General features: G+C 44.5%; 1 protein-coding gene across 1 annotated transcript; it reads right to left on the bottom strand.

Moving 5' to 3' along the window:
* Positions 1–26,386: 26,386 nt before the first annotated feature.
* LOC124719882 lies at positions 26,387–57,345 on the bottom strand. Its single transcript, XM_047245063.1, has 7 exons — positions 57,252–57,345; positions 50,860–51,014; positions 50,147–50,749; positions 49,769–50,110; positions 49,640–49,708; positions 32,939–33,515; positions 26,387–32,159 (listed from the first exon to the last, which is right to left on the bottom strand). The coding sequence occupies exons 1-7, from the start codon at positions 57,343–57,345 to the stop codon at positions 30,301–30,303; spliced, it is 3,699 nt and encodes a 1,232-aa protein (XP_047101019.1). The 3' UTR covers positions 26,387–30,300.
* Between the last annotated feature and the right edge of the window lie 14,744 nt (positions 57,346–72,089).

Here is a 72,089-nt window from a genome sequence, read left to right as displayed (position 1 = left end):
GGTTCCAGACTGAAGCGCCTAGAACCGCTCGGCCACCCCGGCCGGTGAAACCAGTAATGTTATTCATTCAAATACAGGGACTGCAAAAATATAACAGGACGTAGAGAATGTCTCAGTAAACATTTCTAAGATAGGGAACCAGGAGTCGGTGAAGCCACCTTAAGGAGATATGTAAGCAAACTTGTCTACCGCTTTGTGTAGCATTATTGTTTTCCAGCATACTTACAACTAACGTGCATACAAATTTACACATACTGTGCTGTTTATTTACATGTCTATCAATCGCTTGAGCATTGTCCCCCCCCCCCCCCCGGAACGGAAACACAGCTGTCTGTGTCGAGACAGTCTATGTAGTAGTGCGGAAGTGTTCACATGTCTCGGAGCCGTGTAACTTGTAACGCCAGCAATGCATATCCTCCTATTTCCATCTATTGTACTATGATTTTTTTTCCTTATTTCGTTACCTGAAGATATGACATTTCTGTGTCTTTATATATTGTAATTGTTTTACTATTTGTATATATATATTTATGCATTTATGTCAATGTATAATTGGTTTGTTTTGTAAATACTATTTGTATTTTTACGCTGGGTCTTGCCTAGGGAAAACTATACTGTCGAACGAATACATCGATAGGTCGTGTGCAGAACCAATCTGTTTAGGATCTTTGGTAGGGTGAACTCGGCAAAGTGGAGTAGGGCGGTGGAGCAGGTGTGTTGTGTGATGCTCCCGCAAGTTGCCGCGCTTTCGGGATTTGGCAGCATGTAATTACGCTCGACTTGCTGTGATAGTTTCTGACACGGTGTCGCGGACGGGAAGTATTAGCTGTCGCACATCAAGAGCCCATTTCGCCTGGTGACCGTGTCGAGAAGAAGGTGTACCAACAACCAGCTTCTGCAATAGCTACAGCCGACAATAAGTGACTGTCGCCACCTCCTCGATCGACGACTTCAAACCGTCAATCAGCCAACAAGGAAGACTGAAAGTACGTAAAGTTTTAGAACTGTATGGCAGAGCTCAGCTTTTCAAACTGTTCCATTTGCATCTCTAAAATACAGCAACTTAGCATGAACCTTTGTTGCTCATTGTCCCAATTGCATTACCAAGCAGGGTCCCTTCCTTTTACGAAATGAACCCGAGTGTTGTTGAAACTCAAACGCCAGTATTAAAGTAATATCATTCCATTTCACTGCTTTAATTTCAAAGTTGAGTTAAGGTATTCATAGCTGGCTACAATATTTAGATTACACAAGCACAAATTAAGAATGCGAGTTTTGTTAGCATATTTTAGCTTACCTGTGACTGCAACTCAGCTTGGTACGTACTAAATTTTACTATTGTTAATTGTTCAGAATCATTTAATTCAGGTTCAAAGTTAAATCTCTTACTTCTAAATTGTGTAGATTCAAGTAGCTGTTGAAATGATTGTTGAGGTAGCCCAAGACTAACCTTATTATGCTGAATTTCGTTGTGCTCCAGAATCAAAGCTCACTATTAATTTCAGTCACTAAATTAACTTTCAATTTTCCGGTTTTATTAATTATTTTGCTAAAGTAAGTCAGAGTGTAGCGAAATTTATTACTTCTGACAAACATTCAGTTTTCACAGAACATGTGTCAACCTTCAGTTGCCACGCTTTTGGTGCTAATTATATGTGCAATAACCTTTCTTTTTCAGTTATTATAGTAGTTGTCCATAGGACTGGCGACCGTAATTTTCCCCAAATCTCAAATATCTAATTAACGCCAGTTAACTGTTAACGTAACGACCGCACATTTACTTTCTTTATTAACTGTACCCCTTTTCAAAATTAATTTCCAACAGTTTCGTATGCATTTTTCCTTTCATTTAGATGTAACCCTTTCCTCCCTCTTTACCGACAGATTGACTTCGGTGACGATTGCTTTTCCCAAATTTCCATTAGGTACACGCGGTTTAATTTTTACTGTCATTAAGGTCGATAAGTGAGGGGGAGGTTACAAACTGAGGCGGAACATGGCGACCAGCCCGGTATTCATCTAGCGGGATGTGGATAACAGTCGAAAAACCACATCCAGGCTGGCCGGCACATCGACCCTCGTCGTTAATCCGCCGGGTGGATTGGATCAGGGGCCGGCGGACTACCCAAGTCCAGGAAACAGCGCGTTAGTGCTCTCGGCTACCCTGGCGGGTCGTTTATTGACATGTACATGCTTTATTTTCAGCAAGGAAACAAGAAGACGAGGGTGATTATTAGGAAGTCACATGCAGGCTTATTTAGTTGTGCATAAAGTGGCTCTGTTGTTCGGTGTTTACATTGTCTCATGACAGAACGTGCCACGAATCAACGACAGATCCATTGATTACTCAGTGCTGTTCACAGACGTACAGTACAGTACGATGCAGCAGTGCTGGTATAGTTTCACATAACTCACTGACATGCACCTCGTGTATGGAGAAGTGCGTTGCAATGCTCTCACTGCTAAATATTTGTACAGGGAACGACTTCCTAACAGGCATCACGCGTCACGACGAGTGTCTGTTTCTCTCGACCGACGAATGAGGGAGGCTGGTTCGCTGGGAAGAAGACACGAGGGACCTGGCAACATCAGGAGCACTCGCACACCCGATTCTGAAGAGGAGGTTGTAATGCTATTGTAAATATAATACTGTCATTAATCTGTATATTTTAAATTTTTTTTTTTGTTCCATAATAATTTTGAAAAATTAAGAAAATACTATATCGAGAGTAATCTTTTGTTAAGTGTAGTTTATCTGTTTAAAATAACCTCTTTGACGTAGGTGGAATAAATGTATTAAAACATATTTTGTAAATAATTAGGTAACATGTCAAGTACAACTGTAATTAATTATGTCAATTTTGTATGTATATGCTGTCATGCAATTTTAGATGGTTCATACTTACGGGTTTTGTAAGCAAAAGTGTAAATTCAAGAGGTGTAGGGATCATAGGTAGAACGGAACTCCGTTCTGTGGTGGAGCGGAAGAGGTGGCGGGGCGCGCGAGTGAGATTCGGCGCGCAAGTGGCTCAGACAGTCAGTCGGTAGCTGGCCTGCAAGTGGTGAACACGCATTGCCTTGGTCAAGCACTAGAGGCCCCGAATCTACCTGCAAGACTGGGTTTTTGGCCTCGGACGTGTTCTACACGATTGGCACAGTACGGCAATAAATTAATAGCTCAGTAATTTGTACTTGTATCGTCGCCACCAAGAGGAAGACAGAGGTATGTAGATCAAGAGCCGTACCTGCGCAATGTTATTACGCACCACCGCCACACGCCACCGTCGACATCAGTAACAGGCAAAGTACTTTACTTAGAAGTGTATCACAGGATGAACCATCCATCTTCAATCAGTGGAATATAAGTGTTAAATGTACCTTTGTGTTTAACCGTGATTTTCCTGTGTCATTTATCTCGGTAGCGTCCTTACCTAAACGAATTTATTCCGACTATCCTCATGTTTATTGAAGCTCGAATAATAGAAAATTACTGGCAAGAGTACTGTTTTGCTAGTAAATTCCGAAAATCATTTTTAAATACTACAGTATGCACGTATCAGTTTAAGGGCCACCGCTTTGCGTGACCATGAGGATAAGTTTTCAATAGTATTTCTGAAAGTAAAGTAATGTAATTGTTTAACTGCAAAACTCTTAACAGTTATTGTTTGTGTTGCTTCTCCACGTCAAAAGAAGCCAGACAAATATTGGTGTTAGTGAAACGTTAACAAATAACAGTCCTAAAGAAATGATATTTAGTAGTGTTAAATAATAGTTTTGGTCATATGAATGATACCTATAAGTTCAATATTTTATTTGCATCCTTGTTGAGACATATGTGTGGCCTCTTTAAATAATTACTGAAGTATAGTGATAAATTTCATAAGTAACAGAAAGTAGGATTAATAGTACTTATTTCCAAGTGACCGTAGTAAATGGAAGTAGTTATTTATTGTGTCGAAAATTGAGTTCATCTTTTTGGGTAGACACTGTGCCCGATTTGGGCTGGCGGCCGTTTCATTAAGCGGAACAGTTTATTGTTATAACAGGCTTTGCTTGATAACAGGTTTCCAAAAGTAATTATTCTCACTGCTTTTCCGCCAAACTGTATGATTCGGACAAAAATAGTTTAATACTTTAGGACTGGGTTGATCACGGTTAAAATCTCTCTCCGACAGTCGATGGTGAGGAGTGTTGGTGCTGCGTGATTTTGTGGTGGTGTTCCTGGCGCTACTTACTGCACAGTTCTGACATTCCGAATTGCGGATCTTCCGTCTGTACAGTGGTACAAGTTAAACGTTCTGGTACCGTACTGGCGAGAACGCGAAAGTACCACCGTTGCAAGGTGCTGCAACGTGTTGCAGCGGACCCCACCGCAAGCACTCGTCGTACTGCACGGGAAAGGGGCGCTGCACGTACCGGCGTGTGGCTAGTACTACACGAACAACAATTACACCCGTATCACTGACAGCGAGTACATGCAGCGCTTGTCACTGACTTTTCACCGAGGGTCGCACTGTGTCAGTGCTTGCTCCAACAATGGATTGACCCACCACACGTCCTTCAAATCGTTCTGTTTACCGACGAAGTCTCATTTGATCCCGATCTTATTTCGAACAGCAGGAACAGCCATGTGTGATACGAGAAAACCCCTCACGCTCTAGTAGAGTCAAATGATCAAGTGCGTTTAGCTGTGAATATCTGGGCCGGCACTCTAGGCGACAATCTCGTTGTGGCGTTTCTTCTACCTGACGGTCTGAATGGCCACCTGTACTCGAGGTTCATGCGAAGAGTTGTACCTGCATTGTTGCAGGACGTACCCTTGGCTGCTCACGAGAGGACGTGGATATAAGACCGTGCACCGCCTCACTCCAGTGTGGCTGTCAGCAAACATCTCAATGTCGTACTTCCTCGTAGCTGGATCGGAAGGGAAAGGTCGTATTCCATCTCCTGCAAGGTCACCCGACCTGAATCCCCTCTATTATTTCCTATGAGTATACCTAAAGTCACCTGTGTACGGTACCCCAGTGGATACGGATATGTAATTAGTTGCTACAATTGTAGCTGTCTGTGATGTGATTCGAAACACACCAGGAATACGTGCCAGCGTGCGCCAGAATCTTGTCCGCCGAGTGTCACGCTTGCATTGAGGTTCATGGCCGCCAGTTTCAGCACATTTTGTAACATACACTACAAATGGTACGTTCATTGTGTTAATGATGGTATCTGCAGTTAACTGTAAATAATGTAAATAAAAAAGTACACAGTAATGTGATTTTATCCCTATTATCTCCTCAAGCTGGCTTCTCTGACCCCAGATTCCCTACCTCAAATTGTTCAGTGGAGCACCCTCTATGTCCTGTAAAATTTTTGCGCCCTCTTACGGAAACACCCTTATATCTAACTGGTTACTCACTAAATATACTATTATACATCCCACAATATTCCTTAGAATCATCTTTTCTTCCTTTTCTAGTTTTCCCCAACTGTGCGTATTTACTTAAAGTAAGGCAGCCTGAAACATTGGGCTTTTTCTGGTTCTATAACGGAATTATAGTACAAGATTTTAAACATGGCTGAAACAGCAACTGTTGAAATTCTTTACGGTACCTACAGTATCACGGTAACTACTGACGACCACATTTGGCACAGTTGTTTTATGTCTCTCCAGTGCAGGACGTGATTTTAGTGTATTTTACTTATGGTGAAGGTATATTTAGATATACCGAAACCGTGGTCAAGAATTTTAATAAATCTTTATCCTCCAATTGTTTGGCTGTCATCATTTACCGTGAGGAATTATAATACCTTTTTTTCTGAAGAAGTTAAGTCATACTTTTTGTTCCTTAACAACTGCCCTTAAATTTTGCAAAATTTCTTATGTAATGGCTAATGTGATTGAGATTTTTAGCTGATCAGTTACACGTTTTTGTGGCTACCATTAAATAAATAGAGAGCAAACATATCTCACTCATTCGAATTTCTAATTTGATTGACAATCTTACAAAGAAGTTAACTTCTAGAAAAGTCTACAGCAGGCAATGGAATGTTGAAAATCTTGTGGAAGAAGGATTTATTACAGAAAATGAGTTCTTCAAATAATTCAGAACATCTTTTGATAACTGCATGAATAACATAAAAAAGTGAGCTCAGGTCACTATTAAGACACTCAGGATCTATCTCGGATTTGTTGCGACAATCTACTACACTGGACTCATGTTCACGAATCTGTGAGGTTTCTGTCTCAGTGTGGTATTCCTCTGTCTACTTTGAATGAGAATTTATTATCTGATTAATTTGAACATGTTATGAACATAATGGAATAGCATATCAGATCTTGAGTTATGAAGAAAGTGCTTCTTGAAGAAAGAAGGACTGAAATATTTTTAAAAAATGTAAAATTAATAACGTTAGTGTGGAAAAGTAGAGAAAATTTTTAATTTGGCATCATGTCTGCCAGGTGCACCTGCTATAGTAGAAAGGGTTTTCAGCTTAATTAACATGTCCTAACATGATTAAAAACTCACACTAGTTTTGATACAATGACAGCTATTGTTACTGTGGAAATTCATTTCATCCTATCTTACACAGAATTTCATAATTATCTTCTTTCTAACTGGGAACTGCTAGTATCAATTCATTCTTCTGATAAATATAGCAAAGATAAATCTTAGGATGGAATGCACAACTTTAACAAATTACTGATTAGCAATATTGCATAGTTTTTAGGATTAACAATATGTATCTATTTAACATAGTGACTAAATATTGCAGAAACTATATAAAGGCTATTATAATAAAAAGTGTATATAAGTCTCTTTTTTCTGAAGAAAAGAATTTTATTTATGTATATTTAAAGCTACAGCTTCCTTTGCAACTGACAAAATGAAGATACAATCTTGTTATGGGATTCTCAAGTGCTGCACCACCATAGACCTGTTATCAAATTCAAAATATCACAATCATTGACAAGAAATGTAAACGTAAGTGTGGTAATGAAGTATGAAGTATAAGCACAAATGTCCTGGTTTTTTCTGTTTGAAATTTGGTCAGCCTGCACTTTCAAGGAGGAGTGAAGCAAAAGAACGGTAAGAATGAATGGGTTTTAAGAAGAGAGGAAAAGAAAGACCAAAAGACCTTAAGTTCTAAGCAACCCCTAGTTGGCCAAATTTGGGAATAGGTATAACGGCATTTGTCTTCAACTTCAGTGTTTTTCCAGTACTGGTAGTACCTTCTTTGACTCCAGTATAAACGTGACAGTGTGAAACTGAGATGTTATTGAGTTTATTGAGTGATTTATGTACTGGAGATTCTAATACATATTTGCTGCATCTGTAAATAATCGGTTATTTCAGTTAATATATAACATGTCTAGGCAAAAAAAAAAAAAAGGTTGGATTGTAACCTACTGTAAATTTCTCAGAACTTCTTCACTCATCCTCGCTGACACACAACAAAAGAACTGCACCTGGGAGTCAGCCACATAAAGTATTGTTCAATTAATAGATGTGGAGCTGTTGACTGCAGTGTGCTGCGGAAATGTGTCATACTAAAGTAACTTTAAATATTAAACACCACTGAAACAGCAAATTGTGTTTTTCTGCATCTTCGTCTACAGTTCTATGCAGTCCCCAGTTGGCCAAATTCGGGAAAAGAGTATAATACACTCCTGGAAATTGAAATAAGAACACCGTGAATTCATTGTCCCAGGAAGGGGAAACTTTATTGACACATTCCTGGGATCAGATACATCGCATGATCACACTGACAGAACCACAGGCACATAGACACAGGCAACAGAGCATGCACAATGTCGGCACTAGTACAGTGTGTATCCACCTTTCGCAGCAATGCAGGCTGCTATTCTCCCATGGAGACGATCGTAGAGATGCTGGATGTAGTCCTGTGGAACGGCTTGCCATGCCATTTCCACCTGGCGCCTCAGTTGGACCAGCGTTCGTGCTGGACGTGCAGACTGCGTGAGACGACGCTTCATCCAGTCCCAAACATGCTGAATGGGGGACAGATCTGGAGATCTTGCTGGCCAGGGTAGTTGACTTACACCTTCTAGAGCACGTTGGGTGGCACGGGATACATGCGGACGTGCATTGTCCTGTTGGAACAGCAAGTTCCCTTGCCGGTCTAGGAATGGTAGAACGATGGGTTCGATGACGGTTTGGATGTACCGTGCACTATTCAGTGTCCCCTCGACGATCACCAGTGGTGTACGGCCAGTGTAGGAGATCGCTCCCCACACCATGATGCCGGGTGTTGGCCCTGTGTGCCTCGGTCGTATGCAGTCCTGATTGTGGCGCTCACCTGCACGGCGCCAGACACGCATACGACCATCATTGGCACCAAGGCAGAAGCGACTCTCATCGCTGAAGACGACACGTCTCCATTCGTCCCTCCATTCACGCCTGTCGCGACACCACTGGAGGCGGGCTGCACGATGTTGGGGCGTGAGCGGAAGACGGCCTAACGGTGTGCGGGACCGTAGCCCAGCTTCATGGAGACGGTTGCGAATGGTCCTGGCCGATACCCCAGGAGCAACAGTGTCCCTAATTTGCTGGGAAGTGGCGGTGCGGTCCCCTACGGCACTGCGTAGGATCTTACGGTCTTGGCGTGCATCCGTGCGTCGCTGCGGTCCGGTCCCAGGTCGACGGGCACGTGCACCTTCCGCCGACCACTGGCGACAACATCGATGTACTGTGGAGATCTCAGGCCCCACGTGTTGAGCAATTCGGCGGTACGTCCACCCGGCCTCCCGCATGCCCACTATACGCCCTCGCTCAAAGTCCGTCAACTGCACATACGGTTCACGTCCACGCTGTCGCGGCATGCTACCAGTGTTAAAGACTGCGATGGAGCTCCGTATGCCACGGCAAACTGGCTGACACTGACGGCGGCGGTGCACAAATGCTGCGCAGCTAGCGCCATTCCACGGCCAACACCGCGGTTCCTGGTGTGTCCGCTGTGCCGTGCGTGTGACCATTGCTTGTACAGCCCTCTCGCAGTGTCCGGAGCAAGTATGGTGGGTCTGACACACCGGTGTCAATGTGTTCTTTTTTCCATTTCCAGGAGTGTAGTATCCATCTTGTTCATAGGTTTCAACTTCTTGTCTATTAGTGCATTACAGGGACAAGCATCTCAAAAGATCTTTCTCCTTGTTAATCAGCTCTTACAAATACACTTGAGGACATCCAAACACATGACGAGCCTCGATATGGTCGTGGTATTACAAAATGTTACTTCTCTGTACTTCTAAATGTTTTATAATTGTGATTTCTAAAAAGTGGATATGCTAGAAGTCAACATCAAACAATAATAATCAAAAAACCTACATCCTTCAATAGTTTTACAGACTGAATAATGTGTAGTTTGGAAACTAAATATTGTATCTTTTATTCTCCAGCAATTTATTGGAATTAAGAATGTGAATTACGTTAAATGAATCACTCATGGCAGTCATATATGAAAAATTTTCTAAAATAGAATTCACTTCAAAAGAATTCTGTACATTTTTGAATGTTGTGTGCAGTTTAAGTTTTGATAATTGTTATGTATCTTTCACACTTATAATAATGTATGTTTTAGTCTGTAGTCTTTATTTTGCCTACTGGCTACCACTTTTGGTACACAGTACCATCTTCAGGTTGATCAAAAAATTCTAGTAAATTCCGGTACCATACACAGTCAGAAAAACAATGCAAGACATTCACAAAATATTTTTCTCTACGGCAGCAGATGCATGGTATACGCTGTAACTTTAAAATGTGTAGGCAGCCCCTTACCCCTGGCATGCAACCATCATGCTCGTTTCCCAAATAGGTGTCCAATACTAAAAATAAAGGTCAATTCTGAGCTTTAAATAGATGTAAATTTTGGCCAGTACTGAGAAGAGCCTCATTTTTTTAGCTCTTAAAAAGAGGCACAAGTAAAAGATATCAAAAAATGAAAATAGCATAAAATATGAAAATAATTATTACACTGTAAAACATTAAAAGCAAAATAAAAAATCTATTTAGCCAAGTTTGATTGATCGCTTACTTATGGTTTCTGTTATTATAAAACATTGTTTTCACCATAAATCTTTAAATCAATCAACTGTCATAATAAAAATTGAGAATGTAGGTTGCAAATGAGAATGTAGGTTGCAAATGTTACTTTGAGATGAAAAGGTTGGCAGGCCACATCAAATCAGTCAGAAGACTGATGACTCAAAAAACAAATATTAAAAACGAAAATTATTTTTACTGAAAAGAAATTGAGCATCCAGAAGGAATAGTAGCTCAATGCAGCTACACATTACTCTGTAACTGTCAGCAAACAATCTATGGCCACATCTTCAGTTTCATATTTATCCAAACAGATTCCATGTGTACATTGGAGAACTCTGCCGTGCTATATCATACTTTCTCCACACCACGTTGCAGCTCCTGAACCAGACATGATCAGTATAGCCCCTCCTCATAGGTAATGTGCAGTTGTGGATAGCTGCATCGATGTGCTGTGATATTAGGTAACCACAAACTGATTCATATAACCGTGCCATGCTGTGAACGTTGTCCTACTCTAGCACTTTAATCTGAACTTGGCTGTGCTGTATGTATGCAAGTGATAAGATCACTTTCAGTCCACAGTTGCTTTGTGCATCTGCAACTTAGAACAATAAGCGAAGGGTATTTAAAATATGTGCCCCTATCGCCTTAAAATCAATCTTTAAGGCAATTATTTAAAAATGGTAAACAGTGGGGTATATTGGACTAAAAGCTATGCATTTGCATTATAATAATGTTGTATAGGTAAATCAGTCGAAGGGCATGGAAGGGGAGAAATGGGACCTTATTTCCATTTGGAGAACATTTCTAGGAAATGCTTCTCCCTCAAATCTGTTTGCTTATTGAACACCTTATCTACTATTTTTTTAATTTGACTGTACATTTCCACTTCCTCCAAGATGTTCATCAGTGAGCTCTTACGAGCAATATGTAAAATTTCATTGTTATTCCCTATGTCTTGTGCCATATGCTTATTTTAAATAAAGTGATTACCGAAGGTAGATTTTACTTGAGATAGCCTGCAGTATGTACTTTAAACACTCTCAGAAAGGAGAACCTCGTTTGTCCAGTATAAAAACTGTTATTTTCATTTCAATAGATGTTGTAAGCACTTGAATTTGAATAAACTGAAGGAGCAGGGGACTGCCTTTACAATTTAAGTGTGCACTACATAATCTATGTTTGCTCCCATAGAGAAAAATGTTTTGTACGTTTCTCTTGTACTGTTGTTCTATATATTTACTGGAATTTTTCGAACATAGGATAGCCTGACGATTTTATTGTGCACTTACACCAACAGGCAGTGAGCAAAAAGAAAATTGTGACTGTAGACTAAAACATTTATTGTTTCTAAAGAGTACTGGTCGCTGTTGCAACTGATAGTATGTCGAAAATAAGTTCCACATTAGCCTTGGATAAAATGGGTGCGGAGAGAGGATTTTGGTACGCTGTAACTCAGCGGAATCTTGATGATAATTGAACACTAAATTGTTAATATTAATGTGGTGAGAATGCCAGAAAGAAAGCAAAACTAGAATCAGAAAAAACAGCAACAACAACAACAACGAAAGCCAGCAATGAAACATGGATCTGGCAGAGTTTAGATGACATATTTGTTTATGGGACAGTTTTTCTGGAAACAGTCTTCCAGCACATGCAAATCAATAATGAAACTACCACTAGAATGGTTAATTTAAATTGATAATAAACATACATCACAGTACCAGTGTTTTTTGCTAATTAACTAATACTGCCATGCTGTTCTCTTACACTTAATTCATACAATGAAGCGCCAAAGAAACTGGTATAGGCATTGAAATACAGAGATATGTAAACAGGCACAATACGGCGCTGCGGTCGGCAACGGCTATGTAAGACAACAAGGGTCTGGCGCAGTTGTTAGATCGGTTACTGCTGCAACAGTAGCAGGTTGTCAAGATTTAAGTGAGTTTGAACGTGGTTTTATAGTCGGCGCATGATCGACAGGACACAGCATCTCCGAGGTAACGATGAAGTGCGGATTTTCCCGTACGGTCAGTTCACGAATATACCCTGAATATCAGAAATCCGGTAAAACATCAAATCTCCGATATCGCTGCTGCCGGGAAAAGATCCTTTAAGAACGGGACCGACGACGACTGAAGAGAATCGTTCAACGTGACAGAAGTGCAACCCTTCCTGAAATTGTTGCAGATTTCAAAGCTGGACCATCAACAAGTGTCAGCGTGCGAACCATTCAACGAAATGTCAACGATATGGGCATTCGTAGCCAAAGGCCCATTCGAGTACCCTTGAAGACTGCACGACACAAAGTTTTACGCCTCGCCTGGGCCTGTCAACACAGACACTGGACCGTTGATGACTGGAAACACGTTGCCTGACAGGACGAGTCTCGTTTCAAAGTCCATCGATCGGATGGTCTTGTAGGGTACAGAGACTACCTCATGAATCCATGGGACCTGTATGTCAGCAGGGGCAAGTTGAAGCTGGTGGAGGATCTGTAATGCTGTGGGCGTGTGCAGTTGGAGTGATATGGGACCCCTGATATGTCTAGATATGACACTAACAGGTGACACGCGTGTGAGCATCCTGTCTGATCGCCTGCATCCATTCGTGTCCACTGTGCATGCCGAATTCCAGCAGAGTGTGCGACACTTCACATGTCCAGAATTGGTACAGAGTAGCTCCAGGAACACTCTTGTGAGTTTAGACACCTCCGCTGGCCTCCCAACTCCTCAGAGTGAACATTATTGAGCATGCCTGGTATATCTTGCAACGTCCTGTTCAAGAGACATCTTCACCCCCCTCGTACTCGTACGGATTTATAGAGAGCCTTGTAGGATTCGTGGTGTCAGTTCCGTCCAGCACTACTTCAGATGTTAGTCGAGTCCATGGCAATCGTATTGCGACACTTCTGCATGCTTGCAGGGGCTGTAAACGATATAAGGCATGTGTGCCAGTTTGTTTGGCTCTTCAGTGTGTTTTTATGCGTTGTAGCAGAGGGTAAATGTTGGAAGCACCCAGGATGATGAGAAGGGCTGTGGTCTCGCTAGAAGCCGTAGAGAGAGCCATCCTCAGTGCTATATTGTTGGAAGGCTGTGGAGGGAGGGCAGAGGGTCCCCGACCTCTGGCCGGAAACTTTTTGCTGTGTGGGAGTGCAGCAAGGCATCAGGCCCCGGTACTGACGCCCAGCATCTCCCACAGAGGAAGTGGAGTGGGGGGACTCTCCTGTTTATCTTTCAGACGCATTTGTACTCGAGATGCACAAGGTAGGTCGTTACTAAGAAAGCACAGAAAAACGAGGATAAACATCTAAATATTGGACAGGGGACGTTCGTCCTGGTCTTTGGAAGTGTTAGACACCGCCGAATGCTTTGACTTACCAAAAACTAGTATTTACATGGTGTAAAATGAGCCAGTATTGGCTAACATCAGTAAATTCTGAGGCAGAAAGAGACAGGGGCTGGTGACAAGGCAGAGCACCTCATTGTCTGGTGAGAGAAACAGAGAGAGTGACGTGACATTTTTCTATAGAGGCTGGCAGGACACAAGACATTGGATAATCCGTCAGAGGAAGGTGCCAAGTGTTCTGTAAAGAGCAATCTGGTCAATCAGCACCCAGAATATCTGTAGCCGAACCAATCAGAATTCAGTGAGGCGAAAGAGGTGGCAATGAGAGGTTTCTTTCTAACTCACATACGACTGGAACTCAGATTAACATCGAGAGCCTCCACTACCACACCTCAATGCTCAGACCCACCTGCACGGATGCACTGGGACGTGAAATATTTTGAGATAATCTGAACTTCTGCAGTCAGTTCAGCCATCACTAGCAATATTATGGTGATATCATGCCGCAACCGTGAGATGAAATACAAGGAAATTAGAGTCACTTTTTTGTAATCCCATTAGTTCGAGCTTTACTCTATAGACGAATTTTTTTGCTGTAATGAACACTTTACTTTCAACTTCGCCCACAGGTGTGATGTATTCCCTCCTGTGGAACTAACCATTTCCATTAACCTTATGACAACCATCAGAAATTCCGCAATTGTAAATAATTTTCTTACATTATCATTAGCATCTTTCTTCTCGACCTCCTATGTTAGACACGCCAAGGAATTAATGTTGCCTTAATTTACCATTTATTTATCTACAATTTTATCATGTTACTGTCGTCACTTGTTTAATAACAATTTTATTGTAATAAATCGATGACATTATAAGCTTATTTTCATTTAATAGTCAAAAGTTTCCCCATTCACTAGTTTGGAGGGCATATTTGCTTATGTTTGTTGATGCCTCCCATAATTTGCCTGCATTTTCAACCCTGCCCTCCACCCCCCACCCCCCCAACCCCACCTGCCTCGAAAAATTTTATCGACACCTGCCAGTATTCATTTCACTAGCCTGGAGTGTCCTATCTATAAAGCCAATGCCCACCAACAGTTTAAATGGAATGTAAATTTTGAATATCTTAAATGTTGATATTAGCCTCTTGCCACTCCCAGCTAACATCGGACGAAGAAGTTTGTAATATTTTAGATCAGGGAAGGAAAAAAGTTGAATGTTGAAAATACCACATTAAAAATTTCTGTCTTGGAGGTCGTGTCCATCTATGTAATTAAATGAAAGGTCATTTGTTTCTTGCCACATATGTTTTGTTTCTTTTTATTTATTACCAGTGAACTATGATACATGTAATTATTGTGTTATATAATGACTGAAGTTTCGTTGCTACGTCAGACTTTGTTATTCCCTTATTTTTAGGCAAGAAATAACTTTTTGGATTGCAAGTTTCATGTGGTTTAATTACCATTTGGTTCAACTTAGAAATTCGTGATCTTATTTTTCAATGCTGTGTCGTCCGCAAGTTGTATTTAGTTGGCCCGTAGATACCAGAATGTCTGATTGTTGCCTCTTCGAACACAGTTCAATTGAAAACTTCAGTTTCATTCTCTCACCGTTTGTTGGTTGTATGTGTTTAGTGTATGTAGTATTCTCATCCATCACCATATGTTTGGCACTGGTTCTTTGTTTATGTTGCGATGTCTGTATATAGTCTGATATTCGTTTTTTTGTAATTATGTGTGGCGGGGCCTGGTCTGGGAAAAAAACGGAATGGTGACTGGAGGGAACCGCAAATGCAGCTTTTTAAAGTGTTTGTGGTGGAACATTATTATTTACTCTGGTTATAGTTTACGTCTCTCTTTCTTATTGCACTAGAGGCAAACATGATCATTGAGTTGTTAGTTACGCTGATTTGGTTATCTAGCACGTTTTTCTTCATTGCAAGAGCTCTCTGTGTGTTACGAGGTTTGTATTATAATTGTTTCTTCTAAATTTCACATCCTGTTCCATTTTAACTGATTTATGACTACACTCTAGCAGGTGCTCATCAAAGGTACACTCGCTATATTCCTACTTCCAGCTTCCTATGCATTCTTTGTACCTAGTTTTGATGTTTGTGCCATCGTCCCCATATATACAGATCAACAATCTTGACATTTTAACTGGTGTATACCAAATCCTTTGTATTTATCTGGTTTTCCTATTCCTGTGTTAAAATAGAGCAGGAGTATAGTTCTCGTTCAGTATGCAAAGAGTGATCATAGCCTCCGTTCAGTATTTGCTGTGCCGTGTGTTCATTTGCGTTAAAGTGTGTCATTCCTTCTCTTAGTTATGTCGTGACTAGTTCCGCTCCGGGTGTCCTCTCTTTGTTTTCTTTGATTATGTTTTGTTTTTGTGACTCGGTCTTTGTGTTATATCCAAAGTTTTTGGCTATGAGCAGTACTGTTTCCTAGATTGTTTTCTGTAAATTTCTCTGCTGAGTCAGATTTTGGCCAGGCTGTGTGCCATGTGTTGGAGAGCTGCTAATTTGCAGTTGGTTTGATGTGGTATGTATAAATATGTCTGTTACTGTTGGCCTACTGTAAACTGCTAACTTCCGCGTATTGTTGTCTCTCTTTTTATAGCCAACTAGTGGAAAAATGATGATAAAAATCTTCATGTCAGCCCAAAATGAAAAGTACTTACAATAGAAGAAATTCATAACATCCACACTTCTCCTGCAAATACTTTCTTCGGGAAATATACATAAAGCATTTCAGCTGGATTAGTGATATTGGTAACATTTAGAATTTGTTAGTTGGTAACACTACATTATTTTGGAGTGAAATGCTATTGCTGTGTGTGCAGTGTCTCTGCAGAATTCTAGAGAAAATAGTGAAGAAGTATATGAGAAAGTGAATTTTAAATGTTTTGGAACAAACTAGGTTAACACTCCCACTGCCAACCGCCATCTCGGAGAGGGATGAAATCTTTATCAAAATCTGTGTACTGGTTGTCGAGGTATATGTGTGAAATTTTGATACATTGCCTAAGCTGCTACTTTCCAGTACATAATGACGCATCTATCACCCACAGACATTCTCTATTCTTTTTTTTAAACTAAGGAACAACCTCACATTCTTCAGACTAGCTGAGGTATTGAGAATTCAAAATCATAAGAAAACACATATCTCCAGATAGGTGGACATTCATGCGTTCAGACAGGAAGGTCCTCGAATTTATTTATGAGTACATAGTAGACACATAAATATAATTTTATATTCTGCTGCTTTTATCTTTGTGCAGTTTGGTCTACAGTGTTCTGCTTTGAAATATGGCATTCTGATCCTGTATCTAATATAGTGTGGAAAGTAGCTGACTCAGCTACACATTAGTATAGATTACGACACCTTGGACCAATGAGGTTTACCAGAGCCGCTAATTGAGCAGTTGGTTAAAGTATGGGTATGTTATTTGCAGTTAATTCATATATTTGGGAGATTAATGAACGTAATTTTGCGGCTGGTAATGGTGGAGTAGTATTTTTTACTGATTCCTTGTCTAGTTACCCAAATATCTGCGTTAGAAATGAATTAACAGCTACCCCAAAAATAAATGGAGACACTAAATTTCAAACAGAAATATTGAACAGTAGAAACTCCACGATGAAATAATGACAGTATTATGAAAAAGATAGACTGCTGCTCGCCATATAGTGGAGATGCTGAGTCGCAGATAGGATCACGAAAAAGACTCTCAAACAAGTAGACTTTCAGGCAAAAGGCCTTCTTCTGAATTAGATAACCTACACAAACACACACAAATGTAATTCACATACTTGTGACCACTGCAGTTCAACTGGCTGTCTGAACTGCAGTAAAGAAATGCAAAATCTACTAGAGATCAAAATCAAAATTTACTATCAGACAACCTGTTTAGATCATCTAGCATCAGTCCTTGATGAGCTCTAGTTTGTTTATATTTTCTAGCCCAAGTAACTAATCTCGTTTTCCGTTCTATTGTCTTATTTCACATATAGGTTTTTGTTCTGGTATTAACTGTGAACTGATGTCCAGCCAAATGCAAAGATGCCACATCTGGTGTATTGGGTGGTTCTTAATAGTTTAGTTACACTGCTTATGGTTAAGTTTTATCTACACTTATTGTTATTTTTGCAGTCTTTCTTTGATTTACATAGCGTTATGTTTGCAACATTCTTGTTAACTTATCTTCATACATCTTCCAAATCCTTGTTCTTATCTTATAATGATAGATGATTAACTCGTTTCTTTTGGGAAATGTCATCTTTTATTTCACGTGATGGCGCTACAATTGTTGGCTAATACTTCCTTAGGCCCAATAGCCCTTCTTGTTACATACCTAAACTCGTGTTGGTAAACTGTTCTGGTTCTTGTGCTGTAACTCAGATTTGTTTGTACATCTCCACTTTCTCTCGCTACTTGAATTAAAGTTCACCTTATCATAATCTTGTAACGTTGTCCTTTAACATGTTCAACACAGCTTGATCTGAATCTTGTTAACAGTATGTGGCCAAAATCATTCCATTTATTTATTTTAACCCTTTCACATGCTCAATGACATCCAGCTTATTGTAAACATTTTTATTCATTAGTTACACGTCATTCTATGATCACAACTATTGTTTATGTTGTACATACACTCCTGGAAATTGAAATAAGAACACCGTGAATTCATTGTCCCAGGAAGGGGAAACTTTATTGACACATTCCTGGGGTCAGATACATCACATGATCACACTGACAGAACCACAGGCACATAGACACAGGCAACAGAGCATGCACAATGTCGGCACTAGTACAGTGTGTATCCACCTTTCGCAGCAATGCAGGCTGCTATTCTCCCATGGAGACGATCGTAGAGATGCTGGATGTAGTCCTGTGGAACGGCTTGCCATGCCATTTCCACCTGGCGCCTCAGTTGGACCAGCGTTCGTGCTGGACGTGCAGACTGCGTGAGACGACGCTTCATCCAGTCCCAAACATGCTGAATGGGGGACAGATCTGGAGATCTTGCTGGCCAGGGTAGTTGACTTACACCTTCTAGAGCACGTTGGGTGGCACGGGATACATGCGGACGTGCATTGTCCTGTTGGAACAGCAAGTTCCCTTGCCGGTCTAGGAATGGTAGAACGATGGGTTCGATGACGGTTTGGATGTACCGTGCACTATTCAGTGTCCCCTCGACGATCACCAGTGGTGTACGGCCAGTGTAGGAGATCGCTCCCCACACCATGATGCCGGGTGTTGGCCCTGTGTGCCTCGGTCGTATGCAGTCCTGATTGTGGCGCTCACCTGCACGGCGCCAGACACGCATACGACCATCATTGGCACCAAGGCAGAAGCGACTCTCATCGCTGAAGACGACACGTCTCCATTCGTCCCTCCATTCACGCCTGTCGCGACACCACTGGAGGCGGGCTGCACGATGTTGGGGCGTGAGCGGAAGACGGCCTAACGGTGTGCGGGACCGTAGCCCAGCTTCATGGAGACGGTTGCGAATGGTCCTGGCCGATACCCCAGGAGCAACAGTGTCCCTAATTTGCTGGGAAGTGGCGGTGCGGTCCCCTACGGCACTGCGTAGGATCTTACGGTCTTGGCGTGCATCCGTGCGTCGCTGCGGTCCGGTCCCAGGTCGACGGGCACGTGCACCTTCCGCCGACCACTGGCGACAACATCGATGTACTGTGGAGATCTCAGGCCCCACGTGTTGAGCAATTCGGCGGTACGTCCACCCGGCCTCCCGCATGCCCACTATACGCCCTCGCTCAAAGTCCGTCAACTGCACATACGGTTCACGTCCACGCTGTCGCGGCATGCTACCAGTGTTAAAGACTGCGATGGAGCTCCGTATGCCACGGCAAACTGGCTGACACTGACGGCGGCGGTGCACAAATGCTGCGCAGCTAGCGCCATTCGACGGCCAACACCGCGGTTCCTGGTGTGTCCGCTGTGCCGTGCGTGTGACCATTGCTTGTACAGCCCTCTCGCAGTGTCCGGAGCAAGTATGGTGGGTCTGACACACCGGTGTCAATGTGTTCTTTTTTCCATTTCCAGGAGTGTATGAAGGCTGTTCAGTAAAGAAAGAACATAATTTTTTTACAACACGCTTATACTGATAGTCATAATTTTGACGGACATGGTCAAAATAGTCTCCTTTTGACGCGAAGCATTTGTCTCTGCACTTGCGCCTGTTTGGAAAAACATGGTGGAAATCATTTTTTGAATGGTCCTCCAGAAACACCTCGGCAGCCTGCAGTTCTCCTTCTGAATACTGAAAGTGCTTCCCTCCAACGTGTTGCTTCAGATTACATAACGGAAAAATTCAGAAGGGGCTACATTCAGACCACACGGACTGAAAGCGATGCACTTCACATTGATTTTTGCAAAATATTCCGTAATGACATTGGCAATATGTGGATGCACATTATCATGGTGCTGCATCCAGCCTGGTTTACGCATGTGTGGTCTTAAATGCCTGACATCAACATGCAAAGTTTTCAGGAAATTACTGTAGTAGTGTCCAACGCCCAATAACAGCATTGTTGTCATAAGAGCACTAACTGGAGGGAGCTCAAGGTCCACCTTGCTGACTAATTGATTGTCTCCCCTCTTTAGACAATTTAAACCATCTTTGTGCTGTGCTGGGGAGGAAGAACAGCCTATCCATATGCCTCCTTCAACGTTGCATAGGCCTCGCCTGACGAAAGCTGATTTTCAGAGCCGCATATTGTTCACCACTCGTCACATCCATTGTTGCAGTACGCGAAAATTAGCATGTCTCAGTTCGCTCCCCCGTCACAGGTGGGGACCAGTAGTGCCGACAATGAAACTGGGACATCGTGTTTGTTATACTCTAACAGTTTAAATTCTAGCAGTAGAAATTATGACCATAAAAATTGTTAATGTTCTTTGTTGGAAAACCCTCGTAATTACTTCACAATCGTTTTGTGTGATGTCACTGTTTTGCCTGTTTGTTGATGATACAACTTTATATAAGCAGCGGTATTTGATCTTTTATGCTCTACATAGTTGTAGCAAATTTCAAATAGCAGTGATATCGGTAACATTCAGAATCTGTTAGCTGGTAACTGCAGATTAATTCAGACTGAATTATTGCTGCTAACAAAGTTGGTATGTGTGCATTGTCTCTGCAAAATTTTATAGAAAATAGTGAAGAAGTTTATGAGAAAGAGAATTTTAAATGTTTTAAAACTGTTTTTGCAAATTAGGTTAACACTTCCACCCACAACAGCTATGTTAGAGATGGTCACAATCTCTACTGACATCTGTGTACTGGTCGTCAAGTTATATGTGTGAAGTTTTGAGACATCACCGAAACTGGTACTCTCCAGTGCATAATGTCACATCTATAAGTCACAAATATTCTCTCTTCTTTTTTTAACTAAGCAATAACCTCACATCCGTCATTCAGAGTTGAAAATAGTAAAAAAAACTGATGTCTGAAGTTAGGCTAACACGAACGTTCAGACAGGAAGCCCCTGGAATTTGCATGTGAGTACATAGTAGAGCCGTAAGTATAATTTTAAATACTGCTGTTTGTATCTTCGTACAGTTTGGTCTACAGTTTTGTGCTTTCAAGTATGGCATTCTCATCCTTTATTTCATGTGCTGTGAAAAGTAGCTGACTCAGATAGAGATTAGTGTAGATTACAATTCCTTGGGCTAATGTGGCATACGAGCCCTGCTAATTGATTAGCTGGTTAAAGTGTGAGCACATTATGTCCAGTTAATTCATATATTTCAGATTAGTAAGCATAATTTTGCGGCTGATAATGACAGAATAGTATTTTGAACTACTTCGTTGTGTAATGCAAGGGCACTGAACATAAAGGATATTTTAGACAAATAAATCAATATATACTGAGATAGAAATGGACTTACAATATCATGAAAATAAATGGAAATATTGAAATTCAAACAAAAATATTGTTAACTGTAGTAAGAAATGCTAAATTTTTCTTAACAAACAAACGCAAAATTTACCATCAAACAACCTGCACCAAAGATGAGCATTAAAACGTTTTGGAAGTCTAAAAATCCTACTTTTTCCTTTAACATTCCTATTACTAGTATGTGATGTTGAGATATTAACTTCACTTTCTAATAACAATTTCACAAAATTGTTAGCACACTGGACTCGCATTCGGGAGGACGACGGTTCAATCCTGCATCTGGTCATCCCGATTTAGGTTTTCCGTGATTTCCCTAAATCGCTTCAGGCAACTGCCAGGATGGTTCCTTTGAAAGGGCACGGCCGACTTCTTTCTATAATCCGATGACCTCGCTGTTTGGTCTCCTACCCCAAACAACCCCCCCCCCCTCCCCCCCCCAATTGTATGTAGTGCAGTAGCAGTGGAGCAAAAAGAGTAATACATTCAGAGGGAGTTATAAACTGATGGTCCATTCTAAACAGAAAAAGGGTTGTTTGCACATATGTGATATGTAGTTTCAACAACATGTCAAAAATAGCAAAAACATGTGTAACATGCATATGAAAACTAAGCATCGTTAGCTTACATTTACAAGTGTGGTTGTAAAATAAAGGAGATATTGATGTGAAAATTTCAGAAGCATTTGCCTGTATGCCTACAATGCTCCATGAGAATTTTCCATTATTGGCTGGAAGGCTTCCTTTGTGAGTGCCCTGATGGTGTGTGCAGGTTTTTCTTCCACTGCTTCAGTGGACTGAAATGTTGCTCCTTTTAATGCACATTTGACCTTGATGAATAGATAAAAGTAACACAGTCTTATGTCAGGCGAAAAAGGTCAGTAGTCTAAGACTGGGCCGCTGTACATCGCTGGATACCTCGTAACAGACAATGCGGTATGAGCCTGTGCGTTGTCTTCATGTAGAACCCGTGCCTTTTTCTTCCACAATTCAAATCTTTTCTTTTTTTCTTATTTTCTCATGAAGTTGAGGTAGAACCTCAAGGTAGTAATCTTCAGTAATAGTTTGAGGTTCAGGAACCCAGTGAAGATACACACTTGCCTGAATACGGAAGAGACAGCCACCATCTTTTTGTATCTTGATTTGCTCATTCGAGCTTTTTCCACTGGAGTTGGGCCCTTCCATTGAGCGGGACGGCGTTCAGTTTCTGGATCATAACTGAGAAACCACTCTTTAGAAAAAATTGTCACCTGTATTCGAAGTGTCAGTGCAAATATTTTATGACCACACTTTCCTCATGTTAAACTCCGTATGTAACATTTGCCTTATCCGTTCTTGATCAATTCCCATAGTTTCATCAATCAATCGAATGCTGAACTTTTTCGATATTTTAATCTATTTTTAATGTTGAATGGCGTTCGTGTCCGTGTCGTATTCACCATGCTGGAAACGTCTCAACCACTGAAAAACTCCCGCTCTTGCTACATGACAATTTATGCCAGCCTTCACATGCTGATGAATTTTTCTGCTTCTTACGCTGTTCCTCAGATTTGTATGTACAGGGTTATTCTAAATTATGCACCTATTTTCAAAACTTCGTATTTATCCAGGTACAAGTCCAAAATGAATAAGCTTTATACCAATGAAAACAAGAAGTTTCTAAGTTTTTCATAATGTTTGATATCAATTTAATAATTTGTAATTAATTCGCTTTTAATAATTAGGTATGTGATTAATGTTCAATGTGGCCACCATTGGCGGCACAGCAAACAGACGCGGTAGCCAAACTCGTCCCACACACGCGAAAGCGTATCCGCTGTTGCTGAGTGCACGACAGCAGTGATCCGGTTCTGCAGATCTTTCAGAGTGGTCAGTAGAGACAGGACATAACAGCTTCCTTCACACAAATCCATCAGAAATAGTGGCAGGGTGTGCAATCAGGAGACCTCTGTGGCCAGAAATGTAGAGCCAGGTCCTCAAGTCTCCTGCGACCGATCCAGCGCTGAGGAACGGAGTCATTCAAAAAGCCACGTACATCACAGTGCCAATGGGCTGGAGCTCCATTCTGTTGGAAAATAAAGTACTGGGAATCTTCCATTAACTTAAGGAGACAGCCATTGTTCCAACATGTCCAGCTATGTGATTCCTGTTCCAGCTCTTTCCGCAAAGAAAAAAAAAAAGGCCCATAAACCATACGAGTATGGCGCAGAACGTGTTGATCTTCAGTCAGTTTCTTTCATGTTGCAATGGTGAATGTGGATTTTCCAAACCCCGTATGCGAACATTGTGTCTGTTGACTTTTCCATACGGTGGAACGCTGCTTCATCGCTAAAAATTACACGCTGTAGAAATGCATCATCCTCCATCTTTACTAGCACACAACCACAAAATGCGAGACGCTTCTCTTTGTCATTGGGGTTTAGAGCCTGGGAAAGTTGTGACTGGTAGGGCCTGTACAGCAAACGTCGTCTCAACTTCCCACACAGTTGGTTGGGGTATTCCACGTCTCGACTGGCTCTATTCGGACTGTGCACAAAACTTTCTCGAATCTGTCGAACATCATCCTCTGACACACACGGTCGTCTTATGGTTTTTTCCTTTGCCCACACTCCCAGAGTATGCTTAAATTGCTTAAACCAACGGCTAATGCTAATGGAAGTTGGTGGTTGAATACTGAATTTGGTATGAAATGCCCAGTGCACTACAATTTGCGACTCACTTTTTCCGAACTCAAGAACGCAGAAAACTTTGTGCTCCTCAGTCGCTATCTCACTGACAGTGAAACGGAATGATGAGCGTATTCCGTGCGAATTCTACCGGCCGCTTCTAAAATCTTCACCACCCGCCCGCCAAAAACCTGGAAACTTCCACTTTTCATTTTGGATTTGTACTTGAATACAAATTTTTGAAAATGGTTCCATTATTTAAAATAACTACTTGAATACATACATTTTTTGAAAATGGCTCCATCATTTGGAATAACCCTGTGCAGCTACATTTTCTCGCGACTATTTGAATTAAAGTTTAGCTGGTGACAACAATAGCAGGCCGATGCAGCCCCATCTATTGATGGTTTACGCTGCCACCGCCATCACTGTTTGGAATCTGCCGTCGTCAACATCAAGAAAACCCAGTTTGTTTATTTCGACTCTCAAATTTTCAACGAAAGTGTGACTATGTACTAACGCTTGCTCATTAGTTACGTTCATCCTGTATCATGGCAACTAATGCTCATTATATCGCATACGATTTACATTCGTTTTGTATAATGGGAGAGTCCGTTTTGACTAATGATACAACTGTCATTGCACTGAAATTTTTCCCATTTTGTAAGACATAGTTCTTTTGTTCTGCTTTCCATTCACAAATCGAAATTAAGGTTATCTGTAGTTTTAACGATTACGATATCCCACAATCGATAAATTGCACTCGGTTGAGGTCGGCCAGTGTATTGAAGCGTTTACCTCTCGCATGAGACGTTGCTGTCTGGAGATTTTATTTTATTTTATTCTATTCTATTCTGTTCTAGCCGAGTGTGCACATCATGTCAAGTTGGTTGCACATGGCACATGCCGTGCTTTCACCACACGGCTGAAAATGTTGGTATTACTGTCATGCTCCAAAATTTGCCTTGAACATGATGTAACTGCCGTCTTTATTCATGATGTTTGCACAACTCTATGGGGGATCTGTTACGAAAACTGTTAACAATGCAAGTTGTAAAAAATTTAAATGTTTAACTACTACAGCTCTTATTTTTTGTTCAACTGCAGGTAACCTTATGTTCTTTTAAACAAAACCAATCATGGTATACTAGAAAGTACAGAAGTAGTGGTTTCTTTTCATTAACCATTGATAACGTACTTGTACCATTCAACTTCACCAGAACAGGAAAGGCGCTCAAGTAAAGAATGATGGCTTCATTTTCTTTTGGCTGATTTCAAGGAACAAGTGTCAATAGTTACACCTCGTGTATACTGGGAAACCGCCACCATAACGATAAGGTGAGCACAGAGCATTTCCAGATTGAAATTCTCCAATTTTGACAACTTTTCCTCAAACAACTTAAACCTACCTACTCCTCTGAACTCTGTGTTGTTAATCAAATTCCATATTCCAATGAAATCGCTTTCCTTCTCTGTATCAAAGTAACCATCTAAAAATATAATGGATATCAATTTTTGGGACACTACAGTAAGTATTCAGTCTCTTACCAAATATTATTCCTGGAGCATAATATATGTCTTCAAAATCATTGACGCAGGTATATAAAACAATGGTGATTTCAGTATCTCAAATTTCTGCACATTCCCATAAAGCACATAATTATATTGTGTATTGGTGATATTAGTTCCATGGATATTAGGCTGTCATTTGAGGCAAGTTTCTGTGCATCAACTTTCATCTCCAAGTGTTGCAAACACCCTCACCCTCAGAGGTTATGAATACTTTGCTAGTTACTTTTTGAAACAAGACCCTAAAACCATAATGACCAAAAACAAATACGAGTCACAATATGCTACATTGTGTATTTAATAGTTTGTATGTTCACAAATGCACAACAAATCATAACAGCATACTGTTTACAAACTTTGTGTGACGTCATGTATATGATATGGGCACTTTAATTTTTTTGTGCTTAACATGATGTTCATATTATGTGGTTTTTGTGTTGTTTGTATGTGCATTAATGTATGTCAAGTGTAGCTGATTAATAACATTCGTTTGTATTTCCTAACCCTCTTAAATAGTCCATACTATAGCTTCGTTACAAGTTACACACCATGCCTGCCCATTTGATTTCAGATGATTTCATGTTGAAAATAGCGTCCCTAGAATTCTGATATTAGAGAGAGAGAGAGAGAGAGAGAGAATATTCCGTGTCTCTTGAGAAGGAGAACAAAACTACCCTCCTGCACAGCTTTTTCCTCTGGTTTAAAGCAACAACACCAAGGTGGGAAAAGGTGAGAGACAGCTAAGTAGACGTCACATTAGGCTGTACATATATATTTCTTTTTAAAAACATCACAATTACAAAAAAATGACAATATAATTATAACCATTAGGATTTCAAACATAAAAAATATCGTTTCACCATTAATGTATCTACTAAACATCTTCATTTCATTCTTGTATTGCTGTAAAACTGAATTCATCTTATTGTTTATTACTATTAAGATATGTCATCTTTGGATGCATTGAGGTAGAATAGCAGGTGACACACTTTGTGCCACAGAGGGATCGGCCAAACAAAAAACCGAACAGCATGGGAATGTACGATTTTATGTAAATTTCTTCATAATCTCCTGTATGTGTGTGTGCGCGTATGGGGGGGGGGGGGGGGGGAGAGAGTCGGGAAATGACCTGCAATTCTCCAAGAAAAACCCATGGTGGAAGGACTTGTCACCTTACTGAAAAATACACCAACAAAAATGAAGAAACCTAGCTGAAATACGAAATTCCTAAGCAAAAGGTCTGGACAATCAGAATTTGATACAAAGCAACTACTCAGAATCGCAGCACTGAGGAGCAACAGAGGAGAGGTAAGTATGAATGATGGACACATGTTTTATAAGCTATTTTGACGATCATGCAAATGTCGAATTTTAGTGAAATAAAGTTTCTGGAGCCTGTTAATGTTTCTTGTGTCTTTTCTGATGCAACTAGTATTGTACAGCAAGGCAGTTTTCGTTTCTATATGTAATATTTGAATGCTCATTTTCAGTTGAGCATTTTATTTGTCATAGTTCCAAAATAATGTGGCTGTTTGCATGCTAAAAAACTAGTATAGTAGAAACAGGTATATGATGCCACTCCCAACTATTTGAAATTGCTAGTCTACATCAAAAATAAGACCCCAACATGTTCCGGTACAAGCTAAAAAAATCAGTGCACAAATATATGTAATATTTACAGGCACTAGGAAGTTTATTTCATTACTTGTACTGCAAGTTCTGAAAATTTTTGGACACCAGCTACATATCACATTCAAATTCATCTCCCCACTGTTGCTAGAAAAAACTGAATCTTGTCAAGGCCTCTTTATATGAAAAGAAATGGATCAGAACAGACTAATTCAGAAGCAGATAGGATACCTGCTACCTCCCACCATACCATTCCTCATGTTAATGCCGAAACTGCATAGGCTATTTTCAGAGGACTGTATGTACTGGCAGTTGGCTGACACGACAGAAAGCCAATTGCTGAAAGGGGAATGGGAAGGGGTAGCTATGCACAGCCAGCCTGATTACCTTGCATGTTCACAAAACATGCTTCTAGAGAAGAGATCAGGTCAGAACAAAACCAATTAACATTTGTGAGGTCGTGTCTTCGTCTGCTTGGCAAAACTGTTTAAGTGAAACAACGATTGTAAATGCGGACACCACCCTTCACTGAAATATACCATCACTGACACCCTTCATTCCCGAATTAGTGTTAAAACTTCATACTCCTCAATTGAAATATATCTTTAAAGCCTTGCAAGCGAATTCAGGAAGTTAAGCAGACCACATTCCTTTGAAATGATTACCCTATCACCCTCTGGCCTTCAAACAAGTCTCTATTGATTGTTCATTTCAGACAATTATGTGGAGAGAGGCTGATCTGACATTAGAGCACCAAGAGCTGGGGCAGCAATTCAACTAATTTGACTTTATAGGATGGAGAACCAGACTAAATACTAATATCAATTAAAATAAAGATCCGAAAGACAGTCTGGAATTACTAGGAAAGTGATCAGTTTGTTTTTGAAATTTATTCAGCAAAGCTTCTCTAACTGTGCACTAATTCATATTCAAAGCATTGAGGACCTTCACATTTCCTTGGCCCAGTAATCCTTTTCCAGGTCGAAAACACATTACTGATAAACTTATTAAGAAACCTTAAGGAAACAGAGAAAAAATGTTACTAAACTCTGTATTTATTGATAAACCCTCTATTTTTAATGCTATATACAACAATAAAAATTACAAATAAAATCCCTGATGTTCTTCAGGAACCTTGTGTCTTTAATATAGAAATGGAAAATAATCTCAATTTATAAGTAATAAATAATTTTAATCATAAATACCTGGGAGGAAGTAAGTACTCACCAGGTCAATATATTCTCTAATTTTCTCCCCCACTGGTAAATCGGCACAAAGGCCTTTTTCATAGGTCTCAATAATAAAGACCCTATAAAATGAGTATAAAACTGTGACTGGTATAATTCTGACAATAAACACGACATAGGAACAATACACAATGGAAGCTGGGCACCCATCCACAAATGTCATTGTGGACGACAGCTCTGAACTAGTGTGGGTGAATTAATCAACAGGCAGGGGCTCTTCCTAACTGTGCAAACTTGTTCTCAACCCAGATCACTAGATCACACAATGAAACATTTTCCCACCCTTCAGCCCAGAACAAAGCTCTGCAGTCATCAAAGCATCTATCATGGAAAGCATTGCCAATCAGTCCAAACTACTAAGAAAGGAGGACTCTACTACAAGCTGATACTGGCCAGGAACAACCCACAAAACTGTCAACAAGCCTCTCAATGAAGCAAGAAACAATGTCACTCTTCGTAAAAAATATATATACTAACAATAAACAGAACTATACTAAAACTATCAATATTGTCCAACTGCAGAATTTACATCAGCATAAATTACAAAACAGTACCTCCTGTGAAGGATGTTATAATAATGATAATGTTTGACCCCAGGTAAATAGGGGAACATGCTAAAAAATAAATTATTTCTCAAAAATGTGTGTATCCATAGCAACAGAATAATAGTAATAAAATTATTTCACACAATTCTTAACAACAAAGGAAAAATTTGTACAGGTGGAATGTATACACCTACTGTTATTTCTTTAAAAAAGCATAGAGTCAGAAGTTAGCTTTAAAACAAGCTTGTAAAGTGTGTGTTTTCTGCCTGAACTCATTATACTTATTAGGAAAATCTCATGTACAGGAACAATAGAAAACTCACTATAGAGTTACCATACTTCATATAGTTGTCACATTTGCACAAGTTCATAGTCTAAGTCAAGATCCTGTCCTCGACACGTCTAGTTGCATCACAAAATAATCTGTCAGTGATCTCGCACACACACACACACACACACACACACACACACACACACACACACACACACACACACACACACACACACAAAGATTTTGTCAGAATGGAAAGGGCACCAGCAATATTGTTTGAGAGTCATCACTTTTGTATCCATTTGACTTATTTCACAACTGTCTTCAAGATACAGAGTAACACACTTTCCTAGTTGAGCAAGAAAAACGGTATGTTCACAATCTATGATGCCACTGGGGGATTAACCACATACCTGACGGATGTTTTCTCTCAATTTATAGCATAGCTCATACAAACTAAGGTATGCAATGTCCCACCTGAGTAACAGACACTATTTACAATTGTATCGGCTGAACAGATGAGGTGAAATCAATTTATCCACAGCCAGCAGAAAATGCTGTTGTCAGTATGTAACTCCTCATGAAGCAAGGAACAGACTGGCTTGTGAGCAAGCCAGATCAAAATCTACAGTTTAAGTATAACCTTGTCCATGCGTAAGTGGAACATTAGTTTCCACACCAGTGTGCAGTATCTTCCTCAGACATAAGAGCCCTACAGGCAGTAAAGTTACTAGAAGGATATATCTCCTCACATATCAGAGTAGATGCTGTTCCACCAGAGGAAGGAAAAACAAAAACAAAACAAAAAAAACACTTGCGCAGTTTTATACTTTTGCATATCCGATCACTTACAATGTCCAAGACTGTAATCGACTTTCATACATGTTAAAAGCTTCAGAATACCTTTGTGTTCAAGGTAATCTAGCTCCCAAATATTGTGGGGTCAGAGGCAGACAGCCCTCAGCATACACCCAATGTCCGATACCTGTAGTCCCAGGTAAATGTAGTCTAAGCTCGGGTGTCTGCTCTTTACATTTATTGTGCTGCAACCACAACCTGACCATAGCGCCGTGGAGACACACCTTGAGCTGCTCCGGGGACTCTGCGCCAGTGTGTCTCACAGTGCTTGAGCATGTGGTCCTTGCGGATAAAGCCCTTTCCACACACGTGGCACGCATACGGCTTGTCACCTGTGTGGATGCACATGTGGCGGCGCAGGTCGGTCTTGTGATTAAACTGCTTCGGGCACAATTCACACTTGTACGGTTTATCCCCAGCATGCTTGGAACAGTGCCCCTGGTACAGGTCGTCCGTGGCAAAGCGCTTGCCACACCGATTGCACTTGAAAGGCTTGTGACCCGAGTGAAACGACTTGTTGTGCTGGGTGAGGTAGCACGCCTTGTTGAAAACCTTACGGCATTCGAAACACTTGTGCTGGGGCCCACCGGACACTGTGGAGTGGGCGAAGGACCCCGAAGCACTGCTGCGAGCAGAAGAGTCGAATGCAGGTGGCGTCGTGGAGTCGGCCGAGCCACTAACTGTTTCGGGCCGCCGTTGTCTCGGCGGTGTGCTCCTCGCCGGGGGTGGCGTCGGGACACTGACCGGGTTTCCCTCACCGATGGCTTCCAGTGCTGCCACAGAAGGTGCAGCTGTCAGCATCAGGAGCAGTGGCTGTGGCTCCAACTGTTGGCTGTCTGCTTCTTCCACAGTAGAACAAGGAGTCTGTACCGGTGACGGTAGGTCACACCCTAACTCCTGCTTGAGGTTGAACCCCACCTGAGGAAGTTCTGCAGGGCTTCTCCCCTCTTGCTCGTAACCCAACTCCTCCTTGAGGTTGAAATCTCCCCGAGGTAGTTCCAGAGGGCTCGTCACTTCCTCAGTCTCGAACTTTATCTCACTCCCCAGGTCAGGAACTATCGCGTCTGTGACATACTTGTGCTCATCGTACGGTGTCTCGAGCAGGTCCAGCTGGCACCCACTAGATGTGATGCCAGAGAAGGAGGTACCGACCTTCCCTGCAGTCGAGTTGTCCAAGTCGCCGTCATCGCCGTCGATGTCAGCACCGATGTCGTCGGCACTGGCAGTAACGGTGGTGGTTTCGGTCCCCCCCACGTTCCCTTCAGCTCCTACCAGCTGCCCGAAGGATGTAGGCTGGTGGTGGAGCTGTGCAAAGCCAGGCAGTGAGAACAACCCGTCAAAGGGGTGGTACTGCCGCAGGCCTTCCAGGTCACTGCTACCAGAAGGGAGGCCTGAAGAAGCCAGGCTCTGCCCCCGAGCCAGCGGGATCAGCGTCGGCACTGGTCCGGCGGCGCTCAGGCTCGAAGAAACGTGGGGGGTGTTCGCGTTTGGGTGATGCTGTGCCAGGTGGGGGTACAGCTGTTGCTGAAGAAGGTGCTGCTGCTGTTGCTGGTACAGCTGCTGCTGTGTCTGTTGTTGTTGGGAATGCTGAGGTATGTCGAGTCCGCAACCATTGCTGTGGGGTTTGTAGAACTGGTCCGTTCCTAGCCCCGGCACCACTTGCTGTTGTGATTGCTGCTGCTGTGGCGGCTGCTGCTGCTGCTGCTGTTGTTGTTGTTGTTGTTGTTGTTGTTGTTGTTGTTGTTGTTGTTGTTGTTGTTGTTGTTGCTGCTGCTGGAAGGTATGCAACTGGTGTGGGAAGAGCGTAAGACCCGCCCCTCCACCAGCCACTGGGGGTGGTTGTCCTAGTAGTTGAGGGGGCGGTGCCTGCTGTTGCTGCTGAAGAGGTGACACCTGAGCTAATGCTGGAGCCGGTGGTGGCTGCTGCTGGGGTGTGATGCGCCCACCACCACTGCTGCTGCCAAAGGAATCGTCACCGCCTCCGGGGCTGGGGGCAGATGCCGGAGAGGATGCAGCTGAGCGGTGGTTGGTTGTACCTGCGGGCACAATCACATATTTTCTGAGGGACCTAATACTGGAAATCTACCAGTCTGCTAAGGCCTGGTTGGATCATTTGACACAAGTTACAAAGTCTAGGCATTATGATTGGTATTTATTTCAAAAAGTGGAATCCTATTTCTGAGCAGTGGGTATGCAATCCTGATGCAGTGGAATGGTTTGGATCAGAACTTCAACTAGATCTACAATAACACCAAATCAAGTCACAGCACTGGAAATTGTCACGGCTGTATATACATTTATTTAAACATTTGTACAATGCAAAAAGGAACACAAACACACATACACAGACACGCGTGTTTCTCTGTGTCGAAATGTGAGTCTATACAGGTATGCAGGGAAACGATAGCCAACAAAGTCAAGGATGGTGCTTCTGTTTCTTCCCGAGATTGATATGAATGTGATCGTGTGGAACACTGCTTCACAATATCTGGGTGAGCTGCTACTGCTGCAAAACCGCAGAACAACCAGGAATTTAGAATAATCAACGTAGTAATAGAAGGATTGTGCAATGCCACACTACTACTCACTTCTAAGTGTCAAAGCCCTTCAACTACCTACGTGACAGCTCGTGTTGCTAAGTTTCGAGTGACAAGGATTGCTATCAGAACACGTGAAGATATAGTCATCTGGAAGTGTGACAACACAGACGTGTCCACTCTCCTTTACGATCATTCGGATGATGGTGTCTCTACCACCAGTCTCTTAGCAAACTGAACCACATTCACCCAACAACCACCCGTACGGCCATACTCACCAGAAGCCGCTGCTGGATCAGGCTGCCCACTCTGCTTGACAGCATTCTTATGCAGTGTGGTGTTGTAGTGGCGCTTGAGGTGTCCCGAACTGGTGAACCACTTGTTGCACGCCGAGCAGTTGTACGTCTTAGGGCGGCGCAGCTCGTTCGCCTTCCAACTGCCGGAGGCCGCCGCAGGGGAGGCGGCGGTAGCAGCTGCCGGGGGTGTAGGTGCACCGTGGGAGGTGGGCGGAACTGTCCCCAGGGGGCTCCCCGGGGGCGGCTGGTGAGGCTGTTGGAAGAGCTGCTGGTGATGTGCCAGCTGGTGCTGTGCTTGGTGCTGGTGATGTTGCTGGTGCTGCTGCTGCAGCTCGAGGTAGTGGTGCGGCTGGAAGAAGGTGAGCTGTTGCTGCTGCAGTGGGAACTGCGGGTGGCCGTGCCCGTGCACGTCCATCATCACCAACTGCTGCTGCTGGTGGTGCTGGTGCTGCTGGTGCGGCACGTGGTGCAGCAGCTGCGTGTGGTGTGCACCACCCCACAGGGAGCCGGGGTGCAGCCCGTGAACCCCGTGGGGAGCGTCTCCCTCGTACACGTGCACCTGAAAGGTCATCTACAATTAGATTTCAACTACTACCGTGGGGGCTATTCGTGCTGTAACCATTAGTTGACAAATGCCCATAGAGACAGATTATACTAAGGAAATAATTTCTGGAAAAGCAGAAACTGCTGACAACCAGTCTGAAATAAGTGTTTCTGAAGACTCTGCCTAGAGTAGAGCCTGGTATGAAGTGTGAAGTGGGTGAAACAAGATCAGACAAGACGAGAACAGTTATGAAATGTGGTGTTACAGAAAGATGCTGATCATCATATGGGCACAATATGACAAGAAAGGAATCAGTTGATAGTAATCAAGAAATTATTAATTTTGTAATGGGGTGACGTATACTGGGTAAATATTTTGGGTGAAACCCTAGGCTTGACTACAAGCAACCAGAATCAAATGGATGTAGACTGGATCACTTACTCAAAGATAGATAGACAATAACTGAAGATCACAAGAACAACAACAACAACAACAACAAAAACAATTAAAACACGAATATATGAGGCAGGAAAGAACTTACTGTCACGAAAGCTGAGTGATTAAATAGCATTACATACCAGGACATGAATTGCACACACTGCCATCGTCATTTCCTGTTATGATTTTGAAACCTTGCTACCAGAGGTTATTATGTATTATGTAGGGATGGAAAAACAACACTGGGAAAAAGAGTGGGTAGAGGGCTGTGGACTATCCTGACAGTGGCCTTGTCTGCATTATTTTCACTGTGTCAGACAGCTAAGCCTGCGGTAATTTCCTGGACCCATACTCAGGAAGATAGGAGGCTTGAGTCACCACCTGGCAATCCATGTAGAGTAGTGACTGACTATATTGTTTAAATTTTCCGATACCAGGGCTGTTCATAAATCAACTTTTAATTTGCTGCTAAAAATTGAAAAAAAGTGCTTGTGTATTCACATTGCTTGCATAGCTCGAAACGATAGTTTGAAGCTGGTATTGTATCCATCAGCTACCTGTTGACTTTTGTGAGTAAGAAACAAATAGCTGTAATTGACAATTTAAGTCTCCCCCACTTCTGAGGGGGGTTCTGTCATTCAATTCCCACACACAGGAAGAACCAAATTGTCATCAAAATTCACCATTGATTGTGCCTTTTGTAAGGCGATGCAGCTCTGACAGATGGTTATGTAAGGGAATGAGGGAGAAAATTTTAGGCTAGTTGTACAAGTTTTCGTGATGAAAATGGTCAAGAAAGACATTCAGATGTGATGAGTTCCACGATTGCTCACGCTCGATCAAAAACGGACTCGTGTGAAGTGTTGCAAGGATGGTTTGCAGCTGTTCAGGAAGAATCCACAGGACTTTAAGCGTCATTTCGTCACTGTGGAGGAAACATGGATAAATTACTATACTTCTGAGGCCAAAGAACAATCTTACCAATGGGTTACCAAGGGAGAATCTGCACCAAAAAAGCCGAAGACCATTCCTTCGACCGGAAAGGTTATGGCAACTCTGTTTTGGGGTTATCTGCACAACTCTCTTTTGGGATTCGCAAGGGATTATCCTAATCGATTATCTGCAGAAGGGTAAACTCTTACAGGTGGATATTATTCATCGTTATTGGACCGTCTGAAAACCGAGCTGCAGGAAAAACGCCAGCAATTGGACCGCAAAAAGTTCCTTTTCCATCACGACAATGCACAAGCACACACTTCAGCAGTTGTGTGTCGCAAAATTAATGGAAACAGGATTCCAACTCGTTTCACATCTCCCCCCCCCCCCTCCAATTCACCAGACTTGGCTCCCTCGTACTGTTTGTCACCCGGGTTCGATTCCCGGCGGGGTCAGGGCTTTTCCCTGCCTCGTGATGACTGGGTGTTGTGTGATGTCCTTAAGTTAGTTAGGTTTAAGTAGCTGAAGTTCTAGGGCACTGATGACCATAGATGGTAAGTCCCATAGTGCTCAGAGCCATTTGAACCATTTTTGAACTACTGTTTGTTCCCCAATTTGAAGAAATGGCTGGCAGGACAAAGACTATATTCAGATGAGAAGGTGATTGCAGCAACTAATAGCTATTTTGCAGACTTGGACAATTCCTATTATTTGGAAGGGATCAACAAATTAGAACAGCTTTGGACGAAGTGTATAAGTCTAAAAGAAGACTATGTCGAAAAATAAAATACGTTTACCCCATTAAGTAGTTTTTATTTTTGCACATCCCTCGTAGCGAACAGGAGTGGTACGGGTGTGTGAGCTGTCCACCGGCCACGTGCACAGCACGCTCGACCTCTGAAGCAGGATGGGCAGGCGAGTTGCCCATGCCTAGAGGCCACAACAGGGTCCGCACCTACCGCAGTGAACACTGCGGAATTAGCTGAAATTTATGCTTGAACAGACTAGTCCTGTTAGCTGTAGCTTCTTAAAGACATTAATGCTAAGAGCCTGGACCGACGCAGCCAAGCAGATGCAGTATTGTGTTATTCCTCAAAAGCCTTTGACTCTTGCGATTTCAATCGTTAGTAAGGTAAGTGTGAACATAACGGAGAGTGAGGCGAAATTTGTAAATGCACTACGGGTGTTTTCGTAAGTAAGTAAGAGCACAGCATGTTATCTTGGATGGAAAGTTAGGGGTGAAAGTAGCTTCTGAGGGGACACACGGACGTAGGTGTTTCAGCAGCCCATACAGGCACTATAGGCTGCCCTCATTTATCTTGGTTTCAATTTATAAACGATATTCCAGCCCGATGTATTTTTGCCATAATGTGTTTCCCCACGCACCTGAGAAGATAGTGCAGTGTTTCGCGTGCGAGTGCATTTAAAACAAATGGTTTAAAGCAGCATTTGCAAATGTACTGAGGCGTCACTTACCGTTCGGTGTGACCACGACAGTGGCATGCTACAGGACTACAGGATGGGTGGGTGGTGGGGGGGGTGGGAGAACATGTTTCAAAGGGAATTTCTCTGGTATCAACTATCAAAGGATGGCCGCCGTCCGATGCTTTTGTTCGGGAATTAGCGTGGCATTTGGTCTGCTAATCACGGGGACCGAGCGGACACACTTCGACCCGGGCGCTCGGCACCGGCGCATCGCTTTGCGACACCCCGTAGGGTGCAGGCCAGCAGACAGCCGACGGCGGATGGCGCACGCTTCGCGATCCAAAGATTTTTAGCAGTGTAATTATGTGCAATGGGTGTTTCATGGCGGTATTCCTTGTGTGATCGGAATTAAAAAAGCGATCGATCTAATTACTTATTTTCTATGTATTATACAAGACCTGCACCTTCCCAAACAGCAGAGAATGATGAGCAAGAGAGATACAACCCCTGCAAAATGAATTTTTTTAATAAATAAACAATGTACTCTCTGCTATGTAATTGAATTTCCTGTCGTAAGATCCCTCCTCTCCAGCACAGAGCCGCCAATTTCCAGATGTGTGCGTGTGCGTGCGCGCGCGCGTGCGTGCGTGCGGGAGGGGGGGATGAGGGGGGAGGGGGTGTGTTTGGTAGGAGGGAGGGTAAAGTTGGGGGATTTACGAGAGGGGGAGAGGTTAATTAACTGATCAGGTTAATTAACTGGTCAGTTTAATTAACTGATCAGTTTAATTAAGTAGTCAACCAATAGGTTTGCCTCTGAATGTATACACACTAATAAGCTGTCCTGATGCCGGCCTTGCCCCTCTACTCTACAGGGTGAGGCGAAATTCGCGCACTCGGGCTTCGAAGCGTGACTCCTCACATGCCAGAGATTAAAAAATGTGTCTCGCAAAATTTCGTCCTGCGAGTACATCCAGCAGAAAAAGGAAGTTAGAGAGGCACTCTGGCGACACTGTAACCGTATGTGTGGCATCTAGCTCTGTCTGCAGCTATTAGTCGTGCTGTACCGTTGGTTTAGTGGAAAGAGTTTTGGGTCAGCATGCAGGAGGTCGATGGTTCGAACCTGGATTGAGGCATATATTTTTTTATTTGATAGATGTAGTCCAGGTGGTACTGCATCTGGCATCTTAATCGTCAACAGAGATTACAGCGGGTCCTCTAGAGAGCATTTGCACTTAGAAACTGCAATCACAGAAATGGAAGATCGGACAGCTTTGAAAGAAGCCCTTTCCACGTCATGGGCGTGAATTTATTCGCACCCCTTCATCTACTATACATGCGAAATATCTTTTCTTTGTACCCGCCCCCCCCCCCTCCAATGGTCCCATAGATTAGTACCAATTATTATTCTTGCCGCATTCAGGTCCAGTGCATTTCGTTAGGGGCCTTACGCTGCCAGAATGACTAGCAACGTCCTTTGTGACTGATGTCCAAATTCGGTTACTATTTTTATGTGTTATCACCATGGTCCCATCAATTACGCCTTTCAACATGCTGTATAGTACGTATCTCAATTATTTATAATAATAATTATTATTATTATATGGATGGAATTGTGGAAACATCACTTCCATTACCATTAGGGAAACAGTATAATTCTAAACCGAACATTTCACAATTAGCAGTGTCCGGGATGAACCACGCAGAACAGTATTTGTCAGAGGGCTAATGTGCATTAGGTGGAACAGCGCACAGGACTGACGGCGTGTTTACACTGTGTGCGCTGTGCACCAGACAGAAACGATGAATGTGTGGATACGCTTCTAGTCCTTGGTGCATGTGATGACCGGGCTGGTGTTGCCGCTGCTGGACATCCTGGTCGACGCCATCCGGATAAAAATGTGTTTCGTCGTGTGGAGCTGCGCCTTAAGGAGTCAGCTTCTCTCCTACCACCACTGCGTGATAGAGGTCGTCCACGGACTCGCCACACGCCAGCTACTGACGAAGCTATACTGCAGGTCGTACACCAAGAACCTCAGCGAAATACACGTAGTGTACCCCTACCATCATGCTTTCGTGCAACATCTGCATCCTGCAGATCGCCATCAGTGTATGGAATTCCGTGAGTTCCAACAGGAAGCCGACAATGACTCTATAATACGGTCGGATGAAGCAGCATTCACTCGTGAGGGTGTCTTCAATATGCACAATGCCCACCATTGGTGTGAGGTTATCCCACACGTCACCCGAACCGTGGATATCAATTTCGCTATGGTACCAATGTCTGCGCCAGAATAATGCGTAACAGGTGTTTGGATCCCTACATATTGCCTGACCGGTTCACTGCACGAAGGTATCATGCAATCCTCTCAGACTATCTGCCTCGTGCGCTGAAAGATGTTCCATTACATGTTCGCCAGAGGCTATGGTTCCAACATGATGGTGCACCTCCACACTACGAAATTAATGTGCGAAACTATTTGGACAGAAAAATTTCCAGGGAAATGGCTCAAACATGGAGTTTCAGTTGTATGGCCACCGCGTTTGCCTGACAAATCCCCAGGATTTCTTCCTGTGGGGACACCTGAAGAATGTGTGCGCTCCACTCTGCTGACGAATGTGGAAGAATTGGTTGCGCGTGTTCACGCAGCTTCGCTGCGAATAGTCCAGAGCTGTATGATCCGGTGGGTTGCGGTATGTTTAGACGGGCAGGGATGTCGCTTTGAGCACCTGTTCTTTTTAGGACAACGTATCCTGCTGCAAAAGGCCATGCAGTCATTAATATAGACACAATTGTCACTGGTTGCTAATTTGCGACATCTGAGCGCTCATATTATATGTAATAAAAATAAGTAGATCCCTTATTATACTGTGCTATCATATTTAGCATCTCGAAACTGATATAAGTTCTTGTAGTTACTCTGTCCTACGACAAGTCATTTGTTTCAACTGTCTATTTCTGTCTATTTCTAATTTGTCAGCTTTACAAGATGGTGTAAATTTAGGAAACATGTGACCTAAGAAAGTACGAAATGTCAAAAAGAAATTAGAAAATAAAAAAATGCACCCCAGCCCAGGATCGAACCATCGACCTACTGCATGCTAACCCAAAGCTCTATCCACTGCACCAACTGTACAGCATAACTGACACCTTCTGAAAGAGGTAGTTACCATACATTTGGTAACACTGTTGCCAGATTGCCACTCTTTAATGTCCTTTTTTCTGCCGGATATACTTACGAAATTTCGTGAGAGACATTTTTTTATCGCTGGAATGTGAGAAGTCGCGCTGCAAGTAATGAATAAGCCACAGGATAAGTCACCATTAATCTCTGGTACAGACCGAAATCAAGAATTGGTCCAACGTGGGGATCTCTGCTGGTGTGAAATCACCAAGCATTATGCCCGGTGTTGACAACAGCAGGAAGCAGGGAAAGAACAAAGAAATACCAGTGAATGAGACAAGGCAGCAACAAAAAAAAAAAAAGTTCCTGGAGGAGAAGATTTAACTTCAAATGCAAAAATCAGATACTACAAAACAACTGAGACCATAACTAAAGGGAGACATGATGTGGAACAACACTGTAAAGAGGAAAATACTGTGGTCATTAAACTGGATGTGAAGACATAGGGACATATTGTTCTGCAGTACGATGACAATATAGGAAAAAACCAAGGCTGAAGAGGGTATGGCTGGTGTGACGTAACTGGGATGAATGTGGAACAGAATGGACCAGAGAATGGGAGGGAACAGGTACAAGAGGAAAGACAGGAACCGAAGAGGGTTATTGAATCCGAGAAGTAGGTCAAATTGAGCATTAATGTGAAAGCAAAGGAAATCTGAAGAGGTACGTACATACTGACCAATAGGGCAGATACCAATAACAGAAGACGATAGAGAAGCACAAGTGCATCATACCAGAAGAGTCTGAAGATCACTGAAGAAGACAGACTGAACTCAAACAAAAACAGTGGAGTGCTTGCGATTAGAGCGCACGCCATATGTACCCGCTGATAAGACGATAAAGGAAGCATTAAAAGGCAGCCGAAGTCGGGATCGTCTTATACAACGGATTTAAAACATAGATTTAAATTTATATGAATTAAACCATTTTAAAATAAATTACTCAGAAATTATTTAAAATGCTGAAATCATTTAAGGTAAGCAGCTCCGTAGGTACATTCTCACTTCCGTTGTTGAGAAGATCATAATACTGGTCCCACTCTGCACCTTCTGAATCAATTTCCACTTCGTCATCAGTATCACATAACAAATCACCCTTACATCGTTTGATTGCTGTTTCCAGTTCCACATTTTCCCATCATTTTATCACAAGATCACACAAAACATCAAGTGATGCAGCCCCCTTTGGTAAATGACTTTTCGCCACTCATCAGCCAATTGTCCCTTTGTTCACGCATGTGGTCTCTTAATGGTTTGTTCAGAGATGTCTGAAGATTGTACCATCCAAGCCAAACCACCTGGTATTGCAGCGATGTTAGTATTGTTCATGCTATGTTATTTTTGGTGTTCTCAGTTACGTGATAGCGAAGCATATCCCACACCAACAAACTTCGCCTCTGCCACACATTTTCCATCCAAAATTTTACACCATTGTCGTCCCTTTTCGTAAAGATATACAAAAATGCCTCGTGGAAATTTTAAGTTAAGAGCGGAGGAGCGGTTTTCAGCTTGAAAATGTCCATAAATTTTTTTTTCCATCTGCCATGCATATTAATACTGCAACAAACCTTTTCCTTTCGTGGCCCGTACTTCTGACTAACCGTTTTTCGCCTGTTATTTCCGCAGTTCTATTGTTCATGATATCAAAGTTCAACGGCGTTTCACCCATATTTACAATATGAGATAGTGGAAAGTAGTTGTTTTGCCTCGTGCAAATAACAGACTTATCAAATCTCTTAATTTTGTGGTAAATATCTTTGAGTAATGTCTTCGAAATTTTTTCGTTCCATCTTGCTTCGTCTTTTCTTTTTATTGGTTCCATCATTAGGCACAAACTTCACAAATTTCACGCCGATTAAACGTACAATTAAACTTCTGGATACACAACACAACCTACCACAATACTTGTTAGCTGCACATATGAGTTCGTTACTCGACACGTGCTTCTACAGGAAAAACCGTAACATTGGTGAATGAGCCTTTTGCTTTATAACGTGTGGAACCCAACCGTAGCAATTGTTTACGAGTACATAGCTTGTATGTCCACATAACTAAATATCCAATACGACGCTTTTATAAACACTCAAGCACATTACCATAGTCAGCGTGCGTATTATTTTCCAGATGTCCATTGATGTAAACTAAATTTACACGCCATTAACAGTTTCGGAATCATCTTTTAGGATTGATATACAGTGAAAACTATTTGACAAAAATTTATACCTCATCTTATGTGAAGGTCGTCTTATCCGCAGAAATACTCGGTACGTAAACCACAGATGGTACGCACACCGTATACACCGATCAGCCAAAACATTATGAGCACCTACATAACATCCGGCATGTCCACCTCTGTCACGGATGACACCGGCCTCGGCAGGCCGCAAAAGGAGCTGGAACCAGATCTGCACATACAAGTCACATAACTCCATTGAGTTCAGGAGAGAGGGGCGATGGAGCTCTGACGCCCCATCCAGTCACATCCCAGATGTGTTCTGTTGGCTTCATATCAGCCAGTCTGGGGACCAGCACATCAGTTGGAACTCGCTACTGTGCGCCTCGAGCCACTCCATCACACTCCTAGCCTTGTGACAAGGCGCATTATCTTGTTGGAAAATGCCACTGCAATTTAGGAACACGATTGGGGGGGCGTATTGCAACCAGTGTACGATACTCCTTGCCTTGCACGAGCTCTACTGGACACGTGGAGGCCCACGTGAATGTGTCCCCCCCCCCCCCCCCCCGGAGCATACCACCACCGACAACAGATTGTCTCCATCCCGACGTAAAGGTAGCGAGGAGCTGTACCCCTGGAAGACGACGCACTCGCGCCCTCCTATCGGCTCGATGGAGAAGTTATCAGGAATTCGTCAGGCCGTGCAACGACCTGCCAGTGACGATGGTCACGTGCACATTTTTCAGTCGTAGCTGGTGTCGTGGCGTTTACACTGGCACATGTATGCCTCGTCGCCCACAGAGGCCCATCGTTACGAGTGTTTGGTGGTGGTGGTGGTGGTGGTGGTGGTGGTGGTGGTGGTGGTGGTGTGTTGATGGTAGTTTCACCACAGTTCGCTGCCTGTCCTGTTTAACAGTCCGCCCCGCCTACGACACCTGACATCTGCAATGAGGGGTGACTGTACAACCCCTAAGCGCCTGGGTGTGGTTTCACCTTCGTTTCGCCTCATAATGAAGAAACTCACCACAGCACTCTTCGACCAGCCGACAAGTCGCGCCGTTTCCGAAATACTGGAGCTGAGCCTCCGCACCATCACGAGCTGCTCTCGGTCCAATGTTGACAAATTGTGCACCTGACGCATTCTACACATGGGCAGTACGTTCACTCACAGTACATGAACCACGTGTCAGGACTGGTTTATATCTACAGTGGGTCGGTGGTTACAGCGTTCTGGCTGCTCAGTGTAATGGGAAGTCAGGTAGGGCAACCGTGCCATGGCCTCTTTTTTATTCCTGATAAGATGGAAGGAGCGCATAGAGGGTCTGTACAAGGGTGATGTACTTGAGGGCAATATTATGGAAATGGAAGACCACACAGATGAAGAAGAAGTAGGAGATCTGATACTGCGTGAAGAATTTGACGGACCACTGAAAGACCTAAGTAAAAAAACAAGGCCCAAGGAGTGGACAACATTCCATTAGAACTACTGACAGCCTTGAGAGAGCCAGCTGCCACAAAACTCCACCATCTGGTGACCAAGATGTACGAGACAGGCCATATACCCTCAAACTTCAAAAAGAATATAATAATTCCAATCCCAAAGAAAAGACGAGTGAAAATTACCGAACTATTACTTTAATAAGTCACGGCTACAATATATTAACACGAATTCTTCACATACAAATGGAAAAATTGGTAGAAACTGACCTCGGGGAAGATCAGTTTGGATTCCGTGGAAATTTTGGAACATGCGAGGCAATATTGATCCCACGACTTACCTTAGAAGATACAATAAGCAAAGGCAAACATGCGTTTCCAGCATTTGTAGACTTCAGAAAACTTTTGGCAATGTTGACTGGAATACTCTCCTCCAACGGAGGTGACCGAGGTAAAACAGAGCGAGCGAAAGGCTATTTAGAATTTGTATAGAAAGCAGTTGGCAGTTATAAAGAGTGGAGGGACATGAAAGGGAAGCAATGGTTGGGCAGGGAGTGAGACAGGGTTGTAGCCTCTCCCCGATCTTATTCCATCTGTATATTGAGCAAGCAGTAAAGGAAACAAAAGAAAAATTCGGAGTAGGTATTAAAATCCATGGAGAAGAAATAAAAACTTTGAGGTTTGCCGATGACATTGTAATTGTGTCAGACACAGCAAAGGACCTGGAAGAGCGGATGAGCGAAATGGACAGTGTCTTTAAAGGAGGATATAAGATGAACATCAACAAAAGCAGAAGTGGGATAATGCAAAGTAGTCGAAATAAATGAGGTGACGCTGAGGCAATTAAATTAGGAAATGAGAGGTAGTAGTAGATTAAACTTCCTGGCCGATTAGAACTGTGTGCCAGACCGAGACTCGAGCTCGTGACCTTTCGTGGGCAAGTGCTCTACCAACTGAACTACCCAAGCACACCTCACGGCCCGTCCTCACAGGAAGTTTCCTATCAGCGCACACTCCGTTGCAGAGTGAAAGTCTCATTCCAGCAGTAGATGAGTTTCACTGTTTGGGCAGCAAACAAAATAACTGACGAAGTTGGTCCACAATGGAAAGAAAAGCTCTTCTGAAGAAGGAAAATGCGTTAAAATTGAGTATAGATTTAAGGGTCAGGAAGTGTTACGTGAAAGTATTTGTACGGAGTGTGGACATGTACGGAAGTGAAACATGGACGATAAATAGTCTGGAGAAGAAGAGAATAGACGCTTTCGAAATGTGGTGCTACTGAAGAATGCTGAAGATTAGATGGGTAGCTCACATAACTAATGAGGAGGTAATGGTTGGTTGGGGTTTAAGGGACTAAACAGCAAGGTCATCAGTCCCTTGTTTCAAATGTGGTCCATCCGATAGTGTGACATCTCAGAAATATCAGAACAATAATAGGGAAAATGGTAAAAATGTAAAAGGGCAGTCATGTTGTCAACGGTAAAAAAATGAGGTAAGTCAGCAAGAGAGCGAACCAAACACTATGCTGAAGGAGCAGAGGCAAGACCACCTGCAATCGCTAGAATGTAGTATGTATGGGAAAAGGGGACTAACCAATCCTTAAAAAAAGATAAAAACAGAGTAATAGGGGCAGAAAAGAGGATCTCGGTCAGGGAGTGGAGATGGGCATCTCCAATCACGGGTTACAGTGGGAGATAACTCAACACTCACCGCCCTGCCCCTGCACCAGAGAGATTAAAAACCTTAAAACTGAGAATAAAAACCACTTTCCCGGAGGAAACCGAGAACGAGGGAGACCATCTGGGAATCGTCAGCCAACATCAAAGATAAAGTGCGGGGGAGTCTGTACTTGGCACGCAGAGCCAAAATAAGGGGGCATTCAACCAAAATGTGGGCTACTGACTGGAAGGCTCCACAACCACAAAGTGGGGGTGGCTCATTACGCAAAAGAAAACCACTGGTCAGCATGGTATGGTCAATGTGGAGACGACTCAGTGTGGTCGAGTCCTTCCGCGAGAGGCGAAAGGAAGTACGTCACGGGTCTGGTGTCACCTTAATCGCACAAAGTTTATTAGACAGAGAAGTAGCCTCAAAAGAGCTGGCCCATGATTGTGCGAAGTGGAATTTGATGTGAAACCGTAAATCCACTGCAGGAGGGGTTACATAAAACGGGGGGTAAGTAACTGCTCCCCCAGCCAAACAATCAGCGAGCTCATTGCCTGGGACACCCACATGGCCAGGGACCCAAAGGAAGTCAACGAAACAAGCAGGACGGTGAATACCAGCGAGATGGTCATGGATGGCAGAGACCAAAGGATGGCGCGAAAAACACCGGTCAAGAGCCAGAAGGCCACTCATTCAGCCCATACATAACAAAACACGGTTGTGTTGGGACTGTTTAATAAAGGTAAGGGCCTGGAAAATTGGTATCAATTCCGCAGTCAACACCCCACATACAGGTGGCAGCAGATGATTTTCCGTTCCAACAGAGGACGTGAAGGCATAACACCCATGATGAGCAGATTTAGAGCCATCAGTGTAAAAATCAGCATCCCGAAACCCCCATAAAATTCGGCGGAAAACTGAACGGAACACCATCAGGGGGATGGAATCTTTCAGACCTCGGCAGAGATCCATCCGAGGAACTAACATAGGGGAGGGGGGGGGGGGGAGGGAACGAGGAAGACAGGACAAGGAAGGAAGCTGAAAATCACGGCAAAGAGACGCAAGGCGGAGCCCAACCGGTAAACCCGCCTGAGGGCGGGAATCAGATTGGCAACATCCGTAGTCTGGGAACAGGATAGAAAAGGAAGGATGAGTGGGCGAGGAACAGACAGCGATTGCATAAGAAACCAGAAGCTGGGACCACCAAAGAGAACGGGGGGGGGGGGGGGAGATCCCAGCTTCAACTAGGAGACTATCAACAGGGCTAGTAGGGAAGGCACCAGTGGCCAAACGGATACCACAGTGGTGAACTGGATCCAGTACATGCAGTGTGGAAGGAGTAGCCGAACCATAAACTTGACAACCATAGTCCAAGCGAGACAGAACTAAAGCATGATAAAGATGGAAAAGGTAAGAGCGGTCCGCACCCACAAAAGGAGTGGGCAAGGAAGCGATGGACATTGAGTTTAACGAAACATCCTACCTTCACAAGTCTGAGGCAGCCAAGTGAGCTTCTTGTCGAAAAGAAGGCCCAGGAAACTAAACTGTTGGACCACAGGCAATCATTGTGCATCGAGATAGAGCTCTGGATCAGGGTGGATCGTAGTACCGTGACAGAAGTGGACCACCCGCGATTTTAAAGGAGAGAACTGAAACCTGTGTGAGAGGGTCCATGCAGAGGAACGCCGTATAGCTTCCTGGAGCTGCCACTCTGCAGAGGCCATCGAAGAGAAACTAACCCAAATGCAGAAATCATCCACATACAGAGCAGGGGCGACCAAAGGACCGACAGAGACCGCAAGTCCATTGATAGAAATGAGGAAAATAAGTACACTCAAGACAGAGCCCTGCGGGATGCCTGTCTTCTGGGTCCATGGAGAACTAAAAACAGTACCAACCCGAACCCTGAATGACCAATGGAACAGGAACTGGCGGATAAAAATCGAGAGTGGGTCCTGAAGACCCCACTGATGAAGGGTAAGTAAGATGTGATGGCGCCAGGCCATGTCATAGGCCTTGCGTAGGTCAAAAAATACTGCAACCAAATGGCGGCACTGGGAAAAACTTGCCGAACTGCAGATTCCAAGCGAAGTAAATGTTCGATTGGAGACTGTCCCCCTCGGAAGCCACACTGGTAAGGGGACAACAGATTCCGAGATTCGAGGACCCAATTGAGCCGACGGGCTACCAACCGCTCAAGTAACTTACAAACAACATTTGGCTGACTAATTGGCCGATAGCTTTCGACAAACAGGGGGTTCTTACCAGGCTTAAGGACAGGAACCATGATGCTATCCCTCCACTGAGAAGGAAGTCACCCTGGAGCCAGATATGGTTAAACACCTGGAGAAGATGTTGCAGTTGTGGAGCACTGAGATGTTGAAGCAGTTGGTTATGAATGGAGTCTGGGCCAGGGGCCATATCATGAGAAGAAGAAAGTGCGGAAAGAAATTCCCATTCATTAAAAGGTTCGTTGTAAGATTCTGACTGACAAGGGGTAAAACATAAGGTGGAAGCTTCAGCCCGCTGTTCCTGGTGAACGAAAGCAGCCGAATACGAGGCTGATGCTGATGCCATTGCAAAATGGGTCGCAAGATGTTCCGTGAGAATCAACGTGTCCATACAAAGGCCATCTGGGAAATGAAGGCCTGGGAGGGTGGACTGCCAATGGCAACCTTGGACATAGGGACAGTAGAACAGAGGGAAGAAACAAATTGTTCCCAACATATCCGCTTGCTCTGTTTGATCAAATAACGGGCTTTAGCACGAAGGTAATAAGGCTGGCAACGGATGGGTGCCTCTTAAGCTGTTGCAAAGCTCGACAGCGATCACGAATGGCAATGGCCGTACTCCACCACGGGACTTGCCGGCGGCAAAATGGTCCACATGAGCGAGGTACAGCAAGAAGACATGTATACCTCTTACGAGCCTTGTGTGTAGGTTGAATGATCAAGGGACTTACACTCCTGTACCTTCTTTTCCTTCTTATATAATGGGCAATCTGGTGAATGTCGAGAATGATTGCCATGACAATACACACACAGGAGGGAGAACACAGGGACCCCCTCACTGAGTGGACGTCCACAGTCACCACAGAGAGAGGTCTGCGAACAGCGGGAAGCCGTGTCCAAAACGCAAACACTTAAAACACCTCATATGAGGTGGGATGTATGGCTTCACCTCATATCGATAAACCATAATCTTTACTTTCTCAGGGAGGGTATCCCCTTGAAAGGCCAGGACAAAGGCACCAGTATCAATGCAATCGTCCTTAGGACCCTTCTGAACACGTCGAACAAAGTGAACACCCCGCCATCTGAGATTGTCCCGAAGTTCATCATCAGTTTGAAGGATGAGGTCTGTGAAAAATCACACATTGAACCATATTTAGGGACTGGTGGGGGGTAATGGACACAGGAATTGTGCCAAGATGAGTACAGGCACAAAGGGCCGCAGATTTGGCAGCTGAAGCAGTTTTTATCAGCAACGAACCCGACTGCATCTTGCTCAGGGAGTCCACTTCGCCAAACTTGTCCTCAATGTGTTCCACAAGGAATAACGGTTTGACACTGGTGAAAGTATCCCCATCAGTCCGGGAGCAAACCAAGTAGTGGGGGGAAAGGTTTTGCCCCTAGCCGACAGGCCTGACCTCCTTCCCAGGGGGTAACCACAGAAGGGAAAGATGAAGGGGTAAGAGAAATAGCACCGGAAGAAACAGTTCCACGCAGAGAGACGGCCGCAGAAGAATGGCCAGAGTTCTGCACCCGTATGCATTTCATTTGCATAATGTCCGCCCCAATACCACCCACTCCGATCAGGGGCTCCCCTCACAGGCGCCACCCAGCCACAGCGAGTGCCGTCTGGCACGGCGGCCATTGCCAGGAGTTCCGATGTTCCAGGATGACGAGCAACCACTCCGAGGCTCGCACGAGGTGGTCACAGCTCAGGTATCAGATGTGTGATCCCTGTGTGTTCAGGGGCTCAACCAAAAGGGTACATAGCGACCCCGCCACACGGGCTGGCCACTGTGCTGGCTATGCACCGTAGGATCAGACAACAATCTGATAGAAAAGGTGGAACGTACTAGGAGGGCACACGACGGAGACACTAGGTAAAGTGCTCTTCCCCAAATGGCTCACACTACGGAAGAGAAATTTAGTAATGGAGGTCAAACCCAAGAGGGGGAGCAGGGAGTGCCAAAAGGAGGTGGTGGTTACACAACAAAGCTAAACTGCAAAACCAACAGAACCAGGAGCATAGCGGGGGCCAACGTAAGCAAGGACACCAAGAGAGGAGAGAGCGAGGGGGAAGGAGGGGAAGGGGAAGGAAATGCGGGCCCGGAAAGAAGGAAGGCTGCAATAGCCCACGGCCCTGTGCTCGCCACGCACGTATCCAGAACAGTTGTGGACCTCCTGGGAAGATGCGGAGGTATTGAATAGAATTGGAGAGAAGAGAAATTTGTGGCACAACTTGACTAGAAGAAGGGATCGGTTGGTAGGACATGTTCTGAGGCATCAAGGGATCACCAGTTCAGTACTCGAGGGCAGCGAGGAGGGTAAAAATCTAAGAGGGAGACCAAGGGACGAATACACTAAGCAGATTCAGAGGGATGTAAGTCGCAGTAGTTACTAGGAGATGAAGAGGCTCGCACAGGATAGGGTAGCACGGAGAGCTGCATCGAACGAGTCTCTGGACCGAAGACCACAACGAGTCTCATCGGCAACCAGTGTGCGAGACTCGAGGATGGAGTGAGGGGCCGAGAGAAGAGGGGAAAACCGACCCGAGAAAGGACAACCTGTATCCCCATACGCGATACCGTGCATAATGGAACTTTTATAGTAGAGATGAAGACAGAGAGATGTAGAGAGTGACAGTGCACACCTTGTGAGAGTCCAGGTCGAGGATCTCTGCCGTGGCCTCCTCCTCCGTCTTGGCGGGCCTCGGCGACGCCTCACGAGCGCGCCGCTCCACGTCGGTAGGCGAAGGCTGCGGGGCCGGCGACGCCGACGCAGACGCCGAGGACGTCGAGGCCGGACCGCCGTTGGCGGCCGACGGGGCGGCCACGGACGGCGTGGGCGGGTGCGCCGACGCCACGTGGTCGGCCAGCGCGCGGTCGCTCTCGCACACGTGGCCGCAGCGCTCGCACTGCGCCGGCGACGAGGGCGGCGGCGGCCTCGCCTGGGCCTGCGCTGGGGGCGTGCCCGCCTGCGGGGGCGGCGCGTGCTGGCGGTACGGGTGGAAGCGCAGTCCGGAGCCAGACGGAGGAGTCGAGGACGACACGCCCACGTCTCCGCCGCCCGGCACGAAGTGGTCCGGACCCGGGGAAGCTTGGTGGTGGTGCTGCTGCTGCTGCTGTTGTTGTTGGAGTTGCAGCTGGTGGTGGTAGACGGGGCCCTCCTGCTGCTGCTGCTGCTGCTGCTGCTGGTGGTGAGGCAGCCCGGGGAACAGGGATCCGCTGCCGCCAGAGAAGGCGGGGTGCAGTGCCGGGTGGAAGGCTCCGCCGACCGAGGTCGGCGACTGCGCGGGCACGAAGCCGAATTGCGAGGCCGCCGAGGGCTCGAAGGGCGAGGGCGCGCCCTGCTGGGCGTAGTAGCCCCCGGAGGGCGGCCTCGGCGGCCCGGGCCCCGGAGATCCCTTGCTCTCCTCCGGCGACGACTGCTGCTGTGCGGGCCTCCGGCGCCGGCTGCTGGCCGAGGTGCCGGCGTGGTGCTGCTGGTGGTGGTTGTTGTTGTTGGCCTCCTCCCCAGGGACGCCCCTGGCGGCGGCGGTCGCCGTGGTGGCCCACTTGCTGAGTAGGTTCTCCTTGTGGTAGTGCAGGTGGACGTCCAGCGACTTGACGCTGTCGAAGTAGAGGCCACAGTCCTTGCAGTGGTTGGCCGGGCCGCCGGCGGACGCCGTGGCCGCGCCGTGCGCCGCCATAGCCACGTGCTCGCCGGGCTCTGCTACACTGCCACGGAGAAGTGGCGACCACTCCCGAACACAAAAGTCGAACTAAAACGGGAGAAAAGGGGGGAAACGAAAAACGCCCGGCACTAAGTGTGCCCAGCGAACTAAAAAAGTAAAAGAAAGTCAGTGGAGACTCGTCTTTCTGCGCTTCATACTCGTCGCACTAGAGCACTCTCTTCCTGCGGCGCAGTGACGTCCAGTGGGTGACAGGAACGGCGCGCGTCATGGCCGGCCCTCTGCGTCACGCGGCGCAGCTCTGCGGGGCTCTCGCGACTCCGGACCGGGATGCGCCAGCTCCGGCTCCCATGTCCTGCGGACCAAACACATTGCGTTAGTCCATCACCTCCACAACCAGCTGTACAAGCACGAAGCCGGAATTCCCCTACAGATCGCATCTGCAGTCGACGAATGTCGAGACAGAGCAACCCGGGTACTACAGAGTCCGCCCGGCTAGCCGCGCAGTCCAACGCGCTTCTTCCCGAGCGGGAAGGCGTGCCGGTCGGGGGCACGAATCCGCCAGGCGGGTTAATGTCGAGGACCGGTTTGCCGGCCAGCCCGTGGATGGTTTTTAAGAGGGTTTTACATCTATCTCGGCTACCCTTATTGCGCCTCAGTTACACAGTGTCGCCGATTTCTGCGCAAACACTGTTTCCACGTCCGTGTACACCACAATTATTGTAAGACGCAAGCATTTAGGTTACATTCGTCTGTTATGAAAGGCTCCCTGGGGGGAGGGGGTCCACTTGGAACCGAACCGCACAATAACCCTAGGTTCAGTGCGGGTTGGCGGTGGGGTGGGTGGACTGCTGTAGCCTGTTGGATTGTGAACCAGTGACGGCTACGGGGGGACGAAGCCTCTCCGCTGTTTCTAAGTCTCCAGTTTCACACACAGAATCCAAGTTCCACTCATCGGTGTCTGCTTCAAACCTGTAATCGTGTCAAGTTTATCGCCTACGAACTACGACTTGCGGGCAGCATTGGTCTTCTGTTGTCATTTGAACAAAACTGCTGAAGAACCGCATCCAATGCTTCTCGAAGCTTTCGTCGAACATGCTGTTGGGAAAACAGTGTTTCGAGTGGTTCAAAATGTTCAAAAGTGGCGATTTTCACGTGATACACGACGAGCACGGGAAACCGCCGAAAAAGTTCGAAGACAACGATTTGCACGCCTTATTGGATGAAGACGATACTCAACACGAACGCGCGAAACAATTGAATGTGACGCAGGAAGCCGTTCCTCTTCGGTTGAAAGCTATGGGAAAGGTACAGAAAGTGGGAAAATGGGTTCCACGTGAACTGAATCAAAGACGCCAGCTAAATCTGAAGACCAGTTGTGAAATGTTACCCGACACATACAAAACAAACTCGTTTCTACATCGAATAGTGAAAGATGATGAAAAATGGACACATTTTGAGAATCCTAAGCGTCCTAAATCGTGGGTGAATCCAGGCAAACCATCGACATCCACTGCAAGACAAAATCGCTTTGGAAAGACAAATATCGTGTTTGGCGGGATCATAAGGGTCTCGTCTACTATGAGCTGTGAAAACCTGGTGAAACTGTTAACACTGATCGCTACCAACAGCAAAAAGATCGATTTAAATCGGGTCAGGGAAACAATCGAGGCGTTCCGCTGGGAAATACTAGGGCATGCGGCCTACTCTCCACACTCGGCTCGTAGGGTTATCATCTATTTGCTTCACTGGCATACGCTATCGTGAACGGCGCTTGTTTGTACGAGAATGGCTCGCTGACTGGTTCACTTCAGAAGAAGAACTGCTTTTTTAGCGTGGAATTTATAGCATGGCCGAGAGGTGACAAATGTATACATACCAATGGAGATTATTTCGAATAAAATACTGTTTATTACTTTCAATAAAGACGCGTAATTATTGCAACCAAATTCCCGTTCCATAGTTCTACACCTGGTATGAACACGAGTACACACAATACGCTACAGCAGTCCATTACCTGTAATATCCAACCTCCTCTGACCAATATGCTACCAGTATACTCTCCAGATTCTTTGAAGGGCGGAACTTGTACGTATGGAACAGCTTGAAACTTGTGCTTACTTTACAGATGAGTTGACACGTGACCTGTTTGACATTAAACACGTAATCGAAGGGTCAGTAAGGTTTGAAACTGCGTTTAGTTCGTTGCAATTGACTACATGGCTTCATTCTGAAACACACGGCCACGAGCGCGGGGTAGCCGCGTGGTCTTGGCCGCCTTGCCAAGATTCCCTCTTCCCCTACCGCCGGAGGTTCGAGCACTCCCTCGGACGTTGAGTGTGTGAGCGCGCGCGCGCGCGCGCGCGCGCGCGCGTGTGTGTTGTCCTTAGCGTAAGTTACTTTAGTTTAGATTAACTACTGTGTAAGCCTGCAGACCGATGGCATCAGCAGTTTGGTTCGACAGGCACTAAGCACTAGTGCACCAGAGAGCTACGAATTGGAACCCTTACACTACGGACTGCTGAAACGATTTCGTGAACATTTAGAAGGGAAAGAACAAAAAAGTCCCCAGAGACAGGAGATGTATGTAAAGACCTCTACACACACGTGGTAACTTACCCGTTTACCGTAACCCTAGAAGGATGGATATCACATCAGCTTTATGTTCAAAAGGTAAACAAAAAATATGTTCGAATTGTGGGGGATGGAGTGTAGCTGCTCCGTTCAGTACACTTTATGGAATCGTCGACGGCAAGAAGTGGGACAGAAGTGACAGATTTATGAGAATCGTTGTAGCATAGGGAGATCTGTTGAGTATATGTTGTGTGAACGTATAGAAGAATCTGCGAGGTGGTGTTTGCCAATAAACCGCATATTTATTAGTTACGGACCAAGGAGCAGTCTCGGTAAGATAAGAATTATTCAGGAGTTCAGATACTGGACCGGCAGACTAGCCGCGGGGAGAACACGCGAAAACGAGTGGGTCTAGGGAAAGCCATAACAAGGCAGCTAAACTGCCTTGTGGAATAAGGAAAAATACGAAGGTAAGAATATTTGTGCAGAATACTACTGACCAGAAACACAGGTTCTAAAAAAAAGCATCATACAAAGCGGTTTTGTAGTACCGCTGTTCGCCAAGTATAAGAGATAAAATAACAATGTCAAGAGAAGAATGGTAACGAAGGACTTTCTGTAATGCGATGTATTTTATCTCCATGCGGTTACTGGCCGAGGAGCACCCACAAATAGCTTGGTAATTGGATACAGGCAGACCGAGGACAAGAAAAATGTAGGTGACTAGGGGTGCCATGACTAGACGCTCACAAAATGAAACATTAGTGGCGCTTACGACGCGACACGTCGCCCTATGTACAGCAAACAAACTCGCCCCATACGTGAACAAACACGTGCAAACGGAAAAGGTGTTGCAGCCATGACGAAAATCTTGACAACTACTGAAATGTGGGCAGACTTGCTGAGTTGCTAAATGTAATTATCTCCTATATGTACAAGTCAGTTTACTTAAAACAATATTTTCCCTGGGGTCTTGGTACACTGTCGGTACCTACGGCAAGAGGCGGTAACACTTAGCCACACACCTGATCCACTAGTATTAGATGAGCGAACCGCCCCTCGAAAATTACAGCAGTTCGAATCAACGCGCGTGGCCTTTCTCAGCCAACAGTTATGGCATCCAGCCATTAGCGCCGACAGCATTACTGTTATGGGAAGGCAAAGAAAAAGGCATCTTACTCAAGCAATGTAAGAAAGATGTGAAATTTACACCGAAAAGGAAATGGATAGTTCTCGCAAGATAATATTCAAGTAACGAAGTATTTTAGAAGCAACCCGCACTCCCGACGCTAAGGAATCTAACTCAAACGGATAAAACAGCCTGAAACTTCACAAATACTTTACTGAGTTAAGCACGTAAATCATTTATGGTAGAAGACGCAAAGTCGTAACTAGGAGTCTACTGCCTTTATTAGTGTCGCACTGTCGGCTGTGTGAGTAAACCAGGCAGCCTGCGCTACGTTGCTCAAGAACATGCAAAGTAACAACAGTTTGCAACGAACTGTCTTTTCGATCTAGAAATCAAAGGGAAATTGTACATAATATGTTCCACCACAGGTAATTGAAATTCAGTATAAATTGCGGGACAGTTCGCAGAAACTACGTTTCGCGAGACTTCTATCAAGGTGCGTGTTACTAATGAAGCACATCTGTGCTCAGTGGTAGCAGAAGTTATCGTCGAACTCCCAACTAGATCAAGTCAGCTTAAGATCTTTACCCGCCGCCGTCTGCTAACCCAGTGTTCCCACAACTTGGACTTAAAAGCTGACTTGATTAAACGCGAGACAATAGATTAGTCATTAGCACTATATGTTAGACCGACATCCAGCTAAGACTGTAACATTCCACCAGTCAAAACAAACGCTACTACAAAAAAGGTTCCATATACAGACTTCTCTGCTGTAACTTGCGGCAACTAAATATCTCGAAAAAGACGGATCGTACGGAAACTGTTCTAGGTGAAGGGAAAGTTATTACCAGTAAAGGATCATCTCTCTGTGCTACAACTGGCCTCTCCTAACCACCCCTCTCGCGTCGGCGGGGTCAGCTTTGCAATTTTCATATTCTGTTTCAACGAAAAAAATACCCACGCTTTACTCAAACCATTGTTTCCCATTTGTGGTAGATGACGCAAATATCGAAAGTGCCCGTTTTTGCGACCAAGGACACGTTTGATTCCATAGTTCATTGAAAATGTAAATATAAAATTGCGTTTCAACGATCTGCCGTGTCGTGTCGTGTCTAGAGAGAGAGAGAGAGAGAGAGAGAGAGAGAGAGAGAGAGAGAGAGAGAGAGAGAGAGGGGGGGACGGGAAATAGCTACCAGCAAATTACAAATGGAATCTGGCAGTTCAGCCAAATAACTGGTCACAGCAGACTATAGGGGTATGAAATGGAACTACCACATAGGCTGAGTTGCAGTAAGTAAGCGGCGGATGTAATTTCATTGGCAGAACACTATGAAAATTTAATCCGTTTACAAAGGAGACAGCTTACAGATCACTTCTCCATTGTGTCGGAATACGGCACTACAGTCGGCAACACCTATGTAAAGTAAGGGTCTGGCGCAGTTGTTAGATCGGTTAGTGCTGCTACAATGGCAGGTTACCAAGGTTTAAGTGCGTTTCAACGTGGTGATATAGTCGGCGCACGAGCGATGGGACACTGCATCTCCGCAGTAACGGTGAAGTGTGCATTTTCGCGTACGACCATTTCATTTCACCAGTGTACCGTGAACATCAGCAATCCGATAAAACATTAAATCTCCGACATCACTGCGGCCGGAAAAAGATCGTTCAAGAACGGAACCAACGCCGACTGAAGACGATCGTTCAGCATGACAGAAGCGCAACCCTTCCGTAAACTGCTGCAGATTTCAACGCTGGGCCATCAGCAAGTGTCGGCGTGCCAATCAGTCAACTAAACATCACCGATATCGGCTTTCGCAGCCAAAGGCCCACTCGTGTACCCCAGATGACGGAACGAGACAAAACCTGGGCCCGTCAGCACCGACGTTGGACTGTTGACGACTGGAAAAAGTGTTGCCTGGTCGGACGAGTCTCTGTTCAAATTGTATCGAGCGGACGGATGTCTACGGGTATGGAGACAACCTCATGAATCCATGAACCCTGCATGTCAGGAAGGGACTGTTCAAGCTGATGGAGGTTCTGTAATGGTGCAGTTAAGGGTGATGTCGGACCCTTGATACGTGTAGATAAAACTCTGACAGGTGACACGTACGTAAGCATTCTGTCTGATCACCTGCATCCATTCATGTCCACTGTGCATTCAGACGAACTTGGGCAATTCCAGCAGGACAATGCGGCACCCCACACGTTCACAATTCCTACAGAGTTGCTCCAGGAACACTCTTCGTACTTTAAACACTTCTGATGACCACCAGAATCCCCATACATGAACGGTATTGAGCATATCTGGGATGCCTCGCAACGTGCTGTTCAGAAGAGATCTCCATCCGCTCGTAGTCTCACGGATTTATGGACATACCAGCAGGATTGATGGTGCCAGTGCTCACGGAGGCCCACACGATATTAGGCAGGTGTACCAGTTTCTTTGCCTCTTTAGCGTATTAAAAAAAACTGTGGCTAGCACACACACTATCATGTAGAGAACAGGGCCAACAGTCCACTGTGTCCGTCAACCTACTTTATCATAGACACACCGTGCGCGTGTCGAAAAGAAAATAATCCATGTGACTATTGTTCGGGGTCTGCAATTTTAAGTGATGGCAACACTAGGCGTACCCTTTAAAGATCAATGAGCGAGCCCGGTGACGATGAAAAAACGCGCAGCCCTTGCAGGGCAGGTCGCGTGAGCGAGACAATGGCCCGCTAAGGATTTTTGTGGCGGGTAATTGGCAGCCGCGCGCAGCGGGGAGCCCCTCGAGCTGCCGCCACCTGTTGCAGCGCCACGCCACGCCCAGGTGTCCGGTGCACGCTCCGCCGCGTGTCCCAGTCTGCTGGGCACGTGCGTCGCCACGTGTCGCGGCACTTACCCACGTGCTTTTTTCCCCCTCCTCGCTGCCCACACGTGGGCAGCCGACTGCTGACAACTGGGCCCTGCTGTGGCGCCGTGGGGCAGGTCGCGGCGCATGCGTAATGAGACGTAGCCAAGTAGGGTGGGGGGGGAGGGGAGGAGGCGAGGGGAGTGGGCACGCAGCTCATGTACAGTGCAGTCACACCTGCGCTGTGAACAGGAGCGGCGCACAGGGGTAACGTGCTGGTCAGACGCAGCGGGCTGGTCATTAATTACTCGCACCAAGAGACCTTACGGCTTGTTATTGGCCAAGGAATTGAATAGCGACGTCGCCAGTCCCTCGGCCGAGAGGCAGTTCATCTGGAGTTACTGAAGTCCGCCACAAATTCCATCGGATTTTTGAAGTGTGTAGTGCAGGTAAAATCGTGGCACTGGAAGCAACATTTATGTCGCAACTGAGAATTAGAAGTGCGGTATCGCCGAGAATTGGCGGTGCCGCTAGGAAGTCATTGGATCTCGATAAACGCGAGCAGCAATGTCGCGATACGATAAACCGCAATCGCGATAGGCTACAATCCGACCCTTATCAAAGTCGGAAACGCGATTTCTCCTCCTTACACGAGGCATCACAACAACGTTTCACCAGGCAACGCCGGTCTACTGCTGTTTGTGTATGAGAAATCGGTTGGAAACTTTCCTCGCGCCAGCACGTTGAAGGTGTCTCCACCGGCGCCAACCTTGTGTGAATGCTCTGAAAACATAATCATTTGCATATCACAACATCATCTTCCTGTCGGTTAAATTTCGCGTCTGTAGCACGTCATCTTCGTGGTGTAGCAATTTTAATGGCCAGTAGTGTACTTATATGAACAGACACAATATTCGTGTAAGTATATATCTTTCATTTCCGGTTCATACACAGTGTCAGCTTCAGCAGTACAATGCAGTTCTCGAATATTCGGACATTTTTCTCCGCCTTTGAAACTTCTGAGCGCTGTCAGGTATCAGAGTTGTCATTCACGTACGTGATGATACAAACTTTAACGGATGATGGGGAAGGGAAAATGTGTCAATCTGAGGCAATGGCACGGGACCCCAAGTCGAAAGGTGTAATAAGCGAACATCTGTCCGCCACATCTGACAGTGAACATACTGCAAGCTCTTTTCTTTCCATATTTACAGAGGACGTAGTATCGGCCCAAGACAGTAAACATGAGCTCTGGAGTCCCTGCCTAAAGAGCTACTGGCACTTGTTCATCTTTGGTACTCTGAAACGTCTCTTCTACTGACGAAGTGCTCACAGGTCTTTCGAGTATGCGTTTTAAGAGTCCACAATCACCGGACTTTCGTTTCTTGATTTGGTCCATTCTACCACCTCTAAAAATATGGAGAGCCAAGATCTTACAGTAGAAGGTCCGCTGTGAGTCATTTCAGAACGGTAACTTCAGAATAACTTTCGGCTCAGTCGTTCCGGCGCCGCGATCCCTCACCTCAGATTGATACATCACCCCCGAAAGTTCCGGACAACACTGAATCATTCTATATACAACTTCAATTGTACAACTGTAAAGAATGCTAACAGCACAGCAACACAGTACAGAATGCTTTACGCTTTGTCCCTGCGTTGTCATTTCCTTTTACGTCCATTTTCGTACTATCAGTATACGATGGATGGCACTGTGGTTTTCGGCTACCATAAATGTAAGAAGTCATACGCTACTCATAACGAAGTTTTAAAAATATGAAGAGTCTAATGTTAGTCTACGTCTCTTGTTCCCGATCAACTCCAAAAATAATAGTTTCCCACCGCAGTTCCGTGAACCTGTGCGACGCCGCTTATGTCGAGTTGTCCACCGTAAATAAAATCATCTTAGACCAGCTATGTTGCGCTGTCGTTGAACGAATCTGGGTATCTATTAGTGATTTCCAGTGCATAAAATAACCGGTTAACTGGCGGTGTAATGGATAGTTTTTCCAGACGCCTCTCTGTGCAACAGAGCGGACGCGAACCAGCAGTCTACTGTGACGGGTGTTTGCAGAATATCTGCGACACGCAAAAGGTAGGGCGGGAAACCCAGAATCCAGTTGCCTCTGTGTTCACGGCAATTGGGGCAGATGGCTTTCGGGGAACGGCGGGAGGGAAACAGAAATGTTGTGAAATCCTTAGCATGCGGCAAGCAGTGGATTGAGGGGGGGGGGGGGGGAAGGGGGGGGGAGGGAGATAGCAATGTGTGCGACGTGACCTCCAACATGTCGGCATTAAATGATGCCGACCGAGTAGACTTACCGCACAATGCACCTACCATTCACAGCTCTCCAAGTGCCGAATCACGCACTGCTTTTAGAGCACCTCAACAAGAGCCACTGGACAGCGCAACTCGTTACCTTGCATACTGCAATCCGACTCTACAGAGCGTCAATGAAAACTGTTTACAACATACCATACCATAGTGGTGTAGGCGAAATCGAGACAAACAATTTGGTATAGGACACAGCATCGAGCCGTGAAATAGCATCGATTGGCCTACAAAAACTGCCTAACCTAAAGTGCATACATGCTGCGCGAGATTTCGACTAAAAAATTGTCTGGGGGGGGGGGGGGGACAAAGTCTGAATGAACTACGCCCATGGCAACAAAAATGCAAATCAGCTTTTTTTTTTTAGGTCTGATTTGACTGGGCTATGTGTTTTTGTACGGAGTGACTATTGCTTTCTTTCTGGCGTGACTCACTGCCACAAATGACCTTTGCTGCAAAATCTGGATCAGGCTGCAGCTGTTGTTTCAATGCACGACATGTATCAACAAGTCATTCGGCAGTCAGAACCTGACCAGCAAACTTGGCGGCAACCGGTTTCGTTACCAAACCTTCCCTTAAAATTCGCTAATCCACTAATCTGACAGATCAGTTGTCTGTCGACAATCTGTGAGCACAAGGTCTCTATTTTTTTTTTCAATATTTTCATCGTTTCCGGCACTTGATAGACGTTCAGAACGATGCTTGTGATCGATCGACATTTTACCATTTTTAAATCGAGCAAAACACACGTGCACCTGTGTTTTTCCCACAACGTTACTTCTGTACGTTGTTTTCAACACAATCAGTTTCAGCAGTATTTTTACCGAGTAGAAAACATTTCACAGCTGCACATTGTTGATTTACACTTTCCATCACAAAACAGAAACAAGAAAAAAAAACAGAAACAAGAAAAAAACCAGCGCCAGCAAGAACAATCACTGCAGATAAACAGAACAAGTCAGATCGACAACATAGACGGCAATGAGTTGCGCTATATACGCCCAGCGGCAGAATTCCGTACTACACAAGCTCCGCCCGCGGATTTCTTTTTTCTAATACACTTTCTCTACAAATTAACGTCTGGTACAATTTCTAAAAATGCCTCGCACACTCCGCTATGCAGTGGTGCGTGCGTAGTTCACGTGTAGATGTAGAACGCCAATTCCTAGCTACGGCGCACAGCTGTGGCGTGGAACCGCTTCTGTGGAAGCCAGAGGGAAAGAAAATGAGATTCGCAGAACGTACTGCTTGATGGAAGACAAAGTGTTTCCTCGAGTTACGAATTTCTCCCGGGCTGAATGAGTTTCCCATTAAAATGACGTAGCAGATTTCGCCGAGCTGTAACCACTCGTAAAGGAAACTCACAAAGCAGTTTCCACTGACCCGACAGCGCACGGTCAATACTGAGTATTGTACAGACAACGGACTTCTCCATTCTGGTTGCTGCCTGCTCCCGCATCGCATCTTAAATACTGCGGACTCCCCCACCCATGTTCAAATGGACTCTCTTAAGCTGTACATTCTGTACTCATACACTCGGTAAATGAAATATTCTCTACCCATACTTCAGTTCTACAATTATTAAAATCAAATTAACAAGTCCCGAATCACAATTGTGGAACAATAATTTCACTAAACCCATTAAAATACGTTTAGTTATTAAAATGTAAATAATAATTGTTAGGACATTAACATTTGGTGAAAACAGAATAGAAAATTTGGTGCAAAACGTAAATGTAAACACCACTCACGGATAGTATTTTGAAATAAATTTCCTACAGCAATTATGTCGGCTTTATAGCCATCCTAAAGTGGACGTTGACCGCTAAAATATGGCTGACTTGTCTGTGACGTGTCACCGACGAAAGAACGTATTTCTTGTCTGACATTTCAACATGCACTTCAGAAAGGCTACAAAGCCAAAAACAATGAACAATTAACAGTGAAATGGCGGATATTTCTTTCAAAAAATTTCTATGTGGCTGTGGTCTACTCAGTGGCAGATACATACATATTACCTTACATTTCATTTTTCCTTGCTACCGTATTGCTTTGTATGGAAACACCACTGGTTACTGTGTTATTTGGAAACACATTCATATTACAGTACATTTCCAAATGGTTTGTGAGCGCGTAGTAGACAAACATACATACATTCATTTTTATATTGATAGATTTTAATGTACATGACGATTTTAGTTTCGTTTACGAATAACATTTAAAGCGAGTTTTACTTCCAAGCCTTTCGTCTACTTTCGTGTAAGCATGACGCGCAATTTTTAGTGCCAGCACTGCAACTGGTAGGCGTGCCTTGTCCCCTCCCTTCACCAGCGAATGCTTGCTTGCTTCGTCCTCTCCCCGCACTCCCTTCTAGAGTTAACCAACTCGATTCTTTTTCCCGATTCGATTCCTACGATTCAATCTCACATTGCGAATCGATTCCTACGATTCGTTCACGATTCACATTCTAGTCTGCGATGGCACGATTCTTACGGAATGCAAAAAGTTCTACATCTTACTCACAGAAGGCAGGACATGTCTGAAATTGTCAATGGGGTTAGGATCGAACTGTCATGATATGCCAGAAATAGTTTTACGAGATGGCGTTACAAAAAGTGTGGAATAGCGTTTTCATAATATAAAATTGCGTTTTTACGAATGGAACTCATATATATTATAAAACTGACTTTTTACGACGGAATGGAACTATGTAGGTGAACTCAAAAAGCAAAAACCAGTGTAAATACAAAATTTCAACCAAATCGTTGGGGCCGTTTTCGAGATACGCTAAATATAATACATAATTCAAGTGCTATTGCTCGTGTGTAAAGAAGGGTGTGTATGTGTTTTGCACTGCATCTGCAACAAATAAGAGGTACGTATTTATTCATCATACTTGGATTTCTTGATTTTAATCGTGTGTATTGGGAGCTGTGTACTCGCTGTATATCGTTTCTGTCTCCACTAGTTCGTATATTACTCGCGCAAACTAAGCTGACGTCGGCGCGGTGGCTGATGGTAGCGACAGTAAATGGGAGACGTCTTTACGCCCGTTCCTGTCAGCAACCGCCGAGTGTCAGCTTGGTTTTCACGTCGAGTAATATTACGGCCCACGAACTTCGTTTGTTCGTTCCGAGCTTCCTTTGTTCACATAAATCCTCCACTTGACTGCCATCTGGCGGTCGTAATCATTCGGCATGATTCGAAAGTTGCCTTCGAGTTTGAAGCATAGCGTACAAAGAATCGATGAATCGTTGGAACTTGGAATCGTCACGACTGGGAAACACGCATTCGTTCTTACGATTCTTTTGAACGACGATTCGTCCGTATCACGATTCGATTCTTACGATTCTTTATTCAGAGTCGTTCAAATGAACGACTCATTCACGAATCGCCACAACTCTACTCCCTTCACAACTCTGCCGTCCTACAGTTAACACACTGTACACGGAACGCAGTGAAATCAACCATTCAGCTGCAGACGCAGTTTTGCAATACCGAACAAATAAATACAATTAAAACATGTTAACAATATATTTCTTTCATTTGACAACAAATTTAGCATTCTTGAATCAAATTTTAATTTTTTCATGAATATCCCATTTCCATGACATTCGTAACTAAGAATAAATATATTCTTTTACTTACGAATTAAACATGTATCAACATTTCAATGCAATAACACAGAATTCAAACAAACGTAACTAACAAGTTGCGCCCAGTGAGAATCTAGCCATCCATCAACCGCGCGATTTAACGACTGGAAGGCTACGCACTAAAAACCAACGGCTGTACTTAAAAAAAAAAAGCTAATTTTTCGTGTTTAACAGCGTTGGAAATGTTCAAAATCGATTTGTGCGTGTTTCAAAGTATATTGGACCGCTGTACGAAATTTATGTCTGGGCACTATGCGAAGCACGAAGAAAATTCAAATGCCCACTTCGATGAGGTCTACCTAGAATGGAAGTGTGAGAGAAATGTTTTTTTCGGAATTATATTCGTGGCTGTGTGCGCCATGGCAAGCTTATCGTCCACAAAGCAGCGATAACATCGCAGTTAACGGGTTCCTCCATTAGAATGACCTATCTCGCACAGAACATTATTACGTAATAGTGGCCAGTCATCGTGCATTCTCGGAACCGGTCGTACGCTGTCGGCTCCATAGGCGCGGAGGGTGGGGGGAGGGGGGGGGGGGGAGGAACAGAAGCACGCAACGGACTTCCGCTTTCTCCGGTTGGTCAGCATTTTCTCCCGAAAAAAACATGACTGTGCAGACTGATGGCATCTCACCGGCGCGCGCTCGCTTATTAGGATAACGAATCTCTCGCGCTGACCAACGCAACTTTATTCCGGGATATCGGCAGAAGAGAATAGCTAAGGAATTATTCATCAGATGCAAGACTTGCAAACGGATTTTGCTGTAAGGATCCGACGTATACGTTACCCCCTTGTGCTTTATGAATACTCGGCGTTATATTGAACGTCTGCAGAACGGGCACGCGTTCTAACAGAATAGGTCAGCGGAGTTTATTGAAATTTATTTGTAGCTTTTTTTATTATCTTGGCCTTAACCCTTAGCTACTTCGGACGTTCAAAGCAACAACTACTATGGAGGGATCACTCAGACCGCCTTTTTTATTCTTCTGTAAAAAAATCTCTATTTTAGTGAATATATATTTTTTTAACTTCCTGTTCATTACACTTCTTGGAAACAGTTTATGGAAATTTATATATTTTAAGCAATGCAGAATTTAAAACACTTTTCAAATTAAAACACGGCGAAATTTGCAGTTTGTTTTTATTTTATGTATTACTAAAATAACGGCACAGTTACCCCTCTAACTCGGTCACAGATCGCAATCATTGAGATAGTCTTACAGATTCGCAGCATAACTGTACGGAAACAGACATTTCAGTTATGACAAACTGTATTCGGAATCGGCTTTGACTTTACTACTCGTGGCACCAGCCTCAGAGTGATAATTCCACCTAATAATTCTGTTAAGGGAGAAATGTTGCCGAATTTTTATTTTAAAAATCAAGGAGGAGGTAATCACCTTATGCATTCTTCTGAGGCCCTGAATCAAATTTTAATTGCTTTGAGCCTGCATTCATTTCACGCAGACCCTCCTACAATTCTCCAAGCAAATCGGACAACCACACTGTTCAGATGGGTATCTCGTTTTCCACTTCAAACAAGGACAACAGAACGCTGATGCTTTTCGTTTTTCAAAACTTTGCTCAAGTATTTGAGACTAATATCACCAAAACAGCAAGTTCCCAGAATCTATTATAGTCCAAGCAGCTGCAAGAAAATCTGGTGTTGCCTTGTTCTTATGTTAGTGGCTTCTTTTTTCTCCATCGAAAGCAAATTTCTATTCTTACCCAAGATGTGCGCTTCTTCAGTCATCACCTGTCACATCATCTTCACTTTCAGTTTCCTTCCCCAAATTAGTATCATCACTAAATACTCCAAATCAGGCTCATTATCACTGTCATCAGCCTTCATCTGAAGATACAGTGAGGCGATCTTGAACGACCAATTACGTCTCACATAGAAAACGTTGCAGAGGAGTTCTAGTTTTCTTCACCACGGAGAAACGATAACGCTCCACAAAACACGACACTCAAATACTATGGTACGTCTGAGAGACCTCTCTCAATACCCAAAAACATAGAAATTGCTACAACAGTGCCAATTTCTGGCACGTGTGGCTTGGTATGCTAAAGGAAAGAACACAGAAGTCTACTTCACCTCAGAGACGTGCGTGGAAGACAAAACTGTACCGGTCTGAGACTATCTATAGCAGAAGCTTAAGCAACACTGACCAAACAGCTTGTTACATGTCGCCATAACATGTAACTTTGGCAAGCGTGTACATGTCGTCATTGACCTTTCAAAGCTTGTAAAACTGCCCTAGTCGACTGTCGGTGTTACTCTGAAGTGAAACGTGAAGGAAGAACCACACGTAAACGAAACCTCATGTACTGTCAAAAAATCGGATGTTGTGAAAGGAAGGAATCGCTCATGAGTTCACAAGTGCTATCGCCAGACCAGCAAGTACAATCACTGTAGGTTTGTTAAAAAGAATGGTGTACCATGGTTGAGAAGCCCTTCGTAACAAGGATCACTGAAAACTAGTGTTAGTGATACAGTATGGGGGCGGTTTTCGCGGTTATGCTGTGGACATAAAGAGTGAAAACATTTTACAGAAATGTCTACTGTGAACAGTAGAAGAATAGTTCGGAGACGATGACTCAATCTTTCTTTATGAGTGTTCACCCTGTCATAAAGGAGCCTCCATGAGGTAATGGTTTGTGGAGAAAAAGTAACATTCCTGAAAAGGATTGACCTGCCTGTAGTCCCGATCGGAACCGAATGGAACACCTTTGGTGTCAGTTAAAACGTCGACTTCGCTACAGGCCCGAGTATCGAACATCACTATTTTCTCCGGTTTCTGCTAATGAAGAACGAGCTACTATTTCTCCGCACTAAAGCGTCCCATGCAGAGTTCACGCTGTCACGAAGGCGAGAATGCCTAATTGCAAACCCACACCTCATGGCACAGCTGAAATATTACGCTGGTACCTAAGCTGGTAGCGTTTTTGTTTTGCACGTTGGTTTTCCGGTTGCTAATGAGTTCATTTGAAAACATTGGCTGATAAAGAACTCAGATCACTCGCATGTCGTATCGTTACTGTAGACGAGAAATGGTGCCTTTTATGTTAACGGAAGGAAAAGATAATGATCGAAGTAGACGAAATGAATGAAGATTTGTGCTGCAGCCGGGACTCGAACCCCGGTCGTCTTGCTTGCTATGCAGAAATGCTAACCATTACACCTCCGCTGCACGAAGTACCTAAGCTGGGTGCCCTCCCCGACACAAACTTCATTTTTTCCTTATATATTGTCACTATGGCCGTAGCACAAATTCATTTCATCTGCTTCGATCATTATCGTAGGTGATAAAAAGAGACTTAAATGTTTCAGGGAAACAATTATAAGAAAAGAAAGGAATTAAGACCTGCGGGCATCCACAGAAGATGTCACGCATCTTGTGGAACAGCGACGATGTGGTGTGGTACGAACTGCTTCCCCGAGATGTTCAAAATGTTCAAATGTGTGTGAAATCTCATGGGACTTGACTGCTAAGGTGATCAGTCCCTAAGCAGACACTACTTAACCTAAATTATCCTAAGGACAAACACACATATCCATGTCCGAGGGAGGACTCGAACCTCCGCCGGAACCAGCCGAACAGTCCACGACTGCAGCGCGCGAGACCGCTCGGCTAATCCTGCGCGGCCCCCGACACGTGACCGTCACTGCTGACATGTACTGTCAGCAACTGAGACGTCTTGCAGGCGCGGTCCGAGAACAACGACCAGGAAGAGAGCGTGAGGTGATGCCAGCACTGGACTGACAAAAGGGGCTGACGTGGGAAGCCATTCCGCGCCCACCTTATTCGCCTTATCCTGCGCTCTCTCTATCGAGCAACCTTCAAGGAACTTCTTTTCCGGGTAAAGATGGGCTCCGAAAATGACGAATTTACTGGATTTAGGTTCCACCTTTGCTGCAAAACTTTTTTTTTGTTACGCAAACAGGTTTCAGCACCTCTGTGCAACCGTCGGTGGGTTTTGTTTATTGGGCAAGTGTGAAGGCGAACATATTTTAGGTTGTAACTCACAGAACAAAATGAGCCTGAAAGACCCTATGTTCGTTTCTGTTCTTACCTTGATTTTAAATGTATGGTTTTGCAGGACCTTCTGTATGATGTTCTGCACTGACAGCTTGTCATCTGCAAACCAAACGATGTAAATGTGAATTAATCAGCGAGTTAACCTGTCCCTCGACTTTAAAACCGTGATTTTGGTGTGGCGACATGTTTTGTGTACGTATTCGTTACTACTCACATCATCATCCTCCCCCCTCGGTCCGCGGCCGCTGCACACACTTATTAAACGCAGTTTGCGTATTTTCCGTTCTGCAGTCACGGTGTATACTATGTTGTGTGTCCTAAACCCGTCGGCGGTCATTTGTTCACGAGTGAGCTTGGCGCGGAATTTGACTTTTGTTTACTTTTACTTCTCTTTCTGCGTGTGCGTAAAATTGCGTGAATTTGGAGAGCAGAAGCGAAGTACAGATATTCGGGCAGGACACTACTGATGGTCGCACGCTCGTCTTGTATCAGATTTTTTACAGATAGCCTTCAGCCAGATCCGACGCTTCTATTCAGGACTGCCTGCAACTTTTGAACCGCCCTCGACAGGAAGGCCGCAGAGAGAAACGCATGACGAGCTGCCGCCAGCCAAACAGGTGGCGCAAGACCTAAGAGCATACTGGTTAGGGACTCGCTTCTACTACACTACTCGGCATTAAAATTGCTAAACCAGGAAGAAATGCACATGATAAACGTGTATTCATTCGACAAATATATTATACAACAACTGACATGTGATTACATTTTCACGCAATTTGGGTGCACAGATCCTGACACATCGGTACCCAGAGCAACCACCTCTGGCCGTAATAACGGTCTTGATACGCCTGGGCATTGAGTCAAACAGAGCTTGGATGGCGTGTACAGGTACAGCTGCCCATACAGCTTCAACACGATACCACAGTTCATCAAGAGTAGTGACTGGCGTATTGTGACGAGCCAGTTGCTCGGCCACCATTGACCAGACGTTTTCAGTTGGTGAGAGATCTGGAGAATGTGCTGGCCAGGGCAGCAGTCGAACATTTTCTGTATCCAGAAAGGCCCGTACAGGACCTGCAACATGCGGTCGTGCATTATCCTGCTGAAATGTAGGGTTTCGCAGGGATCGAATGAAGGGTATAGCCACGGGTAGTAACACATCTGAAATGTAACGTCCACTGTTCAAAGCGCCGTCAATGCGAACAAGTGAGCGAGACTTGAAACCAATGGCACCCCATACCATCACGCCAGGTGATACGCCAGTATGGCGATGACGAATACACGCTTCCAATGTGCGTTCACCGCGATGTCGCCAAACACGGATGCGACCCATCATGATGCTGCAAGCAGAACCTGGATTCATCCGAAAAAATGACGTTTTGCCATTTGTGCACACAGGTACGTCGAGTACACCATCGCAGGCGCTCCTGTCTGTGATGCAGCGTCAAGGGTAACCGCAGCCACGGTCTCCGAGCTGATGGTCCGTGCTGGTGCAAACGTCGTCGAACTGTTCGTGCAGATTGTTGTTGTCGTGCAAACCTCCTCATCTGTTGACTCAGGGATCGAGACGTGGCTGCACGATCCGTTACAGCCATGCGGATAAGATGCCTGTCATCTCGTCTGCTAATGACACGAGGCCGTTGGGATGCAGCACGGCGTTCCGTATTACCCTCCTGAACCCACCGATTCCATATTCTGCTAACAGTCATTGGATTTCGACCGACGCGAGCAGCAATGTCGCGACACGATAAACCGCAATCGCAATAAGCTTCAATCCGACGTTTATCAAAGTCGGAAACGTGATGGTACGCATTTCTCCTCCTTACACGAGGCATCACAACAACGTTTCACAAGGCTACGCCGGTCAACGGCTGTTTGTGTATGAGAAATCGGTTGGAAACTTTCCACATGTCAGCATGTTGTAGGTGTCGCCACCGGCGCCAGCCTTGTGTGAATGCTCTGAAAAGCTAATCACCTGCATATCACAGCATCTTCATCCAGTCGGTCAAATTTCGCGTAAGTAGCACGTCATCTTCGTGGTGAACCAATTTTAATGACCAGTAGTGTAATTTCATTTTAATTATTTTACGTTAAAGATCGGTTTCCTACAAACAGCTTTATGATGTTGCAATACAATGTTCCGAGTGTGTTTAACAGCCTGCTATTCGAATGAAAGAGGGCAGATATTTATGAAAGTACAATAGTTATGGATTAAAAATAAAAAATCCATGACGTGACACCACGAGGTGTTCCATTCGTCGTCGCAACAGATTAAGCTGTCGTGCGGTAACGGCCATTTCTGACTGAACTAGAGGTGCGCGTTCGAGCAACAAAAAGGCATCGACACGACGACACCGACTGAGGTGACCGTTCATCTGCACCGTATTCGTGGTCAAGACGAAACTTCTGCACGGCAAGTGGCGTACAAATCTCAGCAGGTGTTCGCGGCTGATGAAATTCAAACCTGTGTTGGACAGGGTGTTGCGTAACGCAGCAGCAGCATCCGTGTGCGGCACCCCCCACGCGAGAGCCGCAGGCAGGACCACGCTGAGAATTTCGACCGGAAGTGCGCCGAAGCGTTCCCACTGTCAGACCGGGGGGGGGGGGGGGGGGGGGGGGGCGCGATTCGAATTCCAAGAACTGTGTCGGCTTCCCCTGCCGCGCCGGTCACTTTATGTTCGTTTGAGCAGTTGCCAGGGGGGCGCCAGAAAACACGCGGTACTCTTACGATGACGTAGGCAGCCTGTGGTGGCTGTTTGTTCTCTTCAGACGCTTTCCGACGCAGTTCTGCTTAGAATTTCGAGGGGGAGGGAGGGGTGGGGGGGGGGGGGCTGGGGCATCACGCGGCCATGTGCAACCCTGCGGCCTGTTGTTGAGAGGGCATAGGGAGTTGTACCTGCAGCAATTGCTTCATCGTGTCCTACACAGCTAAGTACAGGGTGTACATGAAGTCCGGGAACAGTTTCAATTATTTATTGCACAAGAACCAAACACTGTACAGACATGACACACATGTCATTTTGGAGAGAAACCCTGAACTACAGCGTAGTTTGGCAATTGGCCGATAGTCAGCGCTGGTCGCTAGCACCCTTACATTTTCCTATGTGGTGACTTTGCCTTTTTTTTTAATTCCTGTCTGCAATATTGTTATGTAGCATTCCCAACCAGGTTTACATCTACACAGACTGCAAAAAGCTAGTACGACTGAATACAAACTTCCTGAAAAAATTAAAGAAACAGTTCCTTGTACAGCCTACACCAGAATAAGAGGACAATAAATTATTTAACGACCACTTCAAAATGTGTACCAAGTTAACAAGGTCGTCTGCGAGGCGAAGAAACTGCTAAACTGAGAGTTTATACTTTACTCTAGGAATACGTATAAAGCCATGTTGGGAGTTAAAACCACAAAAAATGCTATGCTCCCAGTCTACAACTTAGCATAGAACAGCATTCCATTACTTTAAGATGTGAACAACACAAATTAAGAAATAACGTGAAGCCTAGAGGAAGACCTAAACAAATCCGTTGGGAGCGAGAAATATTGTTTCACGGAAGGCACATTTCTAAAATTCTGCTGAAACTGCCAATATATTTGAAACAAAATATTTAATTCAAAACTACTGTGCAAATTTGTCTCCTTAGTCAGCTTCAAATGAACATTTACGTGCGGTCGTCTTACGTATATAGCATTACGAGATTTTACAGTGTCAAAAGAAACAGGACCTCAGAGAATTCACCAAGACTATTGCAATTTCATGAACCATACTAAAATGCTCAAGTCCAGTTGAAGTGCACCATTTTATGTACAGATTCACGCTGAAGTACCTGATATTCAGCTTTTATATGTGGTTTTCGGGATACCAATTGTCTTGAGGTACCAGTACTGTATCAGCTCTTGTTTGGTTCTTTATTACGGCATAACGCCATTCGTGCCAGAAAACGAAAATGTGCAGTTGAAATGGAACGAAGGTGAAACTAGCGAGTGTGCAACAAAAAACTTCGTTTCAAATAAGTTGACTTCCTAGGCGGAAAAAGATTAATAACAGTAAATTTCTCTGGCAAAGCGACAAAAATAACTTCATTAAGAAGATTAAAAAATGTGACTTCTTGAGGGACCAACTGCAGAGGTCATCGGTCCCTAGACTTAGACTTGCACACTATTTAAACTAATGCTAACAACAACAACCACACACACACACACACACACACACACACACACACACACACACACACACACACACACACGAGGAAGGACTCGAACATCCGGCGGGAGTGGCCACACAATCCATGATATCGCGCCACAAACCGCGCGGCCAAGACGATTAGTGGTGGTTGATTGCTAAAATGTGAAAATAATATAAATTCAGAAAACTGAAACTACTAACTGATTCAGTCTTCCATGATTATGGGAACGTATATTAATTCACTTGTTGGCTCCCGGCCACAGAGATGTGTTTTGCTTTCATTTGACGTGGGAGTTGTAAACGAATACAGAACTGCAATATGACTAAACACATACACGGGTCACGCGGAGAATCGCCCCCCCCACCCCCCACCACCAACTAAGATTGCTCTGCGCAGGCGCGCCGCGCTAGCTAAGTTTTTCCAGGTAGCATGAGGCTACTTGCTGCAACTGCTTATACGGCAAAACAGCCACACATGAATAGCCAGAGGCGGGAGAATGCACTAATACGCGAACTCAGCTCTGCGCATGCGCACGAGCCCGTTGGTAACTGCTCAACGAACCTTTTGGCGCCATATTCGCCCAAAACCAGAGGGGACTGGCAAAATGGCTCGGTACATTCTCTACTCTAACACGGCGCCATTTTCTCCAGGTAACAGACGAGGTTCCGCGTGGCCT

Source organism: Schistocerca piceifrons, chromosome 11, assembly GCF_021461385.2.
Source record: "Schistocerca piceifrons isolate TAMUIC-IGC-003096 chromosome 11, iqSchPice1.1, whole genome shotgun sequence".
NCBI classification, from domain to species: Eukaryota; Metazoa; Arthropoda; class Insecta; order Orthoptera; family Acrididae; genus Schistocerca; species Schistocerca piceifrons.
This window is presented reverse-complemented; position numbering and strand designations above follow the sequence as displayed.

Excerpts from the sequence above, each read along its gene's own strand:
- LOC124719882 (XM_047245063.1), bottom strand. The coding sequence starts at position 57,345 with ATGCGCCGCGACCTGCCCCACGGCGCCACAGCAGGGCCCAGTTGTCAG. Across the intron at positions 51,015-57,251 it reads GAGGAGGGGGAAAAAAGCAC|GACATGGGAGCCGGAGCTGG; the intron begins GTGGGTAAGTGC and ends TTTGGTCCGCAG. Across the intron at positions 33,516-49,639 it reads TCGACCTGGACTCTCACAAG|GTGCACGTGTACGAGGGAGA; the intron begins GTGTGCACTGTC and ends ATGACCTTTCAG.